The sequence below is a fragment of the Vigna unguiculata genome, chromosome 8 (genome assembly GCF_004118075.2).
Source record: "Vigna unguiculata cultivar IT97K-499-35 chromosome 8, ASM411807v1, whole genome shotgun sequence".
Classification (NCBI taxonomy): Eukaryota; Viridiplantae; Streptophyta; class Magnoliopsida; order Fabales; family Fabaceae; genus Vigna; species Vigna unguiculata.
In genome coordinates this window covers 25,871,677-25,943,765 of record NC_040286.1, presented here as the reverse complement: position 1 = coordinate 25,943,765, position 72,089 = coordinate 25,871,677, and the positions used below count along the sequence as shown (strand labels likewise).

Sequence of the window (72,089 nt, the reverse complement as noted above, 5' to 3'; positions counted from 1 at the left end):
TTAGGAGAGCTTTTAGAGAAAGATTTCTAGGTAATGCGAGCTACACCTACATGTTTAAATTAGGCTTAAATAGTCATTTGGTGCTAGTTTTGATCGACTTTTTTCACTTTGGTCCTACTTTTGAAATTGTTTTCAATTTGGTCCTACCTTTCATTATATTTTTTCAATCAACTCCTTTTCGTTAACTCCGTCTAAATGGTTAACGGAACAATGGCCAGCGTGGTGATTTTGTGTGACGTGGACACTGTTCAGTGACGTGTCTGTTATGTTATTGTGCTGGCCATTTAATTGTAATTGCAGAATCATTTAGGGTTTAACTTGAATTAAATTGGGTTTAGGTTGTGTTTGTCGAATTGGGGATTCGGGGGTCGAATTGGGGATTTGTTGGTCGATTTGGGATATCCTTTAATTGGCCTTTTGAGATCAATTTCTGACATCCAAGGTTTACGCTGATCTTTGAAGAATCGTTGCGGAAGGTTGAATGTGTTCATCGCGGTATGTCTTGCTTTAGGGTTTGATTTTTGCTGACTATTGATTGGGTTTAGTGTTAATGATTAGGGTTTATTGACGCTTTTGTTTATGCATTCCATGGAATATTTTAATTTGTAGTTGTTTTTTTCGGTGGTGCATTGTTTATTGTTTTCGCTTGTGACCCACCATTTTTAATTGTTTGTGTTGTCGCTATCTGGGGTGGGTTTCATGGTTGGTTATCGGTTTGTCGGTTGTAGATAGAGTATTTGTTCCCCATTTAAATATTGTTTACAATTTGCAAGTTTTTTTCTATTTTTTTGTGTTTCCATGAAGATGAAAGTGAAACACTGAAAGTGAAAGAAACACTGAAAGTCAAACACTGAGAAACAAACCTTAAAGTTCGCACAACCCCAAAATTGTTTACCCAAATTCTTTGTAGTTCTAGTTGTGCGCACCAATGCAATGTCTCTTCAATCGCAAATCGGGGGTGAGCTTGAAACCCTAGAACCACCATGGCAGGAATTACAAGTTCGGTGAACCCAGCTATTTCAAGAAGAGGAAGATGCCCCACGAGACATTCCTTTTCAACTAAAGATGGATGGAAGACAACCACAATTCAATAACACACAAACCCTAATTTAAAATTTGGTCTATGCATACAGTGGAAACAGACATGTTACTGAACAGTGTCCATGTCACACAAAATCACCACGTTGGCCACTGTTTCGTTAACCATTTAGATGGAGTTAACGAAAAGGAGTTGATTGCAAAAATATAACGAAAGGTAGGATCAAATTGAAAACAATTTCAAAAGTAGGACCAAAGTGAAAAAAGTCAACCAAAACTAGGACCAACTGACTATTTAAGCCTTTAAATTATAAAGCATATGTTTTCGTGATGTATTGTAGCATGAATGCCCTTTCTGTTTCAATTTTTCACTAAAAATCACGTTTTGGGGTTTCTGCCCAAAAACCGCCTAGTGGAGTTCTTGGCCCGCCAGGTGACGCATGACGCATTATGGTTATTTCTGGATTTTTCCCAAGAATCACTCGGCAGTGTTCGGGGCCTCCAAGTGGCACGTGAGTCACTGGTTGATTTTCTGTATGTTGTTGAGTGTTGGGACATCTTTGGTTTATCCTGTAATTCTTGTGTTCCCGATGGATGCTTATGGATGCATAGATTGATTGGAATGCCAATGTGGTGATTATGATTGAGTGAATTGATGCATGAACTACTATGATGGTTCACTGAGGGAATTGGGGAAATATTGAAAACATGATGTGAATATCCATGTGGTATTTGTTGTGATTTTATGTTCGCCTGGGTGTAATTAAATATGTATGTATGTTGGAACTTGCCTGGAGGTGATTTTTGTGCAGTAGGGATGAATAGGCCCTATTGTTTGGGGGTTCGAGATTCCTCACGTGGGCAAAAATCTAGGTTCTGTCATGAATCCTGATGCACCGCCAAGCGACGCACAGTACGCAACAACAAATTGTGTTTTGTGTGTGCATGATGGTGCGGGTTTAGGTCTTGGATAAAAGAGCACTTTTGAATGCACTTAAATTTGACGTAAAATGGCTAAATCACTACTGTCTTGGGGAGTTAGTGGGTGCGGGGGTGAATTATATGAATGAAAGGAAGAAGGATTTGTATAATATGATTAAGTTATGATTTTGAATGAGTGCATCAATTGTATGGTTGTTGTATTACAATTTTTATGAGCATAGCCTAATCTTAGTTAATTCCCAATTGGTTGCACAGTTTCAAGTATGATATATATATATATATATATATATATATATATATATATATATTTGGATGCATATAAAATTGTTGTATGAGTTGTGTGATTTGTGTAAATGAATCAATTTGGGTATTAGAAGATGTATGGATATAGTTTGGATTGTGCGATTTGGGGGTTGGGTTCATTAGAACTTAACTTGAGGTACAAAAACCACTAGTTTTGCACTACTGGTGTGGCGCTTGGCAGTATAGGGTAAACTACGAGGCGATAGGCTGAGCTAGGAGTTCTGGAGGCAATTCTTTAGAGTTGGCACCCAATGATGTAGGGTGGTTCGCCAAGCGTTGGCGGAACTATGAGGTTTAGATGAAATTTCAAAGAGTTGGCGCCTAGCGGCGAAGTGTGATCATCAGAATATTTTCTGCAATGAGCTAGACGACGTTTGGATAGCTGTCAACACCCAATTTCGTCTGGATGGATAAAATTTATGTCCAAAAATTTCAAAAAGAAAAATAGATAGTAAGTGAAAAGGGTGAAAAATGTTCTTTTATACTTTTATTTTGACCCAAATCTTTTTTTTTATTTACACATCCATATTTTGTCCCATTTTTATTTTAACATCCTCACCCCCTCTCCATTGCCTTTTACACCACCACCTAAAATCCTAACCATTTTCAAATCCCCAATCACATTGTTGGACACGCTATTAACCATTTCTAGTTAGCCTACCCTTTCCTCATCTTCCTTCATTTTCCCTCATGTCAATTAACCCAAAATGGTTAACCACATGTTGTTGTTGGATTATTCATCAAAGAGGAATTCATTGTTGTTGCACTAGCTTGCACATATCAAAGGAAGTAAGGGGCTAAATGGTAGGCTTCCTATGCAGAGAAGGGTTAGAGCCACTTTTTTGAGTTCCTAAAACAACTCTAAAGATCACCATTCTTCATTTTTTGAGAGGGAACCTCCACCTCTCCATTGGCTTTGCTCAGCACCCACATTCAACAATAGCCACCATCATCTTTCACCTGTACAAACAAAAAACAACAACCCAAACTCTATTTTGCTCCACTTATACTCACATAACAGCCAAACGGTTTTCATCCAACCTCACCACCAACAACCTACATCATTTTTCTTCCTTGCATATCCAAAAGTGGACACTCACTACCGAACCAAGAGAGTAATCCTCACCCCTAACAGTCCACTCGCAGAACCTCCATATCCTCATCTTTTCCCTTCTCAAACCACTCTACACAACCACCAATTGCAATATCTCCTTCCCAAAACAACTTACAGTTCACCTTTGAATCATTTTGCATTTCCACCTTCATCTTTGACCTACAAAACTAGAGACAAAACCCACTTTCGACCATCTCCCATCTATAACACCAGTTATATCTTCCACCTGCAAGAAAAACACAAAAAATAAAACACAAGCACAACAACCATCCTCACTTCCCTAGTACCTTTATATTCTTCATCTTCACCAACACACAAACTCATATTCATCTTCTCACTTGGTCACCATCATCTTCGTACACAACAAAAAATCACAGACCCAACATTATCATAGGATTCTACACATTTTTTTTCAATCACCATTTTCCAAATGCACACCAACACTTCAACACCCATCTCCAATTTCATACTTCTATTATCCACACATACACCCTGCAATAAATCACAGAGAAATAGAGGAAGGAGGAAAGCCTATTGTCGGCGGCAATGCCGCTAGCAAGTCGGAGCTTCAAATGGAGATGTGCGACAGCGGAGTGGTGTAACAACGTGGAACCCTAGTTAGTCTCTATTAAAGAAGATGATGATCTTTGGATTGGTCGGTTTCACTCGTGCACCCTTGTTTGATCTCTACATACCTTCTTCATGTTCTTTTTTAGTATTTTGTGATCTAAGCCCGTTTTATTTTCTCTTCATATGCACCTCATGATTGTTAATCCCGCACCCCATGATTATTAACCCTGCACCCCCTATGTCTTTGTTTATTGTTCTTGGGCTGTTTTTGCATTTACTTATTGCACTTTAACATTTACCACACACTTGACAATATTTGCTCACTACACCACCATTTTTACTAACTACACAACCCTTTTATGTTTGACTTGTTTTGAGCTTGTTTTTTCTTATTTTACTCATTGCACTCCCACCTCCACTAAATACACCTTATTTACTTCATGCACCTCACTCATCACTATTGTACTCATATTTTTGTTTTCCACTTTTATCCTTCTTTTCCACTTTTTTAATATTTTCTAAAAAACCAAAAATATTTGAAAATCATAAAAATTCACAAAAATATAAAAATTCAAAAAAATATCAACAATAGTTTTCTTTCTCTTTTAGTGTCTGTCTAGCCGCTCGCGTTGTGTGACACATATTTTCAAGTAATTCAAATATCAAAAAAGTATAAAATTTAAAAAATATAAAAATATTAACATTTTCAAACAATTAGTCTTTTTTAAGAATTACGTGATGTTTGGTTCTCCATTGTGAGATACGTAGGAGCAAGTTCAGTCCTTTTCAAGTTCACCTCCAAAAAATCAAATCATTTTCCAAATAGTTTTCGAAATATCTTTTAAAGAACTACGTAATCATGATTTCTCATCTTTAGTGAGAATATGTAGGACCAAGGTCAATCCTTGTTGGGCCCAAAATATAAAAAAAAAATTGTTTCATTTGTACATTATATTCTTACTATTTTTAGGGAAAATTAATATTTTGAAAACCATATCAACTTGCATGTTTAATTAAAGTATCGCCCTTGGGCGGGCACTATGGGGTGCTAACACCTTTCCTACGCGTAATTGACTCTCGGATTAGAAAATATGGTTTTTCGTAGACTTGCTTTATCTCTATGGTTTTTCATAGTTTTCCAAAAATAACTATGGTAGGGCCTCCAAGATCTCTTTTCAAATACGTTTCTTTTTTTGGTTCGTCATCCCGTCGCAATTTTAGTTCTGACAGTAGCGTCATACGACATTCCAGGGGTAGTTTGATTGTTTTATGTGTTTTGTATGTTTTGAGATAATGGCCTTGGGTTAGGATATGCTTGACATTATCACAAGCGGGTAGGTTCGTGATTGGTGATGGAACACGTGATTAATATGAGCAGGGAGGTTCATATTAATGATACTCTCGTGTTAGGATACGAGCATAGATGTTTGTATGTTCCGTGCTCATACTTAAGAGTTGTTGCGAATGACGAAGTTCGTAACTAGATAGATCACACATGTCAGACTATGAGCGGGGAGGTTCGTAGAAACATGACTATGAGCAAGGAGGTTCTTAGAGGCTGAACCACGAGCGAGTAGGTTCGTGGAAGCATGAAATATTTTGAGGCCATGGTCAAGTGTGAGTATGACACGAATGAATAGTTTAGTCTCATATAGGCTGTGAGACGATGATTTTAGGATTCCTTGGGTAACAAGGGTTTTAAGAATGAGTATTCTGTTAAGTTAGAATGCTTTGGTGAGGGGTTTATGCTATTGTTGTGCATGTTTATTTCTTTGAACTCACCCTTTTTGTTTGTGTTTGGCGATGATCGTGTGACTGGTCACAGGGAGTAGATGATATATCAAGTGATATAATTGACACATATAGTCAGAGTGAGGGTGAACTATGGGAATGATTTTAATAAACTGGTTTCAGTAGTTCGTACTTTTCTTTGAGTTGTCTCGGATTTTAGAACTTGTAATAATTTAATATGAGCTTTGGAACTTGTAATAAGTTAATCACGAGATATTGGCTACTTTTGGTCTCAGTTAAAGTTTTAAATTTTTTGCGTTTTGGGAATAATAACATCGTTTTATTTTATTCACTTATTGTATATAATTAGTAATATCCCCTAGGGTGTTACAAGAGTGATATTGAAGGATACGTCGTTATGAGATTTTTCATCTTACCTAGAAGCCCAGAAATGATTTCACCTGTGTGAGGCAATGGAAAGAGGTCTTCTTTGCCTATTTGAGGATGGGTTTGAGTGTCATACTCTCTCGCCTGTACAAGGCAATGGGGAGAAGAAAGATGTTTTGTCTTAGTTCTGGCTCGTTGCTGAGTATAATGCTCAGTGTTCACCGAAGTTGTTACTCGTAAGTCCTTGAGGAGTAAGGGAGATAAGTCTAGTATTGCGATGGTAGGACAACTCGAACCATTTGGTTTTAGGATATTGGATGATGTGGTGGGAAACAGGTGATGGCAAAACCATTAAAAAATAGAATTTTATTCAGCTAGATGTTCAAAATGTGTTTTTAAATGAAGTCTGTATAAAAATACCACAATGTTGCAAAGTTCAATAGCAAAATCCTAGTAATCTTGTATTTAAATTGAATTGCTCCTTATATGACTTAAAACAAGTCTCTCTACAGTGGTTCAAATATTTTTCCACTACTTTACAATCTTACGTTTTATTAAATGCACTAGTGACTATTCTCTATTTTCTTTTGGTAATGACCACAACATAGTTTACCTATTAGTGTATGTCGATGACATCATCTTTGCAGGAGCTAATATGAATTGTTTAAAAATTGCTTCCAAAAATACTCAAGCTCAACATTGTAAGAGACTTGAAGTTTTTTCTTTATTCAGAAATCGCAAAATCCAAACAAGGTATCCACTTATGTCAAAGGAAGTATATTCTTTAACTTTTAGAGGATACTAGATTCACCAATGCCAACTTTGTTGTTATTCCTATGGATCCAAATAAACTTTTAACTCCATTGATGGTGACCTTCTTCCTGGATCATCTTCTTATGGAAGATTGATAGGTAGACTTATGTATATATGTATTTCCAACCCTGATATTTATTTTGCAATAAATAAATTAAGTCAGTTCATGAGCAAACCTCACACACCCCATCTTCATGATACTCATCATATTCTTCGCTATTTAAAGGCTACTCTTGGACAAGGAAGGTTTTTCTCTTCTCAATCAACTTTACTCTAAGTGCTTAAGTGGATGTTGATTGGGATGGTTGTTTAGTAGAAAATCCACAAAAGGTTTCTATATATTCATGTGTGATTCTCTTCTTGCATGGAATTCAAAGAAACAACCAATTGTATCCATATCTTCTATAGAAGCTGAGTATAAAGTTATTGCTTTCATCACTTTAGAACTGTTATGGCTTAAATAACTCTTACGCTTCTTCCAACATCAACCTCATATGGCTTTGTTGTTATGTGATAATGTCTCTACCATTCACCTTTCCTCTAACCTTGTCTCCCATCAAATATCAAAACATATTGACATTGATGTCCATTTTGTTAGACAACATGCTGAGTCTGGGTTCTTATGCCTTATTCATGTGAAATCTCATCAACAACTAGTGGACATTTTCTCCAAAGCCCTTTCGTAACATAAGTTTCGAGTTCTCATCCACAAGTTGGCCCTCAAAAACATTTTCTCTCCAACTTGAGGTAGCTTTTATCATATGTGTTTATTTTGTTTTATCTAGTTAGTTTTTAACTAATTTAGCTAAGTCTTGTTAGATTTAGTTGGTTTTTGTTTAGTCTTTATTTGTTATATAAATGTTACGGGATTGACAAGTGTACCAAATTGTACAAGTAATAAAGTGAAAAGTCAAGTATCATTTCCTAAGAGACTTGTGAAGCACTTGGCAATTCTTGCAATTCATAACTCAATTAGAAAATAAATTTCACAAAAACAAAAATAAAACCCAAACATATGTGCAACAATATATGATAAATACTTCAATAGGATTGGGTTTCATGACCTAATTCAAAGTAAAAGCACCAAACAATATTCATCTAATTCTTACTCTAGCATTAACACCTAATGTAACAAGCCCTAATGTCTTAGTGACAAGTCTAAACTTGAATAATAAAAACCCTAATGTCTTAGAAATTTTTATTATACATTTGCATTAAAGTCAAAAATATGATGTTAAGAATGACCAATGATGTACTCTATGTCTACATGCACAATCAATTAGTTGTCTACTATAATCTAGGTTCTAATATCGTGTCCAATAATTAGAGACCCAAAAATATGTAATCAATTAATTATCATGCAGTTAAAACAAGAATAAAACACAAGAGCGATGGAAAAGAATTATATTTAATAGTGAAATTCACTAAGAGTTAAGAATACATTGTACCCAACTCCCATGACTAAGGGAGTTAGCTACTCCTTAACATTTTGAATACTATAATAATGATGAAGACAAAATGTCTCCAGCCTTGATAATACGCCTCTACCTTTTTTCCCTCTCTCCCGCATAGAGGGGTCTTTCCCCCAAAAGGGGTTTCTTTTTTTCCTAAAGAGTTGTTTTTTACCTTTGTCAAACCATTTATTTATAGATTTTTTGAATTGGACAGGCCATGTAGCTTTGTACTTGATTTTGTTATTGAATATTCTGAATATATATATATCTTTTAATCTTTGTAGATTCCATATCTTTGATATATTTTTCAAATATTTTAATTTGTAACTGAAGTAATCAATCCAGTGAATAACTGATTTTATTGATATATTCTTTTAATATTCAGTCATTTTCACTCATTATATTCATAATCTTCTTAAATGCATGAGATTTCTATTCATCTATAAAATATAAACAAAATATTTATTTTTTCAAATTTATTAAATATCTGAAAAGATAATAATAAAAAGTAAAAATAAACAAAAAAATTAAAAATTAAAAATAAAACATAAAACATAATAATACTAATTATCAATAGACCGTATTTTCATAGGCTAAAGATTCGGTAAAACTTCACTTTTTATTTGTTTCAACTTTCTCTTTATTTCTAGCTTTAGGTTTATAAATCTGTTACGTCTTCCAATTAAAAATTTGATTTACCAATAAGCGAATCTAAAGATTTGTGATTTTTTTATAATTAAATATATTTTGATAATTAATGTTAGTACATATTGATTTGTGATTTTTTTTAAATGGATTTTCGGAGGAATAAAATCAAACCTATAGACCTGAAAATACTGGACTGAGAATACTGAACTAACGAGTGAACCATAAAAGTCTAATTACATTTGTAATCATTCAAAAAAGAAAAAAAGTTTTAAAATTTAAGGAATACAACTCTTATAAGTTTAGTGACAATTCCTAATTTTTTTACATCTAAATAAGTTTATTTTGCAGAATTAAAAATAATTTATAAATGAATTAATATGTTTGATGAAAGGAAGATTTTAATACCGAAAAGAAAATGTTGAGCAGATTTAAATTATAAAAAATTTAGTAAGAATAAGTTAAAGAAAATTAATAATATTCAAAGATAAAAATTGTAAAAAATTAAAGGTCTTTTTTAGAATATAAAAAATTAACTCATGATAAATTTTTTAATGTACCGAATAATTTATCTTTTTGTCCTGATATATGAAATTTAAAGTATAGAATAATTTTCATAAAGAAAATCGTTTAATTTTTTTCATAATAAGTATTTTTTTAGTTATTTGTAATATAATTTTATCATAGTCTGTTGTTTTCATTATTTTTTTTTCTTTTTTAATAAAATCATCTGTATTGATAATTATGTTTAATATGTCTGTATTTTAGAAAATTTAAGGAAAAATATAATTATGAAATAATTTTTAAAATAATCTACAAATATCTTAACAACGAACTGAAAAACGTGGCCCAATAAAATATTAATAACAATGAATTCGATTGACCGACATCAAGCAAGTTTAGGTGGGATTGTTGATTAAAGAACTGTAGGAGTCAATGTTAGCGTACTTGAGACAGCGTATCAAATCAATTTAGTTACTAAATTATAAAATATGCATTACTTAACAAATTCATAAAATAATGCACTTTGGAGATTTTGTCTGTCTCTCCGATTTTCAAAGTTCAATTATTAGGGTTAGAATATATTGGATTTGATGACGAAAATTGAGAAAGAGTTTAAAAGAGAACATTTTTGTTTTGAATAAACTTATTTTGAATAAACTTAGACAGTGAGAAATGAATATAAATTAATTTTATTTCTTATTATTGTAGAAACAATAAAAAATAATGACAAATTATGAATACATATATTACTTTAATATTAATGTTAGTTAAAATTCAAACGATATAAGTTTCATCTATTCTTTCGCATAAATCACTCTTCATCAATTTTTTTGCTCACACATTTCTTCCAACAAATTTGTACAAAGAGAGAGAAGGGTAAATTGTTTGGATTATGAGAATGAATTTTGAAAGAGTGAAGTTGAATAAATTTGAAAGGAAAAAAAAGGTGAAAATAAGATTGTTTGTATTAGAAAAAAATCATGAAAGTTAATGAATGATAATGAATGATGTGATGTATTTAATAAATTAAAAATTATTATAAAATTTTAATACATAAAATATCATATTTTAATACATTAATATTATTTTATGTAATTACCGTTCCTTTCTCCGCAAATCTTCGTAACAGAGAAGAAAGTTAATATGCCAATTTTGTCTCGATTGTTGTGTATATTTTCATTGATTTGTGGACTTTCTTTGTGCACAATACATCAATGCTCTTCCGCACCAAACAAACAGACCATAAATGAAAAGTAATGTTAATTTACTCTTAAAAAAATTACTTTTACATTGGTTATTTAAGATATTTTATATTGATTTTGAATCCAACATAGATTGTACTTATATAATTAGTTGACACATATCTTGCATCTAGTGTTGAACCGATATAAATTAGACTCATATTTCTACGATTCTCTTTATAACTAACTAGCGTAACACAAGCGTGATAATATTTGTGTATATGCATTTTTTAAATATATATATATATATATATATATTAAAATTATATTTATTAAAAATAAAGTGAAATATATCAGAACAAATAAAAGAATAATTATTGATAAACAAAAAAAGAAAAAAAAGCAGAGACATCTGATTTTATAAAAAGTTTATAAAAATAACGGTCAATTTTTAAAAATTTAATAAATTATTATATTTAAAGGATAAAATCGGTATTTTGAAAAGTGGACACAAAAAGAAGAATCCCCTTTATATATTGTTATAGATTTAGTATTTACATAATAAAAAAGTTACTGAAAGGACAAAACACATCGGCTGTTCAAATAAGTCATCTAACATGTGTACGTTTTTAAAAAGAAAATTGTTAGCTTTTACATTGATAAAGTGAAAGCCAATGTAATATACGCATATATTACGTCAACTTTTATCTTAACCGATGTAACATATATTACATCAACTTTGACGTTAACTGATGTAATAGATAACTTTTAATTTATTTTTTAAAAGAACTTTCATTTCTACATTCTTGAATGTTATAATCACAATTAATTAACCTCAAGTAACAAGATTTTGAAAAAATTTAAATAATATAATGCTTGAAAAACAAATATTAAAATTGTACTTAAACATCAAGAATTTCCATAAACCACGTAAAAATAATTTGTCCAAAGCAAACATTAAACATTATGCTAACAACAAATACTAATTAATCTTCTTGCCTTCATATTAAATAATCTTAACATGGTTTGAATTATGAATCATGAGATTTTTTTGAAGCGATAATAAATTTTAACATGGTTTGGATAACTTAGAATGGCAATGTGAGATAGTATTGTTTTGAGATTTATTGGACTTGTGTAATTAAATAGGATAGGATGAGCGTATTTAGAAGTGACAAAACAGGTCAGTCTGCCTGTTTTGGGTCAATCCTTTCGTGATTTGTCAAAAATGGGTCGGATTAGGTTGGTCTGTCAAATAGAAATAGGCCAATAATAGTAACTCATCCTGTATAGGATAGGTTAACGGGTTGGGCAAGATTGGCCCGTCACTTTTTTTTTTAATTTGTTTTCAAATTTTTCAATTTTTTTTTTAAATTTTTTTGTATATGCATATAAATTAATATTAAAAGCATATTTAATCATATCAAATATTTTTTAAACTTTTAATTGATTAGTTAATATTTTTAATTAGATAAATTAAAATAATTATTATATTTACATGTTATATTACTCTAGTATAATTAATAATTGGAATTTAATTTGTAAGTGTTAATGATTTAAATTAAAATACTATTATATATTTACACATTCTTAAAAAATATAATATAAAAAATATTTTTTATTATTTTTTATTTTAATTTTTAATTAAAAAAAGGAGCCAATAAGTCGGGATAGGCTGATCCGTATTTTAGCTTGTCAAATTGATCGATTGGACGAGTCAGTCAAAAACGAGTTGGCGGGTTGAAATCTTCAACCTGACCCATCCCTTTTTAACACGGGCTAGCCCGTCGGATCCAACCCGCTTAGTCACCCTTAAGAGTATTGAATTAATGTTGAGTTATGTTTGGTATATGAATTGATTATACGAGCTTTGTAGCCACTAAAATCGAGACATTGACTTATTAGAAGTGTATTTTTGTACTGCATTATCTATATCACTGTGCGTGGAAGGAGAACTATTAGGCAGTAGTAACAAAAATGAGACCTAAGGTGCCTCTATTTCTACATCGCTGGGCGACATTTTCTATCGTTCAAAATGTGAGAATATGTCTTTTTTATGTCAAATATTTCATAACATTATGTTTCCTTTGGTGCCATTTTTATTTTTTATTATATGAAAAATAATTAATTAATATTGAAACAGTAATAAAATGGATATGGATATGGATATGAGTATGAAGATGAAGATAAAAATTTACTTTCAAAATGGACATGCGTTAATGAAACTCGTCTCACCCTACCCTACCCCACCCCATTGTTATTCCTAAACAAATTTAATTTATTTAAATTGAGTGAAATTAATTATAACATATTATCCATGTTTTATTAGTTGATTAATGCAATTTAGACTTGGGAAATTAAAGAATTGTTAATTTAGGATTTGGAAGTTGAAAGATTATGCATAATGGTTGAATTTATAGAAAGCAATAGGTATTTAAGTTTTGATCACCAAACAAATTGTAAAGTGTTCCATGAATTAAAATATGTCCCTAAAATTTCAAATCCAAAAGTAATTAGTATATTTTTTCTAATTTGTTATTGTCAGAAAAATAATTGTACTTAAAGAATTGACTGTCTTTCAAAATAGTATATTTAATTTAACCGTTATGCATAATCGTTTTAAGAAGGAGGATATGATAGAGGACTATCTGCTAAACTTCGAGTGTACAAATTTGAAGACAAATTATCTTAAAGAAGGAGAAAATGATAGAGGACTATCCCAAGATTCCATACAAGAAGAACTTGAAGATGAACCTTTACAATTTAAAGGGCCTATGAGAAGGGTAAGGAGCAAGAGATTGAAAGATCAAAACTATTCAAGACTCCTGATGCTACAAGCAATATGAAATTTCAAAGAATATGAAGATCATGGCTTGAAGCACATTTGAAGGATAGTTTTTAGGAAAATTAGTTTATGTTTTTAGACTTTGGGTTTCCTCTTAGAAATTAGTTATGTTCTATGGTTTTTGGCTTTGCGCTTTTTTTATTAATTAGTTTATGATTTTATGTTTTGGACTTGGGCCTTCTTGTAGGGTTCTTAGGTTTTCTTAAACTTATGTGCCTATATATAGAGGTAAAAAAAACAATGTAAACACTTTTAATCATATATTGAATTTGATTTCATTAAAGAGATGATTCTCTTTGTTCTTGGCTTAGGCCTCCGGTTCTTATCAAAGATTAACATCTTTGTGGCGAATTTTCATGACATATCAATCTACTAGATTGTGGCGTCCTCCATCTCTGTCTTATTTTGCGTTCTTCTCTGATTTATTCGTGTGGTGCCCCTTGAGGTTTCAAATTCAGAAACGATCATATTCTTTCCTAGATAGGATCATATCATCTAGTATCTAGAGCAAGGTTCTGGTTTGAATTTTCTCTTCTATGTTATTTTTCTTTCATATAAAAAAATTACAAATTTTCAATGTTTGTTTGTTCTGTGTTTTGTTTTAAGTTTTGTTTGTTTCATTTGTAAGGAGTAAAACCCTTAAGGTTGTTTCCAATTTGGTTTAATTATTTTTATTTGGCATATTTTTTTTCTTTTCTGTTCTTTGTTTAAATTGTGTATTTCTACATTTGACTTGTGAAAATTATTTGTTTTTGTGTTGGGATTTGCAAGTGCACTTACTTTGATTCACATGAGTATGAGGGTTTGAAGGATAAATTGTTTAAGTTTGTTTTTTTATTGAACTGAAAAAAAAAATTGTGGATCAAAGTCAAAAAGAAACAAATATATATTGAAAAAAAAAAGATAAAAAATGGAGAGTTCAACATAACTTTTTGTTGCAATTTTATTTGTGGTGTATTGATATCTACTTGCAATCAGTCTTTCTCTTAGAGTCTTCGTGTTGTTTCCTTTAAATCTCTTTGGTAATCCTATTATTTTCTAATTTTAATTTTCTTGTTTTGTGTTTTTAAAATTCCTTGAAGTTTTGTCTAGAGTTTTGTATTTCTTTATCCTCTTGAGTCAAGACTTAGATCTTGCAACGCTTTTTCACTTTGTTTGTTCACTCTTTGCTTAAGCTACTAAAGTTCTTTGCCAAGGCCTAAAGGAAATTTGAGTGGTGTAAGGCAAGAGAGTGCAATCAAGAAAAAGCCTATAAGTGTGATACATGAGTGAGAATTTGAGTGAAATACTTAGAAGAGTGGTGAGATCCTAAATATATTTTATTATACTAAAAATTTCTTACAGGAACTAGCAATATTGAGTAATGCAACATGTTTCTACAAAGGCATCCTTCTGGAATTGGTTTAATACATGGTTTAAATTACCCTACTCCTAACCATGATCATTTGGTTAGAGGACTTGAATATACCAAGAGAGTGACATGTAGAGATACACCTAGTGTTTATGAGACCTTGGTAGAGCATGTCAATGCCTTGGAATCCAGAATTATAAATACCTACCCCCACCCCATTGTTATCCTTAAACAAATTTAATTTATTTAAATTGAGTGAAATTAATTATAACATATTATCCATGTTTTATTAGTTAATTAATGCAATTTATTGGGAAATAAATGAATTGTTAATTTAGGATTTGGAAGTTGCAAGATTATGCATAACGGTTGAATTTATAGAAAGCAAAAGGTATTTAAGTTTTGATCACCAAGCAAATTGTAAAGTGTTCCATGAATTAAAATATGTCCCTAAAATTTCAAATCCAAAAGTAGTTAGTATATTTTTTCTAATTTATTATGGTTAGAAAAATAATTGTACTTAAAGAATTGACTCTCTTTCAAAAATAGTATATTTAATTTAAATTAATTGTATGAATGGAAAATAATTGAAAATGTTTGTATATATCTAGATAACTTGATAAATATGTTTAAAAGGGTTATTTAATGAATGGTATGAGATATGAAGTCTATTTGATTAATGATAAGGTGTGAATTATTTGGTTTGATCGATGATATTTTGTGCATATGAATGTGTGTGTGATTAAATGTGATGTTTTGAATATGTCAATGATAATTACTAGTATTCTCAATTAATATATTGTGGATAAAAAACAAAAAAACTAAGGACTATTGAGATGTAGTGTAGGTATTAAATTAAGATATTAAATAAGATATTCAAGTTTTAATAATACAGTGAGATAAATAAATTATCATGTGGTGAAGAACTTCCAATAATAAATTACGAGTGGTCAATACCTAATAAGAATGTTACTTAAAATACTTATAATTTATATTATTTGAATATGATTTTTTTTAAATATGAAAATTTGTTAATAATTTATTTATTAAAAACTATCTAATTTTAAGTTTCATTTGAAAATAACAACTTCAATTTTTTTATATTCTCAGGCATATCCTCTTTGCATATATTTTCTATTTGTCTTTTTGCATATTTTATAAGTCACTTTACATAATTTGTATTTATTTTGAATATATTCTACTCAATACTTTGACTTAAAGATAATTGGCTCAAAAGAATAATGAAGATTTGGGTAGTTTTAATCATATTTTGCAAAGATATTTTTTTAATTTTGTTTTTTAGTGTTCATATCGTCGTCGAATTCAAATTTTTTATTGATTTTTTGAATACTATTTTTTGTGAATATTAAAAATGCACTTTTAATATATTTTAAAATGTTAAGATCAGTGATAATCGATATGTTACATAGGATCTCTAATTTTTTCGGTCTAAAAACTGTCAAATTTTTCGCTTTATTTGTATACATTTTCGCAGTAAGTGAAAGTGAAAAAGGGGCAAAAAAATAATTTTGTTTCGGTTACATGTTCCCATCTTTTATAAAAGAACCAACCATTTCAAACAAACAGGGCAATCAGTGGTCATGGGTGTCGAAGAAACACCTTCTTTGCCCGCCACCGAAACTGCAACCGCCACCGCTTCCGGAAACGCCGCCCAAGTGAAGAAACTCACTCTCATCCCTCTCATATTCCTCATCTACTTCGAAGTTGCCGGCGGTCCCTACGGCGAAGAGCCCGCGGTTCAAGCGGCTGGCCCCCTGCTTGCTCTCCTGGGCTTCCTCATATTCCCCTTCATCTGGAGCGTCCCCGAAGCCCTAATCACTGCGGAGCTAACCACCGCCTATCCCGGAAACGGTGGCTTTGTGCTGTGGGCGGAACGGGCCTTCGGGCCCTTCTGGGGTTCCCTAATGGGAACGTGGAAGTTCCTGAGTGGTGTCATCAACATCGCATCTTTCCCGGTCCTCTGCATCGAATACGTCCAGAAAATCATCCCCGCTCTCCGATCTGGCTGGCCCCGCCAGGTGGCAGTCATAGCTTCAACCCTGGCTCTCTCATTCCTCAACTACACCGGCCTCACCATCGTGGGTAACGTCGCTGTGTTACTCGCGGTGGTTTCTCTCTCCCCCTTCGTGCTAATGTCCCTCATCGCCATCCCCAAGATTAAGCCCCATAGGTGGGTTAGCTTGGGTCAGAAGGGGGTTAAGAAAGATTGGAACTTGTTCTTCAACACGCTCTTCTGGAACCTCAACTTCTGGGACAACGTCAGTACCTTAGCCGGGGAAGTTGATAAACCCAACAAGACTTTCCCTTTGGCCCTTTTTGTTGCAGTCATTTTCACCTGCGTCTCCTACTTGATCCCTCTCTTCGCCGTCACTGGAGCAGTTTCGGTTGACCAGAGCCAATGGGAAACTGGGTTCCACGCGCAGGCTGCGGAAATCATCGCGGGGAAGTGGTTGAAAATCTGGATTGAAGTCGGGGCAGTGTTGTCGACAATTGGTCTTTTCGAGGCCCAATTGAGCAGCAGCGCGTACCAGGTTCTGGGCATGGCGGAGATCGGGATTCTGCCCAAGTTTTTTGGAGTTAGGTCAAAGTGGTTCGGCACGCCTTGGTTGGGGATTCTGCTATCGACTTTGATATCTATTGGTGTGTCTTACATGGACTTCACCGACATAATTTCTTCGGCGAATTTCTTGTACAGTTTGGGGATGTTGTTGGAGTTTGCGTCGTTTCTTTGGCTGAGATGGAAGTCGCCCTCCATTGAAAGGCCTTACCGTGTTCCCCTGAGGCTGCCATTGTTGGCTGTGATGTGCTTCATACCCTCTGGTTTTCTGGTTTTCATAATGGTTATTGCTACTAAAACTGTTTATTTGGTGAGTGGTATCATGACTGTTGCTGGAATTGGGTTTTTCTTGTTCATAAAACTCTGCAAGACAATGAAGTGGTTAGAGTTCAGCGTGGAGGAACAGAAAGAAATTTCCTTTGAAAGGCCTGCGCTATGATGGAATCAAATTGAAAGTGTAAATGTTTAATGTTTGTTCTTATCGGATCGGGGGTAGGCTAGAGGTACTAAGATTCTAGTGGTCTTATTATGTAAAAGACTTATACTCTCATGTGAGTAAGAAAAAAAGTTACGAATGAGAATCTGATTGTAATTTCAATTGTAATTTCAGGAGAAATGTCATATGAATCTATTATTGAATTTTTGAGTTCTATAACATATTCTATTATAAAATAAAAGATATTATCATATATATATATATATATATATATATATATATATATCAATATCAGTATCAGTACCATAATAATAATAATATATTATTTTAATAATTAAATTAATTAAATATTTTGTTGATATATGTTATAAAAAAGATATTTATAATATCAAAATCACACCATTGAATATATATATATATATATATATATATATATATATATATATATATATATATATATATATATATATATATATATATATATAACTGAACGAATAATTTGTTTCTATTAATATTATTTAGTCGATCCATACTAGCGTCTTATTAAACCATTCGCTTTTAGTATATTTGTTAGCAGATAGGTAGAATGTGTAATGATACATGATATCCTTATTTTATTTGCTACTTAGTAGTAACATTATCATGTGTCAAATTATCTTTATTCTTTATTTTATTTTTCTTTTGTTTTTCATACGTAATTATTTTTGTTTCTTTGTTAACTGTAAGACGAAAATGGCTTCAGAGAAAATGACCTGTGCTTTGTCAATTTTATTGAGAGTCTTTGTCGTTTACAAATCGATGTTAAACTCGTGTTGAACTTTCTTCAAGCCGCAAGCCATAAAAATCAATTTCATTAGATGTGCCAAATCATTAATTTATTAAATTGATCAGATTTTTACGTGCTTACATATTAGAATATAATATATTTCTGTTACTTTTTTTTATATTATTTTACTTTGATTTGCATGTGTATTTTTGTTAACTTTCTTTTATTTGTTAATTCTTTTACTTTATATAAACTTAATTAGAATATTTTCCAAACGTGTCTATCATGTTAGAATTATATTTTTTTAATCCAAAATTTAATAAAGAGTTAAATATGTTTTAGTCCCTTACCTCTTAGTAAATTTTGAAATTAGTCTTTTTTGAATCTTTGGACCAATTTAGTTCTTCATCTTTCGAAATACGTGGATTTAGTCTTTTTAATAAAATTTTGTTAAGTTTATTGAAATACGTGGATTTAGTCCTGTTAATCTAAATTTGTTAAAATGTTGTTAAAACACTGATTTTTTTAATTATTAATTTAGTTCTCTAATTTGTTGTTTGGGTTTATTTTGGTTCCTTTATTATTTTTGGGTTCAATTTACTCCTTCATTTTCTTTAAAAAATGTTTAATTTGGTTCCCTTATTATTCTTTTATTTTTCACTCAATTTAGTCCTTTTATTTTTTCGAACGATCCAATCTTATCCTCCCCAATTTAAGACCAAATTAGTAATTAAGTTTAATTACAACTTATATATACATGTTATAATACTTTTTTTAGAATTTATACATCAAATCACTCTGCCTAAGGGTAAAAAAATATGAGTACTTAGGTGGAGGGTAAAAAATAAAATAATTTTAGTTTTTAGGTGGAGTAATTTGATGTATAAATTATAAAAAATTATTCTAAAAGTACATATAAGTTGCAATTCACTAATTTGGTCTCAATTCGGAGATGACAAAATTGAATCAGTTTAAAGAAAATAATGTCTAGATTGAATAAAAAATAATAAGGAGACCAAAGTGAACCTTTTGAAAAAATTTACAGTACTAAATTGAAACAAAAAATAATAAGAGGGCCAAAATGAACCAAACTAACAAATTAAATGACTAAATCACTAATTAAGCAATTAAGTTATTTTTTGTTGTTCCAATGTTTTAAAGCATTATATATTTGGATTATAAACCCCTTTTTTCCGCCTTATAAGATGGGCCAGACCAAGTGTTAAGGCCCAAGTCAGCCCACTAGCTTTTTGGCTGTTTCAGAAAACTCTTCAACTCTTTCCATTCCACTTTCCCATTTTGTTTCCTTTACTCTCTCTTTTCTCTCCTTACAGAAGCTGAGCTAGGGCACTAGCAAGTTCTCCTCTAAGCAAACCAAAAACGCTCCTTTCCCACGTAAATTGAACTCGAATCTTTGTCCTTGAGTTTCTCTTATGTTTGGTAACTCTGGTCTTATGTGAGTCTCATAGGTGGTCTCATTTTTTTTTTCTTCTTCTTCGCCTCTCTTGGTTCTGTTTTCTAGCTCTATAAGCTATTGTAGTGATGGAGTGCTCTTCCTTGGGTCTTTGTTTCTTTGGCTAACATCTGTCCAGGTAAAGAAAGCTAGGGTCTTGCATGTTTTAAGTTAGTTTACTTATTTTGGGCTTGTTTCGAGTTATAGATGCATGAATAATGTTGGTGATAGTGTGAAAATACTTTTGGCTTGTGTATTTGCTTGATTTTTGGCGTGCATGCGTGAACAATGGAGAAAACCTAGTCTTTTTGCCCAGTCGAGCAAGTCTTGCCCAGGCGAGCGAGTCTTGCCCAAGCGAGAACATTAGAAACTCTCCTATGTTTCTGCTCGAGTTGTCGCTCAAGTGATGAGCTCTAATTTTGAGCGAGAAGTAAACTCGCTTAGGCAAGGAGGTCTCGTCTAAGTGAGAAATCACAAAAACTCACTGTTCCACTGCTTAAGCTCTCACCTAGGCGAAAAGGGCTCGCTTGAGCAAGAGAACCTCCCCCTCTTGAGCGAGGACTTCCAGCTTGAGCAAGATCTGGTGCACGAACGTGCTCTAGTGTTGTTTTCTTCTTTGATTCAATTATTTGCCTTCATGATAGAGTGATTTACCTTAAAAGCATGAAGTATGATGTCATGTATGTTGTATGAGATTAAATGAGAATGAGATTCTGCTATATTGAGTATGAAATGAAAAACATGAATTGTTTGGTTTGGTGGTGCATTGGCATGATAATTGAATGCTTGAGATGGCATGTGGAATTTGTTGGTAAAAGAGTTTCATGGAAAACTCTTGGTGATGGTGTGTTTAATGTATACCTTGATATAAGAGATGTCTAGATAAAGAAAAGTATCCTGAACTCTAAAAACCGTTCACGCTCATATAGAGTAGAATGATTCATGTGGTGAGAGTGGCAGGATGTTCCAATCTTTGGCAGGATAATGGCCTTAGACAATCATGAGATTAACCCTGGGGTGTGGTTGTGTATAACCCCTTGTGTTTAAACTCTATAGAGTTTAAAAACTAGCACAGGTGCATACTTCGTTTAGAATTCTATATCAAGAGTATAATCTAGATAATTGAGTCAGAGAGGTCTTGCATTTGCTTGTTGTCACATGGTTTAGGTGCCTACTGTTTTGTATGTTTATAAGCTAATTTAATGTTTACTTGGTCAATAACATTATAAAAAATATTTCACTCTAGCTTACCCTTTCTGTTTGGTGTCTATTTTTCTATTTGGCTTTTCCTTTTTGTAATGATCACCAAACTTATTGGTGTGAGCAGATGTGGAAACTTCTAGTGGTCATCAGGATGATGGGAACACTAAGTGTAGCATGCATGGTTTGGGAATCCTGCTCTGTGGAGCATCTTTGGGGGCATTGTTGCCTTGAAATTTCTTTCTCTATGAGTAGTCTTTTGTGAAACAATTGTACTCTTAAATTCTGTTTTGTTCATGGCATCGTGGTGTGCCTTAGCTTTTCTTCCTAAGTATATTTATGGATAACTATAATGGTTGATACATATATATTCTTTGTCTTATGCTCTAGTTCATATTATATTTATGTTATGTTTTATTTAGTAAATTTATTCTATTTAAATGGGATGTCACATGGATCACAATAAAATAAATTAGTTAATTAAATTCGAACAAATACTCAACACAACTTGAGTAAAAAAAGTAATTTTGTTAATCTCTATTAATAATTAAAATAATTAAACATGTGTTTTATTTTTAATTAATGTCATATATATTTATTAAAATTAATTAATGTTAATATGTAATTAACCTTATTATTTAATTTATACAAAAAAAATTTATTTAAAAAAATTAAAATATATAATATTTGAATTAGTTACAATTTATTTATTTATTTTTTTAACTACTTTATAATTAAAATATTTTATACTTCAATTTTTTAATCTTAATAAAATAATTAAATTTATTTTAATAAAAAGATTTACTTTTTACTTTGTCTTTTTTCCTCTTATGTTTTTTTTTGCCATACAATATCAAACTCAAGATCTAGTGAGCAAAGTGTTCCTACAGAGACAATAAAAGATTATTATAGGACTCAAACCTCATCTTACCACAATCTTTGAACCTCTCAGATGGATGCTCTTCAGTCCTATTCGCCATGTCTTTGTCTCTTGACACTTGGTGGGGCATTTGGGGATTACTAGAAGAAAGGGCTCTAACGATCAAGTCAACAAAAACTCTCAAAGTCAAATCTTAATTCTTGCACTAATGAAATGCATACCTTTAACTGTTGGGGTCCACTCTTATTTATAAAAGGTTAATCCTTTTTTGCTTGGTTTAGGTTATGGGCTGGGCCTTAATTATTTCTTTAATGGTCTAGTCCTTTGTTGGGCCCGTATGGGCTCAGTTAGGCCCAGGCTTCAGGTTCAATACTTTTTCCTAATGTTTTAACTATTTTATTTCAATTTAGGGTGGAAGGCGTCGTCTGTTACGAGAAGGTCGTGCAATTAGCGAACATGGTCGTTATGTAGACGTTATTTCACCGTGTAGTATTCTTTCAAGTTAGATGAGTATTTATTAGTTAGCGGTCTTTAAGGTTAGCAACTTTCCTAAGTTAGCGGTCCAATCCGGATATTGCAACATAGCGGCTAGCTTAGCCCTTGGTTCATAGCGGCCAATCTGGCCACTATGGTACACAAATAATTTTGAAATAAAACTAAAAATAAAACTAAAACTATGTAAATATGCACATATTTATAACAAACTCAAACTGATTACAAGCTACTAAATTATTTGATAGAGGACTATCCATGGAAAAGACTCGAGAATAATTAGAAGAGGAACCATGACAATTCAAGAAACATATGACAAGGTCAAGGAGTCGAAGAATGAAAGAACAAATATCTTCAAGACTCATAATGATACAAAAAGCTGACAAAACCCAAAATATGAAACTAAAGCTTATACTTTACTTTTAGAATTAAATTACAAATTGTATGTTCGTTGGGCAAACCATTTTTGTGAATTGAACTTGTCGTTGGGCGACTATGACCATTAGGCAAATGATGGAAGAACAAATATCTTCAAGACTCATGATGGTATAAGAAGTTGACAAAACCCAAAATATGAAGATCATAGTTTATAGTTCACCTTTAGAATAAAATTACGAATTGTACGTTCACTAGGTGAAACCTTGTGGCTGGGCGAACCATTTTTGCAAATTGAACTTGTCGTTGGGTGACTATGATCGCTGCGCCAAGGCTCGTTGGGCGTATCATCAATCATTGGGCGAAAGACTCGTGTTTTAAAATTTTTGTTTTTATTTTTTAAGTTGGTTGTTGGACCTTTAATGTGGGGCCTATATTTAGAGTATTAGGAAAGTCTACATATTCACATTTTCAAAACTTTCCATTCACTCTGATCATTAATGAATTTTTTTCCTTAGGAGAAGGTTCTATTGGTTCTTGGATTAGAACTTTAGATTCTTACCAAGGGTTATAAATTGTAGCGAATCTACCTTAGACTTATCAATATTGATGATATCTTGACTTATCAATTCTGGATCAGATTGTGATGTTTAGAATTATCTATCTTTGATTGTGGTGTTTATTCTTTTGGTTGGGTTCTTATCAAAGATGGATCTCTTTGTGGCGAATTTTCCTTTGCTTATCAACATGCTATATTGTGGCACATTCCATCTTTCTCTTTTTCTGCGATCTTTATTCTTATTTTAATTGTTTCTTTATGGAAGAACTTCAAAGTCAGAAAAGATCATCATCTTTCCAGTTACGATTGTGTCATTTGGTATTCAGAGCAAGGTTCTTGTTTGAATTTCTTCTTTATCTTATTTTTTTGTTTTTCTGTTATAAAAATAAAATCTTAACATAGAAAAATTCTTTTTGTATTTGTGTTCGTGTGTTCTTCGTTTTCAAAATGAGTATTTTTGCATTCGATTCGTAGAAATTATTTGTTTTTGTGTTTTTCTGTTCCAATTAATTGTTTTGGGTTAAGGGCATCCTTATCACAAATCTAGGGTTTCGGATGGCGCACTCTCGGCCAACGAGTCTATAATCTTACCCAACGAGAGAATTATGAGAGAGCCTACTCGCCCAGCGGGTACTCTCGTCCAGTGAGTACTCTTACCCAACGAGTGAGTGTTTTCTCGCCCAACGAGAAGTCTGTTACTGTAAAAATTTGTTATTCTTATGTTGGGACTACAAAGTTAAGAGGAAAGGAAAAGAATATAAACGAAAAGAAAAGTTCAAAGAGTCCAACATCGTTGTATGCTGCAATATTTGTTTATGTGCTAAAATTGTTTCCCAATCAAAATCTAGAGTCTCCGTGTTGTCTAAAGTAAATTCTTTTGGTAATGCTTTTTATTGTGTCTAGCTTTTATTGATTTTGTGTCTTTAAAAGTTTTAAAAGTTTTTGTCTAGAACTTTTTGTTTTCTTGGACCTCTTAAGTCAAACTTAGATTTTTAACGTATTTCACACTGTTTGTTTATTCTTTGTTAAGTTACTGAAGTTCTTTGCCAAACACTACAGGGGATTGAGTGGTAAAAGCAAGAGGGTACATTCGAGGAAAAGCCCAAAAAGTGTGATACACAAGTGGACTTTTGAGTGATACACTTAAGCGAGTGGTGAGGTTTTAATAATTTCTTTTTATTTTACTATTTTGCAGGATATGACTTCTACACAAAATGAAGCTCTTCCTTCACCTAAAATTGCCACAATCATCGCTACATTTGAAAGGCTCAATACACAAATGGCTGTTGGGAAGCAAGAACAAAGAGGAGGATGACACTCAACGAAGGAATATTTTTCATTTTAGGTGTCTCATAATGAAGAAGGTGTGTTCACTCATCATTGATGGAGTAAGTTGTACCAATGTAGAAAAAGACTAGTAGACAAGCTTGGTTTGGAAACATCTCTACATCTAGTCCTTATGCGTTGTAGTGGTTAAGTGAGGATGGTGAGTTATTTATGGATAAGCAGGTGAATATTGTTTTCTCCATAGGAAAATGTGTGGATGAAGTAGTATGTGATGTTGTACTTATGGAAGCAAGTCACTTGTTGTTGCGAAGACCATGAAAATATGATAGAAAAGTGATGCATGACGGTCTATCCAATAAATATTCTTTCCTGTTCAAAGGGTAAAAATGGCCCTAACGCCTTTATCACCCCGAGAGGTTAGTGAGGACCAAGTAAAAATGTGGGTCAAAAGAGATCACGAGAGAAAAGAAGAAAGAAAGAAAACAAGAATGGAAGAGAAAAATTCCAAAAAAGGCAAGAAAAAGAATGATAAAAGTGAAAAATATAAGAGTGATAAAAGCCTTTTCTTGAGAGAAAAAGAGGTAAAAAATGCAGTAGTAACACAACAACCTCTATATTTGCTTATGTCTAACAATATTTGTTTGTCTTCTACACAAGTTTCTTTGTCTTTAGGTTTGGAGAAACTTCTTAGGGCTATGAGGATGTCTTTCCTAAAGACATTCCACATGGTTTGCCTCCTAAAAAAGGAATTAAAAGTAACATGGATCTCATTCCAGGTTCAACAATTCCTAATAGGCCAACCTATAGAAGTAATCTAGAAGAGACGAAAGAGATACAAAAGCACATAGAGAAACTAATGAGAAAGGTTAGGTTCGTGAAAACTGGAGTTTGTGTGCTATGCTAGCCATCATTGTTCCTAAGAAAGATTGATCATGGAGAATGTGTGTTGACTGTCGGGATGTCAATAACATTACCATCAGGTATAGACATCCTATTCCTAGACTTAATGACTTGCTTGATGAAATGCATGGTACTTGGTATTTTTAAAGATAAATTTGAAAAGCAGTTACCACCAAATCCGAACGAGAAAGGAGATGATTGGAAAACTACTTTCAAAATTAAATTTGGTATGTATAAATGAATGGTTATTTCTTTTGGCCTAACTAATGCACGTAGTACTTTTATGAGATTGATGAATCATGTGGTGCAAAATTTCATTGGTAAATTCGTAGTTGTGTATTTTAATGATATATTGATTTATAACAACATACTTGATGCACACATGGGTCATGTAAGGGAAGTTTTGGAAGTACTTTGTGATAGAGGTCATACCCCACCAAATTAAAACAGATAAAATGCAGTATATGAAAGTTGAACCAAGTCGTCTCCCAAAGACCAATGTTCTTGTTCAAAGCCTCAATTTCCAGATGAACACAGCACAATAACACAAAGGGGTTGGCAGATTCCGATTCACAACAAACTTCAATTCGGAGATAAATCTAACAGTTATATGAACATGCAATGATTCCTTTATTCAATTGAAAGTCCACCAATCACAGATTACCAAATTAATTGTTCTATTCGAATTTGCTCTCATGAATCCTAAGTAATCAACTAAGCGAAAATTACCATGGATTCATTGTCATTAACCATAACAAATTTCAGGCTATTAACACCCACATATTTAAGCAAGCTGTGACATAACCCATAAACATTAAGCATGAATACGAGACCCTCAATGTGCTCACACGAATTTGAGATTAAGCATGCATTAAAAACGTGTTTATCATAAAAAACACAATCTGAATTTAATGCAATTCCGAATACAACCCAAAATCGATCAACAATCTCATGGTTTCATTTCAATTTCGTCAAGGAATCAATGCAAAAAGCTTAGCTAGACATCAAAATGGAATAATCAAGCACTTGAATCTGAAACAGAACATCAAAATCAAAAACCTTAACTTATGAATTCTTAAAGATGCAAATCAAGAGCAAAAGAGAGATTTCAAAGCTCCAAAGGAATGTAAAACGATGCTGTGATATATAAATCCGAAAACCCCATCAATGGGTGTTGTTCCAAATCAATAACCTTATGAAATATACACTGTATCACTCAAATCTCTTGGCTACTGTTTACTATCAAAGCACCCTTGAAAAACAAACATCAACAAACTTGGCAAGCCTCTAGAACCAACAACCAAACCAAAAACACATGCAGGTCAAGATCAGAAGGACTTTTCAAGGTTGTAATGAGGCTGAGGACAAGGTGTGGAACATATGGATAAGTAGCTAATACACAAAGGAAATAGAGGAGCAATGGGGAATAAGTCTCAATCAAGGATGAAAGTAATCCCAAACACCAACACTTCTAGATATGGTTCTCACACAATGCTCAAACCCAAACTCCTTTTATTTCTTTTCTTTTCTATTCTTTTCTTTTTGTTTTCTCTCTTTTTCTTTTTTTATACAAAAAAGATGTAGAGAAACAACAATTTTGAAATCTCAACTGGGTATACAAATGAGCAATTCCAAGAACCAATAACAAGTGCGTGCACAACCACACTTGTTATGCACGACCACACTTAATTGAGCACCCATTCTCAAAACAATTCCAAAGCTCCAAAATTTCCTAAGGTAGGAATAATCATGGTTTTTCAAGCTAAGGGCTTGTAATGAGTTGTAGAACAATGAAAGGGTATGCAGGCTCAAAAAGTGGTATCAACGGAAATAGTTCAAGGTAGGCTCACAGAACAAAATTGCCTAAATCATATCCCAACATGCATGTGAATCACAAAAGCATCAGAAAGAGTCAAGCCAAGATCGTTGTGCAAGCATTCAAGAGGCATATATCACACAATCAAAGAACAGAGAGTGTCTCAAATTCTCACATAGGGTAAAACAATTCAAAAAGCAACTTGACATGAAAAGAGAAAGCAAGGATATCAGTCCACAGAATAACCAACAACTCATCCTCCAAAAGTGAAGTGAGTGTCCCAAACAGAAAACAAAAACATAACACAAATTAACAAAAAGGAAACAAACAAAAGGAAATAACAGCAGACAGACCTGGACAAGTGCAATAAAAGTAAAGAAGGAGAAAGAGAACTCCCTGAATCATGGTGAAACATCAGTAGGGTCAAGCAGGGAAGTCTCCTCCACAACAGTATCCACTAAGGCAGGATTGCTGAGGAAAGGCTTCAGACGATGCCCATTCACTTTGAAGCTCTTATCGGTGGACTGGCTTTTGATTTCAACTGCACCATAAGGATAAACATTAGTGACAACAAAAGGACCAATCCACTTTGATTGCAACTTACCCCCCATGAGTCCAAGTCTGGAGTTATACAATAAAACTTGCTGACCAATAACAAACTCCTTTCTAGCTATGGAGCTATCATGGAATCTCTTGGTCTTGTCCTTGAAGAACATAAAGTTCTGATATGCCTCCAAACAGATCTCATCTAACTCGTTCAACTGCAGCTTCCTTTCCTCCTCAACTTGATCAAGTGAGAAGTTGCATGACTTGACAACCCAGTAGGCTCGGTGCTCTATCTCCACTGGAAGGTGGCATGGCTTACCAAAGATAACCCGATAAGGAGACATCCCTATAGGTGCCTTGTAAGCAGTCATATGAGCCCAAAGAGCGTCCTCAAGTCTATAACTCCAATCCTTCCTGTTGGCTGCACAATCTTCTCCAAGATCCACTTGATTTCTTTGTTTGAGATCTTGACTTGCCCATTAGTTTGGGAGTGATATGGTGTAGAAAGTTTGTGCACAACCCCATACTTTTAAAGCAAAACCCCCATGGATCTATTGCAAAAATGGGTGCCTTGGTCACTAATGATAGCTCTAGGAACTCCAAACCTGCAAAATATGTGAGACCTAACAAAGTCCACAACAACTCGAGCATCATTAGTTCTAGTGGCTTTAGCTTCCACCCATCTTGATACATAATCGACAACAAGCAAGATGTAAGTGAAACCAAAAGAGACAAGGAAAGGGCCCATGAAATCTATACCCCAGACATCAAACACCTCACAAAATAGCATGGGTTGTTGAGGCATCTATTGCCTCCAAGAAATGGCTCATCCTGCTTGTTGGCATTTCTCACACGTGCTACAATTCCTCCACGCATCTTTGAAGATGGTAGGTTAATAAAATACGCAATCTAGCACCTTGCGAGCTGTCCTCTGTGTGCCAAGGTGACCACCAGGTGCAGATGAATGACAAAATTTGAGGACCGAGTCAATCTCATGGTCTGGAATGCATCTTCTAGTAACCTGATCACTGCACATTTTCCACAGATAGGGGTCATCCCAAATGTAATACCTAGCATCGCTCTTGAGTTTATCACATTGAGCTATGGATGCTAGGGGAGGAAAAATAGAAGCAACAAGATAATTAACGATGTTAGCAAACCAAGGAGAGGAAGAAGTAGAGAGTGTCAACAAACTTTCATCGAGAAAGTCATCCCGGATTGGTGAAGCATCATCAGTAGACCTCTCAATCCTACTTAGGTGGTCTGCAACCAGGTTTTGTGCTCCGCTCCTATCAAGGATCTCCAAATCAAATTCTTGGAGTTAGAGCATCCATCTTATCAACCGAGGCTTTGATTCTGCCTTCTTCAATAGGTACTTAAGAGTTGCATGGTCAGTGAACACAATAACAAAAGAACCAAGCAAATAAGATCTAAACTTTTCAAGTGCAAAAACTACCGCAATGAGCTCCTTTTCTGTCGTGGTGTAGTTTGCTTGGGCAACATCTAATGTCCTGGAGGCGTAGTAGATTACCCTCGCCTGCTTGTCAATTCTTTGAGCTAGAACAGCCCCCAATGCATAATTGGATGCATCGCACATCAGCTCGAACGGGACTGTCCAATCAGGCGCCTGAATGATAGGAGTGGTGGTGAGGGCCTTTTTGAGGCAATCAAAAGCCTCTTTGCATCCTTCATCGAAGATGAAGTCGACATCCTTTTGCAGTAAGTTGGACAGTGGAAGGGCCTTTTTACTGAAATCCTGAATGAAGCACCTATAAAATCCTGCATGGCCAAGAAAAGAATGAACCTCTCCCACAGAGGAGGGGTAAGGCAATTGTGAAATAATTGAAATCTTGGCAGGGTCAACTTCAACGCCCTTACTCGAAATTATGTGCTCCAATACTATGCCTTGTTCTACCATGAAATGACATTTCTCAAAATTGAGTACAAGGTTAGATTGAATGCACCTATTTAAAACTTTGTCCAAACTTTCTAGACATGCATCAAATGAGGACCCATACACAGTAAAATCGTTCATAAACACCTCTATGCATTTTTCAAGAAAATCACTGAAAATGCTAAGCATGCACCGTTGGAATGTGCCAGGGGCATTACATAGGCCAAACGACATCCTCCTATAGGCAAAAGTGCCAAAGGGGTAGGTGAATGTGGTTTTCTCTTGGTCCTTAGGTGCAATGTGAATTTGAAAGTAAGCAAAAAAACCATCAAGAAAGCAATAATGTGACTTACCTGCCAAGCGCTCAAGCATCTTATCAACAAAAGGCAGGGGGAAATGGTCTTTCCTGATTTCTTGATTTAGCCTTCTATAATCGATGCAAACCCTCCAACTGTTATGTACCTTTATTGGAATCAATTCCTCTTTCTCATTCTTGACTACAGTGAGGCCTGTCTTTTTGGGAACAACATGGATGGGGCTGACCCACTGATTGTAAGAAATGGGGTAGATGATCCCAACTTGTAGAAGCTTGGTCACCTCATTCTTGACAACATCTGAGATGACAGGGTTGAGTCGCCTTTGTGGCTGTCTCACTAGCTTTGCTCCATCTTCCAACAATATCCTGTGCATGCATGTTGATGGGCTAAAACCATGAATGTCAGCCAATGTCCATCCAATTACCTTCTTGTGCTTTTTAAGAACATGCAACAAGCTTTGCTCTTGTTTAGTAGTGAGGGAGGTGGAAATGATGACATGCAGTTTCTCCTCCTCTAAGTAGACATACTTGAGGTTGTCTGGTAGGGGTTTCAACTCTGGAGTGCTGGATGCTAACTGAATATCAGGAACCAGAGGGGAGGGAGAAATGGGTTCCATAGCCTGTACCTCAATATAACAATCAGATGCATATGTACTTTCTATAACATGGTTAGTGAAATATGATTGTATAACATCAAAATCATATGGTACAGCACCCAGTGAGTCAAAATCAACATCGAAATCAGAATCGGAATCAGAATACGAATCGCAGTCAACACCAATGCATGCAAATTCAGATAGCTCAGACACAGATGAATGTTTTAATGCATGCAAAGAGTGGAAATCAGAAATAAGTCCATCAATAGTATCATCAATAATATCAACATGAAAAACAGAGTGATCCTTAGAAGGATGTTCCATGGCATCCAGAATATTTAAATGCACCACAATAACATCAAACTCCATGGAAAAATTACCTGTGTGGACATCAATCTTGGTTCGTGTAGTTTTTAAAAATGGTCTGCCTAAAATGATTGGTGTAGAACCATGTGAAAATCCCTCTTCCATATCAAGAATGTAAAAATCAGCAGGAAAAATCAATTCACCAACACGAATTAAAACATCATCAACCAAACTTGCGGGGTGGGCAACACTTTTATTTGCCAACTGAATCACGACACCCGTAGGTTACAGGGATCCAAGAGAAAGATATTTAAAAATAGACAGCGCATTACATTTATTGAAGCACCAAGATCAAGCATTGCATTTTCGAATTTATTGTTACCTATGATGCAAGGTACACAAAATGTACCTGGGTCCTTGCATTTCTCAGGAATTTGAGGAACAGATATACCTATCAATGGTGACACATTTCTCCCCATGCTGATCTTTTCGTTTCCCTTTAGTCTCCTCTTGTGCGTGCATAGCTCCTTCAAGAACTTTGCATATATGGGTATCTGTTTGATGACATCCAACAGAGGTATGTTCACCTCCACCTTCCTGAATGTTTCTAAGATCTCCCTGTCAACCTCTTCCATCTTCTTGCTTGGGATGGATCTTGGAGGGAAAGGAAGAGGTATGAAAGGTGCAGCAGTAGAGGTGGAAGGCGTAGAAGTCACTCCAGATGTGGAAGGACCAGCTGCATGAGCATCACGCTTTCTCTGAAGTGTTGTAGGGTCGACTTTCTTTTGAGGTGTAGGCTGAGGAGTGGGAACTTCAATGTTCTTCCTAGATCTCAATGTAATGGCACTCACATTTCTCGAATTCTCTACCGCCTGTGATGGCAACTTGTCAGATTTCTGAGCCTGTGATTGATTTAGCTGAGTGGCCCTCTGCCCCATTTGATTTGTCAAAGTCGGGATTGAGGCCTTAGTCTCTTACTGGAATTGCATATTTTGAAGGGTCATCATCTTGACCAACTCCTCCAATTAAGTAGAAGAAGGGTGCAGGTGCTGCAGCAAGAACTGGTGTGGGTACAGGTGGAACCAGAGCAGCTTGTGCAGGTGCAACTCTTTGTTGTGGAGGTGGCTGCACATTTTGAAATTGTTGGTTTTGTTGCTGCTGGTTGCCCTGGTTTCCCCATCTCAAATTAGGGTGATTCCTCCATCCTGTATTATATCTGTTTGTTGACAAATCATGGTTTTGTTGTTGATGTTAGGGCCTGTTCTTGTTGAAAATATTAGCTACATAGGCCTAAGGAGTATCCACTGGTGTAGAAGAAGAAGCAGCAGCAGCCTGTTGTTGCAATGTTGGGCAAGAGTCTGTAAAATGATCAATAGATGTACAAAAGCCACAAACTCTTGCAGCTGGAGCTCTCTGATTAGAAGTAAGTTGGTTGACTAGTGTGGTAAGAGCATCAATCTTACTCTTCAACTTGTTCGTGTATTCGGCTGCCCTGACATCATGTACTCCTCTAACAACTATGGCATCACTCCTTGTGCCAAATTGTTGAGAATTGGAAGCCATGTTCTCAATTAGTTGCTTAGCTGTAGCTGGGGTTATGTTACCAAGAGCACCACCACTTGCGGCATCAATCATATTTCTATCCATATGGTGCAGGCCTTCATAAAAATACTGTAGAAGGAGATGTTCAGAGATTTAATGGTGAGGGCAGCTTGAACATAGATTCTTGAACCTCTCCCAGTACTCATAGAGGGTCTCCCCAGATTGTTGCTTGATGCTAGAAATTTCCTTCCTTATGGATGTTGTCCTTAAGCAGGGAAGAACTTGGCAAGGAACAATCTCTTCAGGTCATCCCAGCTCGTGATGGACCTGGGTGCTAGGTAGTACAACCAGTCTTTCGCATTGCCCTCCAACGAATGAGGGAAAGCCTTCAAGTATACATGGTCTTCTTGGACATCTACGGGTTTCATGGTGGAACACACGACATGAAACTGGTTCAAGTGTTTGCACGGGTCCTCACCTACAAGGCCATGAAACTTTGGCAATAAGTGTTTTAATCCAGTTTTTAACACATGGAACTTCCTCCTCAGGGTATTGAATGCATAAACTATCATAAGTGAACTCTGGTGCAATGAGCTCACTCATGGTCCTTTCATGAGGTGGAGGAGGTTAAGCCATGTTATAAGTATGAAAATCAGAATGCTCAGAATAAACAGTATGCTCAGAATGCAAGGAATGAGGAGTGTCAGGAGTGTGATAAGAATCAGAAGAGTTAGGAAAAGTCATTGAATATTCAACATGCAAAGATGAATTCCTAAGATGCCTACGTCCTCTGTGGAATGTCCTATCAATCTCAGGGTCAAATGATCGTAATTCACTTGGGTTTCCCCTGGTCATGCACCAAAATACATTAATTCTAGTGATATTGGCATAACATAGGGTATAACTACAAGTATACTCAAACGAACTCCAAATGACTTGAAAATTGGTAGGATTGTCCTTTGAGTGCTCAAACAGAACCACAAAAAAAAAATCAGATCAAAACTCAAAGTACACGTATTTTTAAAGTTTTTTCAAAAGTGGAAAAAATGAAGAAAAATCACAAAAAACATTGCTAAAATGTAGAAACCTGCATTTTCTGGAGAATCAGAGTTTGCAAACCGGAAAAGCGGTCTTTGGCAAGGTAGGAAATCAAATTCCACCCCAAATGCATATAAAATAATAGTGATTCTGATAACCAGAGCAAAAGTTATGGTCCTTTGAAGTTTCACTAAAAATCAGTCCAAAACTTTTTTGAATCTCTCAACTCAGACCATACCAACTGCTCCAACTATTTTTCCCATCAAGTACAATGTCTTAGAAGTGGGGGGAAAAAATTTCAAGTCAAAACAAGCACTGTAGCTACCAGAACAAAAAATCAGAAGTTAAATGCCAGAATCGGACACTATTCATGCACTATTCACTACTCTAGATGACACTCAGAACAAAAAATCAGAAGTTAAATGCCAGAATCGGACACTATTCATGCACTATTCACTACTCTAGATGACAATATTCATGCGCGTCGCGACACTATTCACTACACTACACAGATAACACACACACAACATGAAAACACACAGAAATACTACCACAATCAACATTTACCAACTCAACCACACTTGAACTACACACACATACCAAAACACGGAACACAAACACACTGAAAATTTTAGTTTGAACAAAACGATTGGTCCCCAGCAACGACGCCAAATTTGATAGAGGCTGTACCCCACCAAATTAAAACAGATAAAATGCAGTATATGAAAGTTGAACCAAGTCATCTCCCAACGACCAATGATCTTATTCAAAGCCTCAATTTCCAGATGAACACAACACAATAACACAAGGGGGGTTGGCAGATTCCGATTCACAACAAACTTCAATTTGTAGATAAATCTAACAATTATATGAACATGCAATGATTCCTTGATGCAATTGAAAGTCTACCAATCACAGATTACCAAATTAATTGTTCTATTCGAATTTGCTCTCATGAATCCTAAGTAATCAACTAAGCGAAAATTACCATGGATTCATTGTCATTAAGCATAACAAATTTCAGGCAATTAACACCCACAAATTGAAGCAAGCTGTGATAGAACCCATAAACATTAAGCATAAATACGAGTCCCTCAATGTGCTCACACTAATTTGAGATTAAGCATGCATAAAAAACGTGTTTATCATAAAAAACACAACCTGAATTCAATGCAACTCCGAATACAACCCAAAATCGATCAACAATCTCATGGTTTCATTTCAATTTCGTCAAGGAATCAATGCAAAAAGCTCAGCTAGACATCAAAATGGAATAATCAAGCACTTGAATTTGAAACAGAACATCAAAATCAAAAACCCTAACTTATGAATTCTTAAAAACGCAAATCAAGAGCAAAAGAGAGATTTCAAAGCTCCAAAGGAATGTAAAACGGTGCTGTGATATATAAATCCGAAAACCCCATCAATGGGTGTTGTTCCAAATCAATAAAATCCACAAAATGAGCTGCCCAAGATAGAAAACGAAATCAAAACGCAAAACCCTCAATGGGTGCTATGAAATGTGCATAAAAACGGTAAAAACTAGGCAAAAACGTGAGAAATTGCAAAAAGCACTTCCATGGAAGCTTGGAGCACGAAAATGGTGGATGGAGAGGTGTAGAAGATGAAGTGTGTGGCTGGTGCCATGCATCCAAACCTAATTCTCGTGGTCCCATCACTTTGCCACTGATATTTACAAAATTGCCATTATGAGCTGCAGAATTACAAAAATGCCACTATTGGGCATCAGATGTTGGCCCATGCACTCAGATGACGTGGAAATGATGTGGAAATGATATGGCAACGATGTGGCAACTCTCTTCAACTGAATATTAATGTCCAAGCTCCAAAATTTGCTTCACCCAAATATCTAAAAATAATTAAAAACGAAAATTAGGCCAAATAATGTGAAATTAGTCCAAATTCGGAACAATGACCCAATAAAGCCCAACAGATGAAAAAACTCTAAAAATGGACAATTAAGCACTGAACAATTGTCAAATGTGTACACAAAGACTAGTGGAATGGAAGAAAATAATGACTCATCACTTTGAAAGGAAAAACTATATGCTAATAAGGAAAAATGTAATTTTTGTACACATAAAGTTGTTTTCCTTGGATTTGTAGTCACATCTAAAGGAGTACATGTTGATGAAGAAAAAGTCAAAGTTATCCGGGAATGGCCTACTCCTTAAAATGTAAGTGGCGTAAGAAGTTTTCATGGTTTGACTAATTTATATAGGCCATTTGTGAAAGATTTTAGTACCATTGCTTCACCATTAAATGACATTTTTAAGAAAGAAGTGGATTTTAAATGGGAAAAAGAACAACAAGATGCTTTTGATAATCTAAAATATAAGCTTACACATGCACTTATCTTAGCTTTACCAAATTTTGAAAAGTCTTTTGAAATATAGTGTAATGCTGCGGTCATTAATGAAATTGTTTCTTTAAGAGATGGCTCTCTTGGTTCTTGGATTAGAACTTTAGATTCTTATCAAGTGTTGAGAACTTGTGGTGAATCTATCTTAAACTTATATTAATCTCGATCGTAGCGTCTTAACTTGTAACACCCCTTTTTCAAGATGTCACGTGTAATTTTATTCCGCCAAAACTTTCAACATAAAACTCTGATACCATCCTATAAAATAGGAAACTTAAAAACATTTTATCTCAAAAACCACTTGCTAAAGTTTTCATCCAAATAAAACTTTATTATCCAAAATAAAGCATTAATAAAATAATCAAACCAGTTCAAGTTGTTAAAACGAAACTTAATACAATTTTCCAAGTTTAAAACTAAAAAATAATCAAATTATAACATCTTATTCAAAATAAAACATTCCAAATGCTTCACAAAAAAACTCCCAAAAGCTTTCCCACGAGCTACTCGCAACTATGCATCTTCACTAGCATCTGCATCAACATCTGCTCCTGTATAACACACGTTATATGATAATCACACAAATATAAACAACACACAAAAGTAAGGGTAAGCTAACCAGATAAAACATCATACAACAATATACTACCGACATACAACTCACCTTGCATTATCATAACTTATGCATAACCTCAACTAAGATAACAACCCGTCACATGTTCCTATAACCACAAATGCAATCATCAACATATTACCCCCAAGTAATATCAAACAATATGACATTCTCTCATAACCAACCGCTCCACCTTTCCTGCGCAACAATGCCTCTTGGAAAGGGCCTTTCCCCTACTTTCCATTGACTTACAAGCAATATATATATATATATATATATATAATCATACCAAGACCGACAAACACATTCCAAACAAGCAAAACACACCAAATAAACCTCAACACGCAACATACTAGTTGCCCAACAACACTAGTCACCCAATGACCATATAGCCTTGCAAAAAGAGCTCGCCCAACGACCTACTCTCGCCCAACGAACACAACAGTAGTCGCCTAGCGACTTCAGTCGCCCAATGACCACTTTGTCTCGCAATTTTGCTATTAGCCAGAACCAAGCTACTCGCCCAATGACCTCTAGTCCCAACGACCAGTTTGGTTCGCAAAACTCTATCGACTAACAACCATATGTGCCCAAAACACGAAAAAAAGTGTGAAAATACATATTTGCATGCACAAAGTACTTGTTCAACATATCAAACCTCCAAAATATGCACAAAACCAAACACTAAATATCCCATTACCATTTTACTTAACTTTGAGTACCATATATACACATCAATAAAATTCTTATACCAATAACTAATATATACACATCCTTTATCAATTCTTAAAACCACAGGAACAATATTACCTATACTTACAAGGTGCCTATTAATTAAACTTACCAAAATCTTTCGCACCCTATACCCATATTGCACTATAACAGTCTGCACTTACCAATTGGCACATAATTCCATCACCAATTACTTCCAATTTCATATTCATAACACTAAAATATCAAATCCTGAAGCATCAACAGTACAACAAATATTACATACCAAAATAACCATGATCACAACTTGTTGCATACATGAACATGAACAAGGATCAACTCAACTTACCTCTTATGCAAATTCCGCCATCGAAAAATTTCCAACTCAGTTTTCTTCTTTCCAAATAAAAACAATTCTCCAAAGCAACCAACTCATAATAACAAATCCAATTTCTTTACATATGAATGATACCCCAAGGCCATGAATAGGAATGATAAAAAATAAAGAAAAAGATGCCAATCGCAAAGCTAAAATTCCAGCATTATTGCAACAAAAGATAATAGACCAATAATCACTTCCCCATCTTCTGTCATTTTCACCAATAAACATGACAACAATTATAGACACAAAAATATATTTCCTTACACTGCAACATTTATTCCAAAAAATACATTTCATACAACCACCATGAATTTAACCATAAAAAAAAAACCTTTTTATCATATCACTACGAAAGAAAATACCCCTTTATAATTCTATACTTTAAATGCAACCAATTCTCCATACATAAACACAAAATAAAAATAAAATTAAAAGGGTTAACTCCTCTTATTTGGAATTCCTAAAACAAAAGTTCTCTTATTCTCAATTGAAAATTTCACATACAACCTTTGCTCTTCCCACTTAACGTTGAAAATTTCACACACAACCCTATTTTTCTCTAAACCCAACGTTAAAATAAACCTTTGTTTTCTCTTATTTTCCTTAATGTCCATGTTAATTCTTGCTACTTTAGCTCCTCACTTAATTCTGCCACTTAATCCACTTAATTTACCTTAAAGATCTATTATGGGACTGTGACTAGATTCGAAGAATTTGCCTTCAACTTTTCACCTTCCTAAGAGCACCACAAAAATACCAAAAAGAAAACCAATATGTATGCATTTTGCTCTAACCAAGGTTTAAACACACTATCACCATCTTCCAAGAAACACTTCAAACCACACTAACTACCACCTTTGTGTTGTCAACCACATGCACCACAAACATTACAATTAATATTTGCACAAATGATGCACTTCAAATAAATTATAAAAAATTATAAAATATAACTCACTCCCATTTCTCACATAAACACTTCCAAAACAATTATAAAAATAATACTTAAGATATAAACACTCCAAATGCACACATCAGGAATCAAACCCATGACCACCAATGGCCACCAATCTATAGCTAAGGCTTTAACCAACTATGCTACACTTCACTTCTATAAGATCATATTTTTATTAATTTAATTAATACTCCTAACATCCCATACCACCTTGAAAACATAATTATTTTTCCTGGGTCTTATATGACTTATCAATCTTGGATTGGATTGTGGCATTTAGACTTATCTTGTTTTGATTTTGGGGTCTATCCTTTTGTTTGGGTTCTTATCAAAGAGGGACCTCTTTGTGGTGAATCTTCCTTTGTTTATTAATCTACTAGATTGTGACGTATTTCATCTTTGTCTTTTTTTGCTTTCTTGATTCTTATTTTAATTGTTTCATTACAGAAGAAATCCGAAGTTAGAAAAGATCGTCATCTTTCCTGTTAGGATTGTATCATTGTCTTATCGCAAATCTTGGACAACGACACCAAAACCTTGTTGATGATCCAATACGAATCTAATTTATCCAATAAGTGCACTGAGTTCAATTGTAGCACAACAAGATCATACCCATTAGAATTTGTTTTGAATAAAACAATAACCTATGATTTATTTATTTGTATTGAAACAACAATAAGAGTTGACAGATTTGAAAGCAGATAATTGCTTAAGGAATAAAGTAGTTGATGTTGATAAGAATGTTGAGATTGAACTTGGCTAATCTTCTACTGCATTGTTATCTACTCGTTTATAAGTTACGTTCATTAGTTTAATGTTCTTGAAAAAAGTGCTCTTTATTGTAATCCTAAATCCATTTTTGGCATTTAGGACCTAAGGTTATTGAACTTAGTGTGATTCCCCAACCCCTGATTAAGTGACTCCTACCATTAAGAATAGGGCTCTATATTTAGCTAAAATAGATAGATTTATTCCTAGAATATAGCAACATTAAAAAATTTGATTGAATCTAAACATAAACTAGTTTTCACTCAATTTAAGTTGATGAGGTAAAATGAGTGATTAAGTCATCAAAGCGATATGCATAAATCAAATAACTAATACGTAAAGTAAGAACATAACATATTTTGGAATCAATAACAATGTAAAGAATTAGAGAAGTTACATTCAATCCCAACAAGAGAGAATGTAGTTGTTCAGGATAATAAATTCAAGTACAAGCAATTGAAGTTGCTATCCTTCTCTCATGGTTCTCCTAACATCTATTACAAAAGTGTCTAAAATAAGAGAGCAAAACTCTATTTTTTATAGAAATTGTCAGGTCTTAATGCTTTCTCCTAGGTGGGTTTTATTTTGGCTTAACCTTTGGTATGATGGTCAACAATGGAGCTTTCCTTCCTTCCTCTGAAGCTTAACTGCCAATTCTGGTGCTTGAGATTTCTTTGCAGTGAAAGTTTCTTCTTTGAGGATTAACACCAATGTCGTTGCTCAATTGCATGACTTACATTTGAATCTTTGCTAAATCATCTTTCCATGTTGAATGTCATCTTTAGGACTCAATGCCATAAGCCTAAATTCCATTAAAATGTCTAAAAAAAATCACAAACACTTTAGTTTTATTGTTTTTTTACTTTTTTATTCCTTATTTTATAATTTAAAGTAAAAGGGGTTTGTTTTGCAAAGAAATATGTAAATTTCATTCATGATAAGTGTTAAAGTAATATGAAATATTACCGTTGTTGCAATTTGGGTCACCACTTTCTTTGATATATGTTACAAGTTTCTTTACTTTTCTTGGAAACTTTACTCTACAATTTACTTTAGTTGTTCATATTATTTATTGCAACTTCTCCTATCATCATACCTCAAGAGTTTGGGATGTCTAAACAAACTTAAGAATGAGACCTTTTATTTAAAATTAATTTTTTGAGTTTTTATTATGCAAAATTATCTATTAAATTTTCATGATTAATTTTATTTAATATTTATTTTTAAATAGACAATAATGCTAATTCGTTTAATCTTTGTTTAGATATTGTTGATCTTAAACAAATTTTTATTATCTTTAGCTTTGAGAAACTCCTTTCGTCTGAAGCAATTAATACCAGAACTGTTCATTGCTTATTTCATTAGAGGTTTCATCTCCATTATCCACCAAATAGTTAAACTCTAACCTAGTTAATAATTCTGCAATCCAAAATCTTCTTACAAAGCTGAATATATCTTGCGGAGCTCTAAAGCACTTTAAACTTTCAAACCTTCAACTCCAAAGGTAATTGTTCTTCTTTTAGGTACTTATCCTCCTTACACCAAGTAAGGGTTGTGCCGGTAGAAGATAGTCTAACGCTCAAGTTAGCCCAATGCGTCAGTAAGTAATAAATGTAGTGATTAATGAAAACGTAATTAATTTACCTCGTGTGAAGTGCAATTTATATTAATATTTATGGGCCCTTACTTGGATGAGTGTGGGCAACGAGGCCTAATTACCTGTGGTTGGTTGTATGTCATTGTGGCCAATTCAATTAGGTTAGTGTCATCCTAGTCGGATAATGAGGGACCAAATACATGTCGGCTCATTAAGCCGACATGTACTCGGTTAGGGGTAATTCTTTCCTAGTCCAGGGGTGACTTAGTCATGTATAGTACACTAGCCCCCTATCTTTAACATTACACGTGTTGAAGGCTTTCTAAGAGTTTTGTGGTGTCAAGCGTCACTAGTCAATTTCTTATTCATGAATTGTTGATCACAATGTCAGTATCCGGGTCTTAACTTGTTGATCATGGTGCCCGATACTCAATGCTCGGTTTGTTTGTAAAGAAAATTTCTATTTCTTTAGCATTGTGGCCTTATAGGTATAGTAGCCTCCAACCTAAAAAAGTTTAGTGAAGAGGTTATAAAGATTAAGTGATAGATTAGATGCGGTGAGGGAGGTGAAGGGGCAATGAGCTACTATTGGCAGAGAAATGACATAGGATTGGGAAGGTGCAGAGTCGTGACCTTGGTCTTCAAATCTAAAGAGATCTGATAGTTGAGGAGAAGAGGTGGGAAGATGAATGTCACGAAGGTTTGTTATATATAGGAGGCTCATTTGCCTTAATCAAGTACCAAATGCTTGAGAAATTTGCTTTATTGTGGATATCATTGTTAAAGAATTGTCTTATAAGTTTTGATTACTAAAAGGTATGTCACATAACAGTTTAAATATGGGTTTCGGGGAGGGGTTGGATAGTGAAAGTAGTAGCCACAACGAGAGTAGATGGATCACGATGTGGGTATGAATGGGTAGACTCTATGGTAAGGAAAAAATTTTATGTGTTTAGGTGGTTAAGGATCTTCAAATCTTGGATGAATACTATATGTATCATTGAAGAGGGTGGGTGTTGTAGACAATGTTTGTCATGCCCGGGAATGGTATGATGAGGAATTCATTTATGTATATATGTTTTTATTCCCATAGCTTTACATTTGATTACTATTTGACAAGTTCCCCATGGGTATTCTTCGTATTCTAATTGTTGCGCCAACACAAATCCATCCTAAAACTTGTGATTGTCTTTAGGCATTTAGGTTAGTATGTTAGAGACTTTATCTGTCCCTGTCACCAAAGTGCCTTTTTCATTTCTAGGAGGTCAGAGACTCTATGCATAATTTGACAGGTCCTGATGAAATACCTTAGCCAAGGGACCTAGAACAAGAGCTATGGCTAGGAGGATATAAGAAGATTGGGCCTCCTCTAAGCATCCAAGGCCTAAGTTGATGTTTAGTTAGGCTAAGTGGGATTGAAAACCTAGCCTAAGTTTCTATCTTTGTAAATATTACATTAGGAGTTAATTTTGAGCTTTGTATTCTAGGCCCAGTACAATAAGGTTTTCATTGGGCCATGTATTAGGCTTTGGAGGAAATTGGGCTTTAGAAGCATTCTGGACCAAAAAAAGAGTCTAGCCTAAACTTTGGGCCTTTGGTGGAGCGCATTTCACCAAGGATTCTAGATCCTTCATGCGCATAACTTGCTTACCAAGCTTGTAGCTAGCACCTCTATGCAAGGAAAGGGTAACTTGCTTAGGTTGCCAGTCATACCTCCCACATGCTCCTTTTGACTCCAAAATTCAACTTTCCAGCACCAATTTTCGCTCTTATTTTTAGAGACTCCTAGCTCTACTTTTCTCCTATAAATTGAGGAGCTTACTTCATGTAATATTAGCTTGAATTTGAGTAATAAAATGCAGCCCAATTATGTGCTCAACCTCTCTTTTAAGCTCACCTTAGAGTAAACTCCTCTCTAGTTTACTCTAGCCTATTTCCATAAGAGTTGACCCCACCTCTCTCTAGGAGCTTCGCTAAATTGAACCAATCTTAATCCTTTCAACTTCTTGTACTTTGCTTTTGTGTGTCTCATCCATGCCATGGAGGCTTCGTCATCTTTTCAAGGACTCCAATATAGAAGATGAACTCATCTGGTCCGATAGTGGACACATCTAAGCTTGAGAAAAAGAAAAAGAAAAAGAAGATTTGTGCCCTCAACACAATGAGGCATTGGGAAAGATTAAGGGCTAAGCTTCTTGGACAAGGTGGTGGTTTCACTTCGAGGAACAGAGCTAACGACTTGATGTTTTGGAGAGCCCACTCATCACCATGCACAAACGCGTACATATATGCTTGAATGAAAGTGAACTGAAAATGGTATAGGAGGTTAAGTTGGCCACTATTGTTCGTGCGCTATTGGGGGGTCGATCGTTGATGCTCGACTAGAGGATAGCGAACTTGCTATAGAAGGAAATGGTGGTTGGATAGAAAAAAATTATGGTTGAGGACTTGGCCATCTTGTAGAAGTAGTTTAATGATTCTAAGGAGGCATGAGCTAAGGAGAAGAAGGCTTTGGAGGATAAAGAGAAAAAATTGGGGGCATGGAAGACCAGGTGTCTGGATTTGGAGAAGAAGACTAAGAATAAAGGGAAAAAGCTAAAGAAAGGGATTGACGATTTGAAGAAGGCCATTGACGATGACAGGGAGCCTCAGGAAAGACTCGAGGCTTACTTGGTTGGGCTGCAAAAGTATATCATAACAGAGCACACGAACGACTTCAACAAGGATTTGAGGTAGGTCGAGTTCTTGTATTAAGAAGTTTCGACCAAGGATACATAGTTTGATGTGAACAAGGACATCTTCGGAGGTCATATGTTGGATGTGGATGAAAAAACGACCACTAAGGCAATTGAAAAGATAGTGATGGCAAAATTTTGTACATGCTGAGCGGTGATAGTTGCCAAAGGGTAGGCCAAAATCCATTTAGTGAAATAGTGAACACTGACCAATAAAACCTTGACTTGACCCTTCCTTAAAGTAAAAGGGCCTAGTATGTCCATCTCGTACTTTGCAAAAGGTCATGGAGAGATGATATGGTGTAGCTCTTCTTGCTTGTCGTGTATGACATTGTCATACTTCTATCAAGGTATACACTTCTTAATATACTCACCACAGTTCGCCTCCATAGTTGACTATAAGTAATTGACTCGAAGGACTTGTGCCACCATCGTTCTCACATAAGAATTATACCCAAAGATACCTTGTTGTAATTCACATAGGACGTAGTCGGCATAATCGACTCGAAGTGAACTTTGAATACTTCTTAAGAAAATTTATCATGAGCCTAATTTTATCAACTGGTCATGGGAGGAAATGGGAAATGGTCATTAACCTTTGTATGAGACACTAAACTTCCTTTACATTCTTTAGGCTCCTCATGCTAAATACAATCTGACACTTTTCGTGGTTCAACTTAATGCCTCTATGTGTCAACATGAACCATAGGAACTTGCCTTTGTCTACTCGAAACACACATTTCTTCAAATTAAGGCATAGGTTGTACTCTCGTAGGGTCGAGAATACATTAGACAAATCTTTGGAATGCTGGGTCGGGGTGGGGGACTTTACCACCATATCATCGACATAAACTTCAACACTTTTACTGATTAGGTGCTTGAACACCCTATCCTCGAGCCTTTGGTATGTCACCCCAACATTTTTAGTCCAAAAGGCATGACCTTGTAATGGTAGTTGGCCTCTTCCGGGATGAAGACGATCTTCAACTTATCATCTTCAGCAATTGGAATTCGATCATACCCCGAGCAAGCGTCCAAGAAATTTAGCACATTTTGGTTGGCTGATCCATCCCCTAGCCATTCAATGTCAAGTAAAAGGTAGGCGTCCTTAGGGCACACCTTATTCAATTTTGTGTAATCCACACATATCCGTCATGTTTCACTGGCTTTCTTTACCAACACAACATTAGCCAACCATGTGTATCGTGCCTCCTTAACAAACCTAGCTTGTAAAAGCTTATTTGTCTCAAATTTAGTAGCTATTCTTATTTGATACGATCCTAACCGAAAAAAAGACGATATTTTCTGACTTTGAATTTCTTCTATAAAATAAATAAAAAAGAACTCGAAATAAGACAAAGACGGAATGCGCCATAATTTATTAGATTGATAGGTAAAGGAAGATTGGCCACAAAGAGGTCCCTCTTTGATAAGAATCAAAGGATAGACGCCACAATTAAAGATAGATAAGTCAAGACACCACAATTCAATCCAAGATTGATAAGTCAAAACACAACAATCCAATCCAGGATTGATAAGTCAAAACGCCACGATCAAGATTGACAAGTCTAAAGGTAGTTTCACACAAAGTTTTTAATCTCTGATAAAAATCTAAAGTTCTAATCCAAAACTAAGAGAGCCCTCTCATAAAGAAACAATTTCATTAATGACTAAAGTGCTTACAAAAGTTATGAAAATGTGAACAAATAGACTTGCCTAGGACTCTAAGGATATGCTCAACAATAAAGGCCCGACAATGAACTTAAGAAAATAAAAAAGGAATTTAAAACGCGTCTTGTCGCCCAGCAAAGGATGATTCATCCATTGAGCATTCGCTTAGCGATCCAAGTCACATAGAGACAATTACAATTCTAAAAAATGTTTGCTTAGTGACTAATGTTCGCCCACCGAACGTAAAATTCACAATTATATTCTAAAAGTGAACCACAAGCTATGATCTTCAGGTTTTGGGGACTTTCAACTTCTTGTATCATCATGATGCTTAAAGATATTTGTTCTTCCATCCTTTGACTTTTTGACCTTGTGATAGGTCCTGTATCACACCTAGCCGGTTTCGCTAGCATACCAACACAACCAACACATATCACCCTTGACCAACAACTCATATCGGACAAGGCTAGGGGACTGGTGTACCACACCTAGCCAAATTCGACCAAATAAGTAGACAATGTGTATATCAAGGTAGCCAAGTTCCCAGCCTAGGTCGAGTTAGCCTAAACTTGTACCGGTTTTAACCTAAACTAAACATCTAAAGGAACAACCTGCATCTCATATCACAAACATAAGCTATCAAGACAAGTAGCCGGCCTAGACCGACTATTCCAACATATCCGGTAAGATTAGAACCTAGGCCGACCACTCCAATGAACTCAGCATAATAGAAGCCCCCGCGTTCAATAAACCTTAAGGGCCTGGGTTAGGACCCAAGCCCACTCACAGCCCAAGTTAGAGCCCAAGTCAAGGCCCAGCCCATGAGATGGTCAGACATTATTAATGCTCTATAAATACACGTGGACCCTAGCAATTAAAGGTACACATTCAATAATCACTGATTTGACTCCCTGAGAGCTTTGACTTACTTGAGCTTCGGAGAATCTTCTGCAGGTAACCCCTCTTGGGTTCAAGCTGACATGTATCAACCAGGAAGAGGTCAATCGAAGAGATAGCGGACTACATGGTAATGTGACGCTTGTGCCTAACTTATTTGTTCTCTGCAGGAACAGGTCCCTTAAATTGCCATGGTTCTTGTCAACACCCGATTTCGTTAGAACAAATAAAATGTATTTTTTAAAAATTAAAAAAATAGAAAAAAATAATAATGGATAAACAAAGATGATTGAAATAAAGTTTGTAAAAAAGAAAACTAAGATTTTTAAAATTAATTAATTAATTAATTAGTTAATTAAAAATTGAAAATCATAGCCATCCATTTTTTTACTACAACACACATCCTATTTTTCTCGATTCTTACCACCCTCTTTCTTTTCTAAAAACAAACCGATCACTCACTTCTCTCTCTACCCACACCCCTCACTTTTTCTTCTTTTACACCCCAAAACTCTCACCATTCTCTAGATGCCACGTGGCATCCCACTCCCACCCAACTTACACAATAATTCACTCACACACTAAATCACTCACCACTCGGTATTCACTAATTCACTCACCTTACTGACGCACACACTCACAATTCACGCTCCCCTCACTGACGCACACACTCAAAATTCACTCACCTCACTCACCCACACACTCACGGTTTTTTCACACACACCGTACACGAAACACACCTCACTGTTCACACTCACTTAATCACAAAACCACTACACACAAAAGAGGACACACACGAAAAACAGGCGACAACTCTCTTCTCTAAAAGAAAAAAGAAAAAGGAAGGAAACATTCACTCTCTGATATTCACCTCATGGCCTAAACCACCATTGTTTCATTTTTTGCCCCAATCCTTTCACGCACCAACTGTAAACGAAACCGGGGCTCACCTTCTCCACTCTTTCACACTTCACACCACCATTGCTTGCGCCAAGCTTGGATTTCCGGCAACGGGAACTAGAGGCACTGCGAGGCGTGAAGGTTGTCAGCCGAGAGGTCCATCTCCTATTCTCCCTTCTTATCTGTTTCGATTATTATTTGAATTCATCAGTTGAAGTTGATTGGCATCCAAATTGATTGTATCTTGAACCTGATGAGATTGTATTGCAGTTGTAGGTTTATTGATTAACTTTGAGTGAACATTCGAGTTGTTTTGGTTGAAAAATTGTATAACCTATGCTTGCACTTTATGATTTTGGGTTTCAGTCGGCTCAGTTTAGGGTTAAATGTATTGAACATTGTGGTTGAGCTTGTACAAATCTGAGTTTCGTTTTCTAATATGAAGATAACGGTGGAGTTTTGGCCCCTACGATGATTATTGTTATTTGGAAACTAAATTAGAGATACTTGAATTAATTGCTGAAGTGACTATGTAATTTTGTTGGTATGATTGAGTGCTGATGTTTAATTGCGGATCAAATTGTGCCATTTATGTTTTGTTTTGTTGATAACTGTCATCTCGGATAATCTTATTTGAATCTACTTTTTGTATTGACATTTTGATTGGAGTTGGATTGTTGACGGGGAACATAATTGGTTACTCTGATTTTGTTTGAATTTGCTTTATTGAGTTTATGTTTGAATTGTGATAATGTAATAGATTGATTTGAAATCCAATGACAAATGTTTTATTATCAAGTGTGGTTGGAGACAAGGCATCTAAATTGAAACAGGAATCACAAGTGCAAGTGTTTGGGAAATATGGTTCGTAAAGTCTTGATACTTTTTAGTTGCATTTAAAACCATAACTTAATTTTGTCTCAAGCCCATTTCGTTTGGTAGAATTAATGTGCTACTTTGAAACAATGAAATATACTATGATGTACTTTATATTCGCAAGTGTTAGTTTATTCATGTGATAAATTGAAATGGAATGCATGGGCTTTTAATACACTATTGATTTTGATGATGATTAGATGGGACTCATGTTTTTGTTTAGAAAATATAATAATGGTTGGATGAAATTGCATGGCCTTTATATGTTAGTTTGAAATAGGAGCGTATATGGTTATCAGGTTTGACTTTATAATTAATTGGTACTTGTGCATAAATAGACCTAATTGCATTTTGGTAGCAATATAAAGTAGTTTAAAGTCTACTTATAAAAATTTGCTAATATTTAAATATAATGTTTCTCTTCCCTTCTCATTTTTTTAATTTCATACGTTTAAATTTTGAAAGGTTGGATATCCGTATGGTCATCCACATCGTCTGGTATCCAATCTTGTTATCCGATTTTTTTTTTCAAAGACAAGTTTTTGGGATGTTGTATGATCGTCTTTCATCTAACATCCCCATAATAAAAGTTTGAGTATTTGTACGATCATCCGATCGTTTAATAATCGAATATTTACCTCGACCTTTAAAAATAGTTTTTGGAATATTTGTATGGTTGTTTGTCATCTAATATCTCCATAATAAAAGTCTGAGTACTTGTGTGATCGTCCGCATCGTTCTAGTACTCGGTACCTTTCATTCTATTAAAAATTCTAAAAACCTTATTATAAAAATTTCAAAATAAAAATATCAACACTCATTCATTTAAGTCCAATTTTCACTAGCATTCCCTTTCATTCATGTCCAGCTCCTACCGGCACACTTTCACAAATTTTTATAAAAAGAACTATGTAACATTGATTCTCTATTACGAATAGAGATTCATATGAGCGAGGAATTATCCTTGTTGGACCCTTTAAAATAAAAAAAAAATTGTTTCTTTTCTATATTATTTTCTTATTATTTTTGGGAAATTAAACATCTTGAAAACCACATCATCTTGGTATATCTAATTAAAGGTACCACTTTTGAGCGGGTGGTGTAGGGTGCTAATACCTTCCCTATGTCGTAACCGACTCTAGATTTAAAATTCGATTTTTTTAGACCACATGTTTTATTTTACAGTTTTTCTATAGTTTTCCATAATAAACTATGATGGCGACTTTCAAAAGTTTATTTTATTTTATTTTTTCGAGTTAGCTATATCCGATAGCGATTTAGGTTGCGACAATTCCTTTTCAAGTTCTTATATATGTCTAGGATAGTCCTCTATCATACCTTCCTACCTAAAGCGAAATTGTCCTCAATTTTGTGTAACCTGAAGATTCATTTACCTTTGTATTGAATTAAGAGATAGTCCTCTATCATGTCATCCTTTTTGTAGAAAATTTATCCTCAAATTTGTGTCACTTGAATATTCTTTTCCCTCAGGTTTGGTAGTGTTAGAATGATGTAGGATTATCTTGTTCCTTTTTAAGATTAATGTATATGGTGTGAGTTGATTAAGAAAGCTAAGTAAAATCCCTACTAGACATTAAGATAGAATGATATCTAGATGTGAAGGTTCCTTTCACAAGGCTTAAGAGAAAATGATGGATTGATTAAAAACAATTAAGAATGGAAAACACATAAAAAGAGTAAAACTCGAGACACACACAAAGGAAGAAGAAAGCATAAAATAGAAAGGAAAGGAATGGTAAAAATGTAAGAACCACGCTACTACAAGGCTAGGCTAGAAGCCATGTCAACCTTGAAGATGAGTGGATGTGTGCCGCCACTTAAGTCTAGACCCAAGATAAGGAGGAAAAATCTCACAAATAGTTGAAAGACAAAGGTGTATAATTTCTCCAAAATGTTCAACCTCTTTTACAAGTGTTAGAGGACCCCTTATATAGAAGTGTTTAGGGGTCTCTAAGCAAAAGCACAAAGTTCTAAAAAGGATGATAATGCAAATAACAAAACTTAGAGTCTAGAAAGTAGGTCAACAAAGGAGTACATGGACACATTCTAGAAGCTTTCTTGGCCAAGGTAAGGTGATGCTCCTTCTAAATGTTTCTAGACTTCTTGGTGGCCAAGACATGTGGTCATCCTTTCTAGATGTTTTTGGAAAGCTTTGCTCCTTCTCTCTCCTCCACATGTGCTCTCCAAAAGCCATATAAAAATGCGCCATTTGTCTCTCCATGTGTCACATAATAATGAACCTACAAAACAAGTTAAAATAGATTAGCATGTTGGCTTAGGTTAAGCTAATCTTGAGTCAACAAGTCAACCTTAGACCAAGGTCAACAAGTCCACTAAGAAAAGTTAACTAAGCCAACTTTAGGGAATTCAAACTAAGGAAAATAAAAGCAAAGGAACGGATCAAGGAACTTCCTTTCTTCTAAGCATGTGTCATGGGCCATCATCCTTGGTAGGGATCAAGCCTTCATCATAGAAGTAGCTCACCCATTTGGAGAGAATTTGACCAAAATTCTAGAAGATCTTACAATGTACACCAACATAAATGAAAAGACACAATACTAAAATAATCAAAAAGTAGATATTATATGACAATGAGATTTAAATTCTGGAAGAAGCCAATATCTTATTATTAAAGATTATCGAGGTCTAACTCCAAGGTCAAATACCCACTTGTAACAAACATCAAACAATTTTAAAGTAAAAATATAATGATCATAGGTACTTCAAATGATAATATAAGAACAAATGATATTGTGTCGATTAATAACCAAATTATAAGTACGACTTTGGCTATCCATTGGTTTGTTGGGAATATAGAATAAACTAACTCATGTGTATATTTTCCCAAACTTGCATCTTTACCCATAGGTTGGTTGAAACTAGATAAAAAAAACTAAGTCATGTGTAGATATTTCTAAGCTTGTGTCCAAACTAAAATAATGATTTTGAATATTGAAAGTAATTTACAAACAAATAAGTATATTATCAAATACAAGTTTATCAGTTTGAAGCTTGTATCTTCCTTTGTTGTAACTCTTTCTTCAGTCCATTGTTGAAGCCATTGTTCCTTGATAAACAATTCTTTCCTAGAAAACAAGACAAAATGAGGTCAATTAGAATGTGCTTTTAATATTATTTCAGAATACTCTCTTGTTTCTTTCTATTTTCTTTCTCTTCTCTCTTTTTCTTTTTTTCTCTTAGTAATGGGCATTATCATGTTTTTATTTTATTTATTTTAATGTTTTATTGTTATTTTACCTTTGAGTTTCTTTTTAATATTTCAGGTTTTATTCAATAAAAGTGGAAAAGATAAACATTTGGTATGATATCTGGACTTGTCCACTGTATTATTTGTGTGATTTGGTACACCTTCCAATCACGTAACAAGCTTTTGGCATTGTTGTCGAGGACTAAAGTTTGGTTTAGTTTAATTGTGTTTGTTTACTGATTTAGGTTTTATTTATTTATTTTATTTATTTAAGAAAAAATGGCTTTATTGTTCTACACTGTCTTTATTATTCTATATAGTTTAATGCGCCTTTCTAGTTTTCTTCATTATCCATGAGATGCAAGGTTTCAGCTAATCAACTACTCTACGGTCCAAAAGATTGAAAGAACAACTTAAAGAAACAACAATATCAAGAGAAGACTATTTAAGGAAGCACAAGAAGATTCCCTTATAATTGTAGAAAGTACACAAGATTTCTCTTATCATGCACATATCCAACCATCAGATCATTACAAAGAGGTGGATATGGCCGGAACAGGTGAAGTACAACGTACTTTGGGAGATTGTGCCACATTCATAGGTCCACTCAATTTTAATAACAATGCTAGGCCAACCATAACTAAACCAAATATGGAGATGAAACCTGCATGTATACATTTAGTGTAGAGTAATCAATTTGACGGGTTATAACATGAAAACCCATATAATCACTTGGCCATGTTTCTGGAAATTTGCAACATGGTGAAAATCAACAAGGTACCTGATAATGTTATTCGCTTGAGTTTGTTTCCTTTTTCTTTGACAAGGAATGCAAAGGTATGGCTGCACTCTTTCCCTGAAAATCAGGGAAGGCAGGAGATAACATCATTCCAACAAGACTATGAAGAATCCTTGAGCCAAACATGGGAACGATTAAAGGGGTTGTTGAGGAAGAAGCCAATGCATGGATTTAATGATCTAACCCAAATTAACATCTTTTTAAGAGGACTTAGAGCACAAACTAAGTTGATGTTGGATTCCTCAACTGGAGGTATTATCAAATCCAAAACACTTGCACAAGCCAAAACATTGATCGAAAACATGGCTTCTAATAATTATGAGGTGCAAAATAAGCACAAACAACTTCAGAAGAAGAGAGTATTATAGCTCCAGACTCATGTTAACTTAAAACATGCTAATGAAAAAATAGATGGAGGCACTTATGATGATGAAGATGTGACCATCTCATCAAGTTCCAAGGAGGCCAACCCTAGGAGGATCACTAGGAGCATGAAAAAAGGGAAGTCATTATCCTCTCTATCTTTATTTTGCATTTCTTTAATTTTAATTTCTTGAAGTTTGTTGTGGTTGACCTTGACTTAAGGGTTGACTTGTTGACCCAAGATTAGCTTAACCTTAAACCAACATGCTAATAAATTTCTTAATTTGCTTTTGTAGGAATAAGAAAGGAGGAGGACCACATAGGAGACAATTGGCGTCCTAAGGAAGAGAGAGAAGGAACAAGACTTTCTAGAAGACCCTAGAAAGGGGCGACCCACATGCCTTGGACACCAAGACTTCTAGAAAGTTCTAGAACCCTCCTTTAGGAGCCTTGGCCATGAAGACTTGCCACCTAGATGGCTTGGACGAAAATTCACCTAGGTACACCCTAGGATGACCTACTTAGTAGAACATGTTAGGTTTCTTTTGTAATCCTTTAACTTAGTTGTTTTGCTAAGGGGCCCCTAGACTTGTCTATTTAAGGGGACCTCTAACACTTGTACAAAGGTTGAACATTTTGGAGAAATTAAACACCTTTGTGTATCAACCATTGTGAGAGTCTTCCTCCCTAGGGAGTGAATGCTTTTAAGCCTTGTCTTGAATCTTGATTCAAGTGGCGGCACACATCCACTCATCTTCAAGGTTCCCATGACTTCTTCTAGCCTAGCCTTGTAGTGATGTGCTTCTCACATTTTTATCATTCTTTTCCTTTCCATTTTAAGTTTTCTTCTTCATTTGCCTGTGTGACTTGGGTTTTACTCTTTTTTATGTGTTGTCCACTCTTGTTTGTTTTGAATTAATCCATTATTCTCTTCTCTAGGACCTTGGGAAGGAACCTTCACATCTAGATAGCTTGCTATCTAAATGTCCAGTGGAATAAGATAATCCAACATCATATGAAGAAGTTATCGTCATTGCCACAAGAAATCCAAAATGCTTCCTAAGTGCAACACCAACAACTGATGCAAAGTTGTGTTTTATATGAAGAAGATCATGCAAATGGGCAATGGGTTGTGCAAAGTCAACCACAAGAGGATGTCAATTACATGGGAAATCAAAAACTGCCAAGGAAACTACAAAATTTTCAATCAAGGATGGAAGTCTCATCCTAGCATGGGATAACTAGACCATCCAATAAGCAACAACAACAACAACCCTCCTTGTACGAAAGGCAAACAAAGTTGGAAGAGACACTCCAACAATTCATGCAAGTGTCTCTTTCAAATCACAAGAGCACGAAAGCCTTTATTCGTAATCTAGAAACACAACTGGGTCAATTGGCAAAAATGGTAGAGGAGAAACTTGCGAAAATTTTTACAACCAATATAGAGGTGCACCTAAAAGAGCATTGTAATGTTATCACAACGAGGAGTGGTAACGTGTATAAGGAAAGAGAGAAAAAAGAGGAAGACAATGATAGTGGAGAAATAACGATAGAAAGAAAAATAGAAAATGAAAAAAAGGAGAAAATCGAGAAAAGAAAAGAATAAAAGGTGGAGAAAATCCTTCCATATTCTCTAGTACCATCCAAGAAAGATAAGGATAAGTAGTTTGCTCATTTCATGTAGATCTTCAAGCAATTGGAAATTAAAATTTCTTTCTCTAAAGCAATACGACAGATGTCGGCATACGGTAAATTTTTAAAAAATTTATTGACAAAGAAGAGGAAGTACATAGAAAAATACACCATTGAGGTCCAAGGAAACTACAACACAATCATTCAAAAGACTTTCCCTCTAAAGTTCAAAGATCCTGGTAGCTTCATGATCCCTTGTACAATTGAGAATTTGGCTATTGCGAAGGCGTTAATTGACTTGGGAGCTAGCATTAGTTTGATGCCCTTATCTATGCTTAAGAAAATTGAAGGCCTCAAAGTCAAACCAACAAGGATGAATTTACAACTTACGGATTGATCAATTAAATGTCCCTATGCAGTTGTTGAGGATGTATTGGTATAGGTGGACAAGTTCACTTATCCACTGGATTTCGTCATACTTGATATGAAGGAGGATATTCAGGTTCCTCTCATACTTGGAAGACCATTCATGAAAATTGTCTAAGTTATAATAGATGTTGATGGCGACAAGCTCAAACTCAGAGACCAAGAGGAGGAAGTAAATTTCAATATGTCTAAAGATACCCATAATCCGGAATCAAAGGATATCCATGCCGTTAATGAAGTTTTATCTATGATAGTTAGCCAGGTCATGTTTTGAGGTTGCTGAAAAAAATGTTCACATTAGTTTTCTCCACAATAGAAAACAGAAAAGGATCATCCTTCGGGTAGAGAAAAAGAAGTTCTCGTTAATCCCCACACTTTGGAAGAGAATGAATTCAGATTGGGCCAGCCTATTGTATTAAAGAAGTTTAAATGGAAATTCTTTTCTACTAAAATGAAGAAAAAGTGGTCGAGTCTATAGGTTATTAAAAATATCAAAGCTTATGGGAAGGTCGAGATTGAGAAGCCATATTCTGGAACAACAAAATTAATGATCAGTAAAAAGCTATAACCACATAGGTGTGAATAGAAGAATCACACCAAAAGAACTGATCATGAAACCGTGCTTATGAAGGGTCGAGCTATCAAATGTTAAACTAACGCTTACTGGGAGGCAACACGGCATTTTAATTTTGCATTTTAGTTAAAAAAATAGTTTCGATTTGCTAGGCGAACACATTCGCCCAACAAAGAAGCCTCGCCTAGCGAATCAAGGAGTTTTGCAAATCCATTCGTCGAGTGAAAAAGCTCGTCGAACAAGCACTTGCTCTCTATATTTAGGTTGTGCAGTGAATTAATTCACCTAGCGAGTCATTTTTTCTCACGTAGTGAAGAACAAGGTTTTTCTTGATTTGTATTTTTGCTTTGAGTCATTTTAATTATTGTCTTTTGTTCTCCATTTTATTTTTGAGTGTGTGTGTGTGTGTGTGTGTGTGTGTTTGCCATTATGTTAAGCTTCATAATCATATCTCAATGTGCATTGTCAACTGGTGTAATGACCAATTAAAATGAAATAGACATGATTGTTATTCATCTTTATTGTGCATACTGATTGGAATATTTTGAAGAGCTTTGAGTGAAAGATAGTTTGGTATGATATGATAGTTAGTCCTTCTTCAAATATGAGAGTGAAATTAGACTTTTGAAAAAATTTTAGTAATGTGAACTTATATGTAGAGAGATGTAAGGGGAGCAGTTATTGTCATAAAATTAATTTTTGCTTGATTCTTGTTAATGAAATCACATAATTGGTTAGAAACGATAAATGCATTGTTTGGTATGTAAATCCACTTAACCAAATAACCAACCCAAAAGTTACTTATATGTTGTTACCCTCTTTGAGCCTAACTATTTCATTCTTTACCCTTAGCCCTGAAAGAAAATATATCTTGTCCCACACCTTAGCACAGAGAACATGTACATGTTAAGTGAAAAAAGGGTATGAGATGAGATCAATTTGGGGTAGGATGTAAACATGATACAACCTATCAGGGTATCAAATTGAATAAGTTTGGGGTAGGCTTTTCTAAACAAACCCTACCCTAAAGAAGTGAATAAGTTTGGGTTAGACTTTTGAACTTGAATCAAGTGGATGATAAATATATATATATATATATATATATATATATATATATATATATATATATATATATATGAGATGGAATCATATGAATGGTGCATTGGGCCATGAAGTTAGGCAACAATTACGGAATAAGTATGATTGAATCTGAATAATGCTGGATTAAGTTAGGATCAGTTTTGGGTGCAAAAACAGTCAGGGGTACGCAACTGATATAGTGCATGGCGGTAAGATGTGCTCTGCCAAGCGATAGACCCTAAACAATGGGTCTGGGAGAGGCTTGGTGCCTAGTGGCAATGGTGTCCCGCTAAGCGGTCTGCACGATAATTTTGCCTGACGACGCTTAGGCTGTGCCAAACAATAACGCTGCAAGTAATGGGTTAAGTGTGTTGCTTGTACGTAGTGAATGCGAGACTTGGATTGGGAGATGTTGTGCCATGAGCGGGTAGGTTCATGGATGGTGGTAGACACGTGATGATATCAGCGGGGAGGTTCATATCTTGTTACTCTCGTGTGGGGATACGAGCAGGGAGGTTTGTATGTTTCGTGCTCACACTTGAGAGATGCTATGAACGGGGAGGTTCGTATTTGGTGGATCACGTGTGTTGGACTACGGACGGGTAGGTCTGTAGAGCAAGACTACGAGCGGGGAGGTTTGTAGAGCAGGACTACGAGCGGGGAGTGTTGACATGAGAAGCCAAGGTGGTATGCTTCTTGAAGATTTGATAAAGATTTAATGAATCCCTTTTGAACTATCTTGAAGCCATTATCATTGGAATGAAGCCTACATTGATGAAGGAAAAGAGATTTGATGGTATTCATGTTGATCAAGGTTGGAACGTGTGCCCTCCACATAATTACATCATTAAAAAAGTGTATTTGATGTTTGTAATTCATATTGTACACCTTGTAGCATTAATTAGATGTATTTGGTCTTTGTTATGTTTTTTAATCTGTTGAATGGTTTTTCAATAGGTTAAAATGTGTATTTTAATCTGTTGAATGGTTTTTCAACAGGTCAACCTGTTGAATTTCGTAACAGTTTGATTATAAGAGCTATGATTTTCGAAAGAGAGTTATTCTGACCATTTTTTAGCGCGAAATTGTTTTGGAAACTTGTGGAAATTCTCTCCTTCATGATCATACAATTTGCAGCAGTTGAAGATTGATCTTGGATCAATTCTTGAAGCTTTTGGCTTGATTTGGAGCTTGAAGAAAGTGTTTTATGGTAGGCTGGGTTGTGCTCCCACTCAGGTTTGATCTTTCTCAAGCTTTGTGTGTGTGCCTAGTAGTTTTCTAGGTCTACAAGAGGGTTCTTGATGTGCTGGTGTGACTCTTGTGTGATTCAAGAGTCTTTTATGTCATTTTTGCATATTTTGAAAGTGTAAGGGTGGATACTTTGTAAATCTTTTGAAATAGTGCAAAGTCAAGCTCAGGTTGCCTTGACAAACTAGATGTAGCTCATGTTTGAGTGAACCAGTATAAAAATCTCATGGTCTCCTCTTTTCTCTAACCTTTCTCTCTTGCATATTCATTTTAAAGTTTCAAGAACTTGTGTTTTAATCATCTTTTTCATGTTCTTGCATGTTTTCATGACATCTGCAGTATTGAGCATGTTTGCAAATCATTTAGAACTTATCTTGATCATTCTTCTGCATTGTTCCTGGTTTAAAACTCGAATATACATTTCGGTATTTTTCTCAGTATATTAGTCGACTACTTTTTTTGTTTCAATTGGTTGATTATACCATAACAGAATCTGTTTAGTAAAATCAATTGATTAACTCTATTTTTGACTGATTGAAAGTATACAGTTCAGTAGGGTTTGCATCCTAACTTGGTGATCTAATTGATTTAGTTAAAGGTGGTTTTTAGCTTTCAAAGATAGCCTAAATTTTTAACTAGCCAATTCAACCCCCCTTCCTTCTTGGCATTTCAACCATTTCAAAACTAACAATGAGGTTCGTAGATGCAGAATCACGAGCGGGCAGGTTTGTGTGAGCATTATAAATCTTGACTCCAAGATTAACTATTTGTGTGAATTGAAGGTTAAAAAGCCTTGGGGTATTAAGGTCTTGGCCAAGAACTAATTAGAATAAAACAGTGGAGTGTATTTTAATTTATATTAACTGATATGTTATGTATTTATGAGTTCATCCTTTTTGTTTGTGTTTTGCGATGATTGTGTGATTTATCATACAGGAGTAGATGATATTCCAAGTGATGTTGTTGATGCATAGCGACGGAGTGAGGGCTAACTTGGAGACTCTTGAGTTAGGAATTTTATTATGTTTCTTTTATTTCGTCGAATTTTGGAACTTGTAATAACTTTACTACTCTCGCTTTATTTAAATTATGGCGCGTTGAATAATGTTTCAATTTCCCGCATTTGGGATTAATAAAATTTTGATGTTAGATTTTTCAATTCTTATTTATTTATTTTAATTAAGTAATTTCCAGTAAGGACGTTGCAGTAATGAGGCTTAGCAAGAAGAAATATGGTTTTCAGGAATTCAAAAACACCATTGAGTCGAAGAGAACAACTAAATGTAAATAATTCATAGTATTCTAGTATTCTCTACAAAATAATTTTGCCATAAATTTTCATATACTTCTCATAACACAACCCATTTTTATCACATGGAATTGTCGTCTTTTCTTTTCTTTCTCTTTTCTTTTCCTAGGGTAGGGTTTTTACAAAAGCCTAGCCTAAATTATTCAATCTCATACCCTGGTAAGGGGTTTATATCAAGGAATGACTAAAAACAAACATATCAAACTACCTCACAATCAATGTATGCCACAAGTTATCCCAACTATATGCAAAATTATGAGACATGAAAATGATTGCTCAAACATATTCTAACTCAGTTGACCATCCAAACATTCCATTCATATAGTTGAGGAATAGTATATGTTAAAGGCTTCAATGAGATTGGGTTTCATGATTTAGTTCAAAGGGAAAAAACCAAACAATATACTTCTAATTCCTTCTCTAGCATTTACACCTATTGTAACAAGTTGTAATGTCTTACCGATAAGTCTAAACTTGAATCATAAAAACCATATGTCTAACAATTTTTATTATAAGTTCGCATTAATAATCATGATTATGATGTTATGAATGAATAAATGTTCCACTTCTATTTCCAACATGTGAAATCTATTAGTTGTTCTGTCCTAATCAGGTTTCCCATACTTTCTTTTAGTCAACAAGTACTCCTACAACGCAATCAATCTAGAATATGCAATTTAAACATGAATAGAACACAAGAATGATGGAAAATAATTATATTGAATGGTGAAATTCACAAAGAGTTGAGAATACATTATAGTTAACCCCCATTAATAAGAGATTTATGAATGACTATATGTTCCACTTCTATGTCTAACATGTGAATTCTATAAGTTGCTTTATCCTAATCAGGTTTCCCAAACTATCTTTCAGTCAAAGGTACTCCCACATACGCAATAGATCTAGAATATGCAGTTTAAACATGAATAGAACACAAGAATGATGGAAAATAGTTATATTGAATAGTGAAATTCACAAAGATTTAAGAATACATTATAGCTAACCCCCATTAATAAGAGAGTTAGTTACTCCTTAATATTCTTAATACTAGAATAAGAATAAAGATGAATGGCCCTAGCCTTCATAATGCGCCTCTACCTTCTCTCCTTTTAGGTTAAGTTAAGTGTCATTCTCTCCAAAAGAATTATTTTTTCCTCTCTCCCCTAAAAGTGGTGTTTATTTTTTAGAAGAGTTGTTTATTTTGACTTCTGCCAAACCACTTATTTATAGATTTTTTGAAATGTACTAGCTTGCAACTTTGTACTTGATTTTGTATTGGAGTACCCAACTTTATCAATATCTCCTCTTGTTGATATTCTTTTTAATTTCTTTGATATTTCCACTTATCTGTAAAGTATTAAACATGTAAACCAAATAGTTATATTTTCCAATTTTATTAAATAAAACCTAGAACATCTAAAAAGATAATAATAAAATAACAAAAAAGATAAAAATAAACAAAAAATAAAACATGGTAACTTAAATTATCAACCTCTTTCTTGTTCTATTTGCACACTGCCTAAAAGTAAAACTCTTCCTTTTCCAACTAGTGTTCATCTTGCTTTGTTTTGCTTAGAAACAATTCATAGTGATGTTTGGGGTATGTCTCTTCTTGTTTCCCATGCTCGTTATAAGTATTTTGTCATATTTATTGATGATTATAGTCACTTTACTACGATATATTTTCTTCGCTCTAAGTTTGAAGTGTTTTCTGTGTTTAAGAAATTCATGACATATGTTGAGACTCAATTCCAAATCAAAATTCAAACTTTTCGCTTAGATTCTGGCAGTGAATACATGTCTCATGAGTTTCAGGAATACCCTTCAACGAAACAATAGTGTATCTCAATGTTTTTATCCTAATACTCCTAAGCAAAATGGCATTGTTTGAACGAAAAAATCGTCACTACTGCATGTGACCTGCATAGTTCTTCTTCAAGCTTTTGTTTCATTCAAATTTTGGGTAAGGCTCTACCCACTACTGTATTTTTAATCAATTGCCTTCCATCTACGATAATTGATTTTGACTTCCATTTCTTTCATCCTTTTAAAACTAACCTTGATTACAGTATTTTACATATTTTTGGGTGCATATGTTTTGTTCATTTACCTCTGCTTGAAAGGCATAAAGCTTAGGGCACAATCGGTCCAGTGTGCCTTTTTTTTGGTATAGTCCCTTTCATAAGGGTTTTGTGTGTTATGATACTTCTAATCAACGTTTTCGCATTTCCATGGTATAGTCCCTTTTTTATAGCCAATTTATGTTTCCTTGTGTTTCTCCTACTTCAAATGATGTTGTTATTCTTCCCATATTTTCTACATTATCCTTACAACGTCGTCAACAAATTTCCACTCCCCCTTCCGACTTTGATTCACCACTTGTGTCTGTACTAGTTGCACCACGATGATCTGGTCAAATATCTTGTGCTCCTAATAGGTATTCACCAGACATGTATGTTTCTTCTCATACTTCTCTAACAACTTCTCTTTCTAACACATTTATTCATATGTGTTACTCATAAGTTGTTTGAGATATACGTTGGGTAAAGGCAATGAATGATGAACTTCAGGCTTTGTTTAATAAATTTAAATAATTAAATAAATAATTATTTAATAAATGCGGGTAGTGGGAACCTTTATTGTATTTAATGCTAGTATTTATGATGTGGAATAGTATTATCTCAAATGGTGTAGAGTACTTGGTTGTTATGAAAGAACTTGGGTTCAAGTCTTGTGTATGCAAATTGTGTGTTATTTTAATTATTTATTATTTAATAATAATATACTTGATCATGTGAGTCATAATATAATCCTAGAATTATAGGAATTATCATGAAGCATTAATTGGTTGATTGGTTGTACGTTGACTTGATCATTGGATGGTTGGGTGTTTGAACCTTAGCTTATGCGAAATAGGATTTCTTTTTGCTAAAATTATTTTTGGCATGGATGAGAAGCGTTAGAAACCCTAGCTGTTAGAGGGGCAGCCAAGAGGATTGGAAAAGCAACCAATAATGGGCTTTAAATGGCTATCATTGTTGAACATGGTGAGGAGAGAAATTCTACAGCAACCCTTATGTCATATATATATATATATATATATATATATATATATAGAGAGAGAGAGAGAGAGTGTGTGTGTGTGTGTGTGTATGTATGTGTGAGAGTGAGTGATTTCGTGGAAAGAGCAAGGGGAGGCCATTGTTGATCAAGAATGAGCTCTAGAATCATCAAGTTTAAGCAAGGAATCCAGGTTAGTGGAGCTGGACTCCGTGTATTTAAATTCATGTTGTTTTGTTTATGATTGTATGTATTTTGGATGATTAAATATTGTGTAATGTGTGAAACTGCGTATTTCTGGAAAATTTCCGGAAATCGCTGGCGGGCCTTCAAAGCCGCCAGGCGACTCATAGGAATTGCACTAAGTTTCTAGGTTTTTCCAAAAACCGCTTGGTGCCAAGAAAAGGTCGTCAGGCGACACAAACTGATTAACCTAGTTTCTAGGTTTTTGGCATGAACTACCTGGCGACGAGACCCAATCGCCAGGCGTCGCGAGTCAAATTGACTCGATTTTGGTGTTTTGAGTTTTCTAGGTTGATTTGGATTGGTAGAAAAGGGTTCTTAGTAACTAGGAATAAGGTGAATTGCTAATAATTGGCTAATGGCGAGGTAATTGGAACTAATTAGATGAAATTGGTATGTACGAATAGTAGGGTTTGAATAATTGGGGGTTTTGGATTTAGGGACCAATTGTAATGTGAATTAGACTGAAAGTTGCTCGTTTTATGTTAAATAGATAATTGTGTGCAGCTTATGGTATTATTGCTTGATGAATTGGTGAAATGTGGGATGATGATGATGATTTTAGAGTTCCCAGGTGCATGAGGGTTCTGAGCGATTTCCAAAAAGGGTATGCACCACCTGGCGACACCATATTTGCCGCCAGGCACCAAATGTAGATCAATGGCACTGTGTATTTTGGATGTGCAATGGGTTGGGAATTTTGTGTGGGGTCAATTTGGGGTATGAAAAAGTGGAGTAGTGTTATATTGGATATGATGTTAAAAGGGATAAGTAATGCATGAGGTGAGATTATGTGAGAATGCTAAATTATGTGTTGGTGTTGAAAGAAGAGAATACCATGACAATGTAGTATAGGTTTAAATTTAAAATAGGGACTGACTTGATTGAGAGGCGGAATCTAATATAGGAGTTAGATTGTCTATGCAGAGTTGCCTAAGATGCACATGAGGTATAATTATAGGCTAAAGTATAATGGTCATTTTACTTATAATTAAGTGGAGATTGAGGTAATATATGTAGGAACAGTGGTGGGATATAGGTAGTATGCGTTGATTGTGGCTTACTATGGATGAGCAAGGTTGATCTTAAGCAAATCTAATTGTTGGTACACTTGGGTTGGTGAACATATATGGAAATAGGAACATTGGTAATAAGCTAAAAGTGTGGGAATTGATGTAAGTAACTTGGTGAAGGTTACTTTGAGTTTTGATGCCTTGATTGAGGATACAATTTGTTCTATGCGTCTAAAACAAGTAAATTCACATTACTGGTGTAGTGCCTAGCGGTAGACATGGAACGCCAGGAGATAGCTACAAAACCAGAGGGGACTTGAAGTGCTTAACGTCTGGCACTGTGGACGTTCCGCCAGGCAACATCTGTGTGGACAATGGCACTAGAGCTTGTGGCGCTTGGCGGTGAGGTTCATGCTGTAAGACTCGAGAAATTTAAATAATTAATTAAATAATTATTTAATAAATGCGGGTAAGAGAAGTCTTTATGACAATAATTATTAGTCTTTATGACATGAAAAAGTACTAGTTCAAATGGTTAAGAGTACTTAATTGTGTTAAGAGGACTTGAGTTCGAGTCCTATGTATGCCAAATTGTGTGTTAACTTAATTGCTTGTTCTTTTAGTAATGTATTTTTATCTTGGTGCATGATATTAAATTCCTAAAGGTGTACGAATTATCATGAAACATGAATTGGTTGAATTGGTTGTGTTTTGACTTTGTAATTAAGTGGTTGGGTGTTCAAACCTTGCTAAGAACGAATTAAGCTTTCTTTTTTTGGCCAAAATTCTTTTTGGCGTGAATATGAAAAGGCAAGGAACCCTAGCTACCAAGAAGGGCAGCCTAGTGGGTTGGGAGACAAGCAATAATGGTCCTTGAATAGCCATGAAACTTGATGGCATTTTCGTATTTGGGGCTCATTACACTTAATTAAGGTAGTTTTTGGGGAGGAAAGAGGGAAAATTGAATTGGTCGTGTTGAAAAGGAATTCTAAAGGCGAATTAAGTGAGAATCCAAAAGATAAAGTCCATTGGAGAGGAGACAAGGGCTAGAATAGTGGTGGCACAAGAGAAGTTCTAATTCTTTCAAATTGAGCAAGAATTATCCAGGTAAAGGGAGTTGTTCTTGCATGTTTTTACTCGTGTTTGATAGATTGTGTACTGCCATGATCACCCAGAAACCGCCTGACGGTCATGATTGTGTCGCTAGACGACTCATCTATTCCTGCCCAATTTTCTGGGTTCTGGTTTGAACCGCCTAGTGGCAATGAACTATCGTCAGGTGATGCGACGCTGTTATGGACTATTTTGTGTTGTTGGTGCAGAAGTCATTGTGACTTCTGGAATTGGTGGTTGTATATTGTGCTTTGATGTTTAATGTTATTAATTAAATGGAATTATGTTGTATGATAAATCGTTTGAGCAAGGGTGCATGAGTGACCATTGGGTTGTATGAGAGCTTAAAGACAGTCAATTAGGAACTTGATTCTAGTGTCTAAATGTCATTAATCATAGTAATGTGTTGTTATTGTATTTTTGTATTGCATGTGAATTTTGCCTAATCGTATGGTGGGATGATATATCGGAAGATTGGGGATTTTTCGCACATGGAAGGAAACTTGGAATTTCCCAAGGCCTGATACATCGCCTGGCGTTGTGGCTGAACGTGACGCAAGGGTTGCGTTTTATGAAGTATTAATATAGATTCATGTGGACGAGAATAGAACACTGAAACTTTGGTGGTTTAGAATGAGTTAATGAAAAAGTATATGATGGTATGCTTATTTAAATGTGTAATTTGGAAGTGATGTGGGAAGGGTAATTTAAAAGAGAATGGATTATTCTAATTGAGAGTGTAGGTTTTGGAAAATATAGTTTGCTTTAAGTATGTACTATAGGATGTGGGAAGGTTACGCAATAGTGGGTTAAGGTATCCATTCATGATTTGTGTAGATGTAATTTAAGAATATTTGAGGGGAAGGTGTGGTGCTACTGTAGTGTATCAGAAGCATGTGTTTGATGATGAGATAATGGATAGTATATCATTTTTATAAGTTTGATTAAGTCATGGTGTAATGAGAGGGTGTTTGGTGAATCACATGTCTTGAATATGAGTTATAGTTAATTGAACAATGTGTGGTGTGGTAATTACACTCAAGTTCTGATAATTGAGTGTGCAATATGGTCTTTAGGGAGTAATTGGGATTGAAGAAAAATCTACTTTTGGGTGCCAAAATCTGCAGAATTGCACTACTGGTGCAGCGCCTAGCAGCGTACGAGTGTCTGACAAGCGATAGAATCACCATGGACACTCCTGGAACACGCGACACCTAGCGGTGAAGTGCGTACCACTAGGAGATAGACCTTGAGACATTAGGTCTGTTTACAGCCTGGCGTCTGGCAACGAGTGTGACCCGCTAGGCAGTCTGCGCAAGATTTTTTCCTGGCGGCGCTTAGGCAACCCCAGGCGATAGCGCAGCCAGGAACTTTTCTTGCTTTTGTTATCATGTTGTGATGTAAGACTTGGATCAGGAGATTTTGTGCCATGAGCGGGTAGGTTCATGGATGATGATGAACACATGATGATATGGGCGGTGAGGTTCATATCATGATACTTTCGTGTAGGGATACGAGCAGGGAGGTTCATATGTTCTATACTCACACTTGAGAGATGCTACAAGCAAGGAAGTTCGTAGTTGGTGGATCACGTGTGTTGGACTACGGGCGGGGAGGTCCGTAGAGTTGGACTACAAGCGGGGAGGTTTGTAGAGGCAAGATCACGAGCGGGCAAGTTCGTAGGAGCATCATATATCTTGAGTCCATGGTCAATTATTGTGTGACTTGTAGATTGAAAAACCTTGGGGTATAAGGTCTTGGCCAAGAACAAAATAGAATAACATAGTTGGGTGTAACTGATTTATTAACTTATATGTTAATTATTTATGAGCTCACCCTTTATGTTTGTTTTTGGCGATGGTCGTGTGACCTGTCAAACAAGAATAGATGATATTCCAAGTAATGTTGTTGATGTGTAGTGATGGAGTGAAGGCTACCATGGGACTTTCAGATAAGGATTTTTGATTTTGTTCTTTTTATTCAGTCGATTTATAGGAACCTGTAATACATTTATGAAGTGGTTTTATTTAATTTTAAGCGTGTCAAATAATTTGTAAAATTTCCCGTGTTTGGGAATAATAAAATTATGACGTTTGATTTTCAATTATTATTTATTTTAATTAAGTAATTTCTAGTAGGGATGTTACATGTTCTATTAGGCGATACCTAGAGGCAATGCGTTCAAGGGCGTTGGTGCCTGGCGAAAGAGAAGTTCCGTCAGGCGGTCTGCAACTGATTTTAGTTGGGCAGCTTTGGAGCAACGTCAGACGATAATGCAAGGGCAGGGACTTTTGTGATTTGGATGTGCGTGGTCTACAAGACTTTGGTGATACCTTGAAGATGATCTTTGCTGGAGCATTTCTTGAGTTATGGCTCGGAATGGTATCCCTTCAGTTTTGACTTGGGATGGCGGATTAACTCGAGCATTCCTTGAGTTGTGGGTTGGATTGACGAGTGTTACCGATGTGAGTATGCGAGTTGTGGCTCGTACGGAAGGTCTCCACTCGATTGAGCAATCATAGGTTGTGGCTAGTGATATGTTAATCTTGTGTCGAGAGTACGAACTATGGTTCGTAGTAGGAACTCCATTTGGCATTACAGAGTGTGGTTTGTAGCATGTATTCCCGCATGTGTTCTACAAGTTGTGGCTTATAAGTGGTGGCAGTAAAGGGTATCTTGAGGTTATCATCCAAAGATGTAGAACGTGGATAACATGGTGGTGGCCATGTGGTATGGAATCAAAGGATAGAGTTCCTTTGATGCGTGTGTGCATATATTTGATGTGTGTGTGTGTGTGTGTGTATATATATATATATGTGTGTGTGTGTGTGTGTGTGTGTGTGTTTGTTTATATGTTAGCTCACCTTATCTATTTGTGTTTGGCGATGATCCTGTAATTCGTTACACGGGAGCAGATGATGTTGCAGGTGGCTCTAGTGAGGCATAGATCAGAGTGGGGCAGCATGCAGATTTTATGTTTTCAGTTTATTTCCATTATTTTGTTGTAACTTGGTTTTATGACGATGTCGAAAATGTAAAACTTGGAGCTTAATTTACGTTTATGGCTATTATGACATTAGATGTATGATTTTAATTTTCCTGCGTTTTTGGGAAATGACATTATAATAAATGAAGTTTTAATTTTATTTTCCTTTTGGTTTATTAAATTTAGTAATATCTGACCGGGATGTTACAAGCTCTACAAGAGAACTTCACATGGGATATTGTTTCTTGCCCTCCTGATATCAAACTCATAGGCTGCAAATGGGTACTATGTGAAACTAAATTCTGATACAAGGCAAGACTAGTTGTCTTAGGAAAGAAATAGGAATATGATATTGATTATGATGAGACATTTTGCAATTCAATCCAAGAAAAAAATTTAGCTAATAATCAAAATATATGTAGAAAAACTATCAAAACCCATAATCAAAAAGTATCGAAAAATGAAATTGAATAAAAGAAACACATTTGTAATCCTAATACAAATTCAATAAATGGAATAAAAACAATAGCAACACAAGATTAAAGAAATGAAATTTGTCATAACCATCAAAAAAAGAACTATGAAATAGAAGAAAGCAACGAGGGAAAGACTAGGATCAATATATGAGAATAAAAGAGAACAAAGATAATTATTCATTATTTTTTTCCTAAACAAAGTCATAATTTATTGAAAAAAAATTTTAACTCATTAAATGTCATTTTTAATACTAATAAATATTAACAAACACTGATATTGATTTAATTAAATCTTATGCTCAAATTAAATCTTAATTAAATTAGAGACCAATTATAATTTTTTGGAACTATTTTAGTTGTCAAATTGATCACTATATAGTGTCTAATTTTTCTTTTTCACTCAAATTTGTCATTATTCAAATATTGTATTGCAGTGTATTACGACTTTATAAATTATATACTTCATTGATAATTATCATTAAAATATCCTAAAATATTGAACACGATATATATCTGATTCAAGTTGAAATATCAATACATCATAAATAAAGTAAGAGGTTTAGAAAAAAAAAAAAAATGAGGCAGCGCCTACTTACGTTATAATTACTACTCTTCCGCTTCTTCGTAACATAACACTATTTTCAGTTTGGGCCGGCATAAATTAATCTTCATAGACATTGTTTTGGTCGACGCACAAATTATTTCATTTTATTATCCTACATTCAATTACTTAAATAGTTCTTAATTTTAATTTTATTGGAGTGTTCAAATTTTTGTTACCTTTCTTTATACGTAATTTTGGTACCTTTCTTTATACGTAAAACTAATGGAAATAAATATGTCAATGCCATATATGTCGGGATCCGTTACCTAATTGTTAAAAGTCATTCTCCATTATGTTTTGACTAATGAAAGTTAACTAAATGTGGTTTTAGTTTTATAGAACTGGTGAGTTTAACTTTAATATTTATAAAATAAAAAAAATCATCCCTATAAAAATTAAAATTACTATTTTTGAAGTTATAAAAATGAGCGATTTTTTTGTGAAGTTTTTACCAAACATTTCTCTATTATTTTTTATCCTGTGAAAGTTTAAATAACTATTTTTAGTCCCTACTATTAACTACTATTAATTTTAAGAAATAAATAATATCAATTTTACGGATCCTAAGTAACTGTTTCTTATAAATTAACTGATTTCAATACTTTTATCAGTAATAATCCGTTTATTACAGATAAAATAAAATGTAATGTTAATTTTTTTAATTAATTGGATTACAGATCTACAAACACATCTTAGTCTTCTTGATACACGGTAAGCCTCGTCCAAGGAGTTTAAGTTGTGGTCCTTCTTCTTGACTTTTCGTAATTCCAAACTTTTACATATATAGTATATAATATATTAATATTAAAAAAAATTGAAATTAAATAAAAGTACTAAAGCCTTATTTTATTTCTGTGAAATATATTTTTATCCTTATAAGAATGATGACATTCTAAAACTCTTTTAAAAAAAATATATATTTTCAAAACATGAATAATTATTTTTCCTTTATTAAAAAATATTGGAATATAATTTATATTTTCTTAATAGATTTTTTTTCATCATTTGTTACTTTAAGAGTTATAAATATAATTTAATACTGCCGTGCCAAAACTTCATTTAGTTTGAAAGACTTGGGTAGGCTAATGAGGTTATAATAAATGATTAACAATTGTCAACAGTGACACATCTTCGTCTTAAAATTTGGAGGAATCAAAATAATATACTTAAAATTCATATATCTCCTAAATATGAAACTCCTCTCTTACTAATTCTTTGAATTCTAAAAAATGTTTCTCTAATTCAAAATTAAAATTCATATATCTCTCAAAGGGTTAATATGAAATTTCTCTCTTACAATTATAATTCTTTGAATTCTAGAAAGGTTTTTCTAATTTAAAAATTGATCCTTAGTATTATATTTTAAAGTATGTGAAGAATTCAAAATATGTGAAATAAAATATATCTTGTTTTCATCTTTACGGGTATCTTCTCTTATCATTCCTAAACAATAATATATTCTTTTATTCTTCATCTATATACCAATTTAAAAAAATATAAAATAATTTATCAAAATTTAATACAAAATTGAGATATGTAATTATTAAAAGAAAAATCTACGATAATCATGTCACAAAACAGTTATGAAAAAAATATATAGTACATCACTTTTTATTCTATATTCATAGAAAAACATACATAAAAAACTCATGAGATAAAAAAATATTATTTATTGAACTAATATTTTCCTATCAATAGACAAAAGAGAGTTACCTTTTCTATTATAACATATGAGAAATCAGAATACAAAGATGAGTTTGTGTCTGTCTAACTTCCTCTTTTTTTCTTAAATAAAAGAAAACATAGGAGAGTAGAGATAATACAATATGTGATCAAATCATAATGAGAGAGAACATACAAAATATTTTAATAAATGTGTTTATTCTTTATTGCTTAATTTTATATTTTATTATTTATTAACATTATAAATTATGAAAGAAATAAAAATATATAATTTAATTTTCATGAATAAAATATATTGCATATAATTTAAAAAACAATTGGGGGGAGGGGGGGTGAGGGGTATGACCCCTATTGCATATAAGCCTCTATTTGTTTATTTATAAAGATTAATTTAAGAGAGGAGATTTGAGAAGAAAAAGAAGTGAAAGAAAGCTTCTAAAGATGAATTTAAGAAAGTGGATTTGAGATAAAAGAGATGTGAAAATGAGATTGTTTAGATTAAGAAAAAGATGGTAAGAAATAAAGGAAAATGAGAAGAAATTTATGAAGTTAGTGAATGATTTGATGAATTTGATAGATTAAGAAAATGTTTAATTGATAAAATTGAATAATGACACAAGTGCATGAAAGAGTTGTGGCATCGGTTGTTTTGGCCATTTTGCTTTGGTTCCACAACTGATGCATATCCAAACGAGGTAAAAATTGTGACTTTTTGGCTTGGGTTATGAACCGAAGCATAAACCTTAATATTAGGCTTCAATTTTTCTAGAACCAAACATAAACACGTAATTGAAAAGGAAAAAAAAAATAAGGGATTAAGGATTGCGTGCTTCAATAGGGCCAAAAGTTTGACAATGGTGGATACTTCGCGTTTGCAAGTGCCAAATGGTTTGTCTTCTCAATGCAAAACTGTTCTCCTTCACCAAAGCACTAAAACATGTTCAAATGATTAACAAACAAAATAGAAACAAAAAAAGGAAATCATGTTCGTAATATGTAGTGGTACCTTGTCTACTGAATGGCGCGGAGGCTTCGTTTTCAATATAGGAGTGGCGTAGAGGATTTGAAGTCACCTTTCAAGTTCCCAATAAGAAGAACAAATGGAGAACCATAAATGAAAGAACAAAAAATGAAAAAGGGAGACAAAGGAGATGAAGACATTCACATTCTTAAGGAGAAGAATGAAAATGGAGGAGAAGAACGAAGGCTATGGAGATGGAGAAGAAAGAACTAAAAATAAACCCTAAACAAAGTTTTAGGTCTCAGTTATCAGAATAACTGAAGCCTATAGTTTGCATAAAATTTTAAAAATGCCACCGCATTTTTTAAGACTTTGGTTTTCCTTAAGCTAGAGCCTATTAGACGATTTCAAAAGCATTTTTTTGCACTGGTGTTACAATTTTATCATTCTGATTAAAATTAATTTAAAATAAAATCTAATTAGTTTAAATAAATTATTATTATTATTGTTAATAATATTATTATTATTATTAAATAAATTATTATTACTATTATTATTTGCTATGTTTAAATCAGGAGTGACGATAATGGTTCTTCTCTCACACATAACATCAAAAACATTGAGGAGAAGAAATTTGTGTGCACATCAAGAGAGAATCATTCTCTCACCGATCGAGTTTTTCGCTGCTTACATCTGTGGGATCTTGATCTTCCTTCGAAGATTAATCGGTGTTCCACCAATTGGAATAATATTCCAGCGATTCCCCGTGGAGTGGCGTCCATAGGTATCATTCAAGGTTATGTTTGTCTAAGGGCTTTCTAATGGAAAAAGATTCTTTGACATCAATAAATACCATTTGACAACTCATAATAGGGATGAAATGGTCCTAACAAAAGTAAACTTTTGTATTTGTAGAGTAAAACAAAGAGCGAAAGGTAATAAAG

At 34.4% G+C, this 72,089-nt stretch overlaps 1 protein-coding gene, 1 long non-coding RNA gene and 1 other non-coding gene across 3 annotated transcripts; all 3 read left to right on the top strand.

Moving 5' to 3' along the window:
- Nucleotides 1-16,392: 16,392 nt before the first annotated feature.
- LOC114195331 (probable polyamine transporter At3g13620) lies at nt 16,393-18,095 on the top strand. Its single transcript, XM_028085753.1, has one exon. It carries the CDS (start codon nt 16,480-16,482, stop codon nt 17,893-17,895), a length of 1,416 nt encoding a protein of 471 aa, XP_027941554.1. The 5' UTR covers nt 16,393-16,479; the 3' UTR covers nt 17,896-18,095.
- Nucleotides 18,096-32,971: 14,876 nt separating this feature from the next.
- On the top strand, nt 32,972-33,079 carry LOC114195724. Its single transcript, XR_003606557.1, has one exon. It is a non-coding gene; the product is annotated as a small nucleolar RNA R71 (small nucleolar RNA).
- A 14,199-nt stretch (nt 33,080-47,278) lies between these two features.
- Nucleotides 47,279-52,222, top strand: LOC114193803. Its single transcript, XR_003606304.1, has 2 exons — nt 47,279-47,623; nt 51,649-52,222. It is a non-coding gene; the product is annotated as an uncharacterized LOC114193803 (long non-coding RNA).
- The last annotated feature ends 19,867 nt before the right edge of the window (nt 52,223-72,089 follow it).

Coding starts and splice junctions, on each gene's coding strand:
- LOC114195331 (XM_028085753.1), top strand. CDS start 16,480: ATGGGTGTCGAAGAAACACCTTCTTTGCCCGCCACCGAAACTGCAACC.